Raw genomic sequence first — 52,517 nt, 5'->3', positions numbered from 1 at the left:
CCTTATAAATTGCGTTGAAAGAATCGAATCCTAAAGGTAGCAAAACTGTGCTATAGTGATCAGTTCTGCCTTATGTAATTTTAAGCTTTTAATATGTTTCAAACCCTCAAAATAAGAAGGAAATAGTTAGTAAATTGAATCGCAAACGTCGGCCTTTGTCTGCACGTAGAGAGATAGAAGTTTTGCCGGAGGGGTGTTTTAGGAGTCGGTATTGCCTTGTGGGATATAATTAATTTATGATGCGATCTTTATTGCATTTAGAGAGTGAGTAAGGACGCACTGGGAGTAGCGGTGCTGCAGAAAGTTTGGGGCCCATTCATCTAGAGTGCCCACAACACCATCCCAAAACAATCCTTTTATCTCTCTCTCTTTTTCTTTTTTTTTTTTTGCAACTGTACGATACATAGTCTTTGTGAGTACGATAGAACAATGAGGGTGGTGCTATTGTAACGAGTCGTGATTGAAAAAAAAAAAAGAATGATATGCCGACTAGGGTGAAATTTTCTCCGAAAATCGGCGCCTGCACATCGCGAGCTTCCGCTTTCATCAACCAGGTAGATGAAAACTGGATTTCCACGACGTTTGCACTTTTTCAGATAAACGCAAGAACGAAATGCGCGCAAACCTTATAAATCAAAAGTGCTCATTCGATTGGCCGATAATTCAAAATCGTACAAAAAAAAGATAATAACTGTCAAATTTTGATTAAACGAGCAAGAGTCATTCCTGAGTTGCGAGCGCAATGCACTGGTCTGCTTATGTTCTCAGGCTATTTTTTTCAAAATCAACGGATGTATTTAGAGACGGTAGACATTATTTTGGAGACGGTATACATTATTACAACTCGCTTCTGACATTTTTTTATTTGTTTTTGCATAATGAATATTAATTTTTTTTTTTTATGACGTGTCGGTTTACCTTTAGACTCGATTCATTTGTTTGTTATTAGCGGATTTACTTTTTTTTATTTTTTCGCCCGTCTCACCAGCGCTTTAGCTTTCAAGACCAGCTACCGCTACTCCACCCCTGATGAAGAAAACGGGAAGAGTAACATGCTCCGTGCTGTGCATAACACCCGGACAAAAACCAAGCATATATCTCACCTCGGTCGAACTCCTCACATCTCCCCAAAACCAGCACACACCAGAACGTCGTACGACGCTTCCCGAATCCACGCCCGTAAAACACGACGTGGCCCTACTACGTGCCGTGGTCCCAACGGACGTTTCAAACTTCGAAAAAGGTCATCTTTTTTTCCTTTTTACTCCTTTAACGGTTACTCTACGTCAGTGAACGGAATCTCTTCGTCCACCCACACCCCTCCCCACATTTTCGGTTCTCCCCTACATCTTCGGTTGCGAGTAAACAGCTTTTGGGAAGTTTTGCGTTCATTCAGTGTCCTCCCCCCCTCTGACCCCAGTACCGAAGGGGAGATCGTCCAAAAGAGCTTAAAAATAAAATCTCCGGGTTCCCATTGGCTCGCGGGTTTTGCCTCTCTGGTATGTCACGTGACACCGGCGTGTTTCCCGCCAAAAACTGTTGCTGCACCCCTTTTTATCTATTTTATATCCCTTTTTTTTTTTCTTTCGTTGTTGGGGTTTTTCTCGGAAAACTGGGGGAGTTGGTCCCTCGGGTATAAACGGCGGTCTTCTCTTTTTCGTAGAAAAGTTGCTGGCCACAATGACCATCCGTCCTCCTCGGCACTTTTGTGGTCAAAACTCAAAAAAAAAAAAAAAAGTTTGGACGGATGGAGGAAGTGTGTGTCGTGTTTGGAGGGAGGCCCTAACAGGCACCGATTTTACGACCGTTTGGGGAAAACAAACAGAGAGTTCGAAATCTCTATCTGTGCTCTACTGATACGACTCTGGCCCGATTGGGCTATCAGAGATGTCTTGGACCGCTGGTGAGCAAAGGCTAAAGACCGGAAGCAAAAAACAAAACGAAAACAAGTGGGGGGGATTGTTGGTTGACTTGTAGGGCTTGATGTCTGGTTTGCTGGTTGAGCCCTCTATATTTTGAGGCCGTTGATGAAGTGGTTTACAGTAAATACACAATATTTGACATCATCACATCGTGCGGGTGGTAATTCCTTCCTTTTCATTTTTCCGCAAATAAAAGACCAGTTTGATGGTGCGAAATTAATGCTTCAGAAAGTTCTACGTTCTCCGCAGAGCTCAGGGCAAGTCATGTATATCGTGGCTTTCACTGTACCAGATGTGTGGCGTCAGTGCGAGTCATGTGTGTCACGTGACGTCACGTGTATTATCACATGTATTCATAACAAAGCAGTTTTTTTTTTCTTTTTTTTTGTGACATTGATGATTGCGATCCCGCGATCAGTTAATTCGAATTCAGGAAGGAACACTCTTTCCTTTAGAAAACGGCCCGAGGCATCCCGAGGCGGTTGACAGTTCTAAAAATAAAATGCGTCCTCTTCTTCCACTTTTGGAAGGAAGGAAGGCAAAATGGAGGTCCCCCCTCTCCGACCCTCGCTCCATTCTTCTTCCCCGTCTTTTCAAGGTCATCCTTTCGTCAGCCGGCTTCTACGAAAAGCCGCGAATTTCGAACTTCCCACCGAAACGTCCTCCGTCTGCTTTTTCTTTCCGCTGCATTTCCTCCTCTCCCTCTCTCTCCCCCTTCCCCCCCGTCCACCCTTTTATTATTTTTTTTTCTCGTCTGCTTGCTTCTTTTTTCCGTCTGCTATTTCCTTTCGTCTGCTACTCCCGTCGGCTCCGCTACGCTCCACCTGTTCGAAAATAATAATAATAAAAAGATGCCTTCCCCGGAAAGTATTTTCCCTCCCTCCTGCTCCCCCCCCTTCTTTTTTTTTCTCTCTCTCTCTTTCTATCCCTCTTTCTCCATTATATATTTTTTTTTATGATTGCTTCCTCCATCTTTTGCTTCTTTTTTTAGTTTTTGTCGCCGCTAGGGAATGTACACTTCTTCAAGGACGTTTTTACAAATCTCCCCACACGGCCTCACCTTCTCGGGGTTAGCTGCGTGCGTGTGTGCCAGGAGGGAGAAAGCACTGTTCCCCGAGTCCAAAGAAGGAATCTATTGAAATACGTGCGGAGAAAGTAAACTAAAGCAAGAAACTTTTTCTCGAACAAAAAAAAAAAAAAGAAAAAGACAAGAACAAAAATCTTCGCTTTCTTTATTCGGTGGAGCACTTGGCATCGCCTCTGGCTTGCTCGGCTGGGCTCCGTACCTAAGCTGTCAGGGCAGTGAAACTCGCGTGCTCCTTGGACCAGCCGTACGGCCATGTTTCGCCCCGTGATCTGCTTCCGCACATACCCGCGCGCAGAAAGCAGGGTCACGTGACCAAAGGGAGGCCGTTGATTGGTCCAGCGGTTCCGTAGATTCCGCCGTACCGTCAGCCTAGAGGTGAACGTAGTGGCTCCCGTTCTTTGCTGACGTGTACTCGAAACGGGAATTGGCTCCTGATAGCGTGAATAATTAATGTCGTATTGCCTTCCAAAGAAACGATTTTATTTTCTTTTTTTAATATGTAGCCGATTTGGAATGTTGCAACTCGTCAAGAAGCGGGTCAGTTTCGCAGCAACCGGAAGTTCGATACGCGGTAAATTGGCACGGCTTTGGACAACACACGATCGTTCCCCGGACGAAATTATCTCATTACGCGGCAGAAACCTAACCTCAAACCGTTTTTCTTTTTTTTCTTTTTTACGGTTTCCCATTTGGCCGTTATATCTACGGTACTAGGAGGCTCGTGTTTATTGGTTGCCGCCTCCGAGTATCGGATCATTTAATTCGAGTTCAGATAACGTCGACTATACTTCGTCTCACCCTACGATGGACTAAAGGCAAATGTTAGGGACCGCGATATCCAATCACGAGCCCCTTAGTAATTGTGCGGTATTTCGCTTCGATGCACGTATCGGATCCCGCGTCTCGGATTACTGATAAGGGTATGGGTGGACACTGGCTCAAGTCGAAGAGCACTGAGTGACTCAACAATTTTACGTCGCAAAGAAAGCCACTACATTAGGCTCTTTGCAGCGTCGAAGCTATAGAAATGATGCGGCTCTTTTAGATTCGGAGCATTATTCGTCCACCCCTAATCAATGTTAAGCGTGACATAGTATAGCGTAAAATGGGATTGGACCTGGCGGCCCGTGGCTTTGGCCTTTAGTCCATCGTAGGGTGAGACAGAGTATAGATCTCCGCCACATAAAGTTTCTCGCATCAACACCTCCTCATAACGAGGCCGCGGAGGTTTATTCTCTACGTCACCAAGTGGGGGCCAGCAGCGCGGGACGCAGCTTGGACAAGGCCTGGGCATGACATCATCGTCAGTGCCCCCCCCCCCCCCCCCCCCGACCCGATCCCAAGCGGAAAACACGCCGAGGGCCAACGAGAGCACGAAGCGAAGCGGCAGAAGAGTGTGCGTGTGTCTTGGCGTCTTACGGGCTAGCGTCCCGCTCGTTGAGAGACGCTGCTTGCAGGCTTTGACTTCTAGGTGGTGTTGCCCTCGGTGATGTCGTCCCCGCATTCTTCGGTGTAATGCTCACTATGCGAAGCGCGAGTTCGTCCGCTTCTTGCAGACGAACGCCGAGCTCTTATTGGCTGATGGAAAAAAAAATAGTGGCTAGACCTCAAGGCATCTAGCATTTAGGTCTACCCGCTATCCTTCCAATCAAAGCCAACCAGAGATCGGCGGCGTCCTTACGTCACCGCAACTTCTGCGCGAGGAGCAGACGACTTGCTCTCCGCACAGACCAGTGTATGCTCTGTTCCATGGGAGCCACCATGTTTGTTTATGCTGACGCCATGACACACTAAGTGCGATATGTTTATCGGGAGAAAGCGTTTTGCGCAGGCTTCGTAACGCTAGCCGCAATCCAATGAATAAAGACGGCAGCTGGTAGAAGACGATTCATTAAATGGTCCGTACGTTACGCACACTGCGCGGCACGGTTAGCAGCGAACGACATCAACGCCTTTTCGCAGTGGCTAGAAAAAAAATCCGGTGATCGCTCGTTCGCGTTAGCAGTGTCGCACTGTATGTATGCAGTAGAGCGACAGTCGTGCGGTGTTCGCTGCACACATGATGACAGAATAAGCGTTTCCGAAGCACGTCTGCTCCATACATATATGTACGCTCTGAACATGTTTGCAGACAGCTTTTTGTACGACCAATGCGCAGCAAAAGTTCGTCTGCTTCTTTTGCACGGGTTGTGGTGACGTCAGAACGCCGAGCTCCAATTGGTTCTAATTGTGGGTAGACCTCGAGGCAGCTTGCTTTGGGGTCTACCCACTATCCTTCAATCAGAGCCAATCAGAGCGCTCGGCGTTCTTACGTCACCACAACTCATGCAAAAAAACAGACGAGCTTGCGTTCCGCATGTGACAGGACTGTCGTACGAGGAAGAAACACGCTTCGGACAGTGTCTACAGTCTGTTTTTTGTACGATGTATTATTTACCAGCGTTACAGCGGCGTTGGTGTCCCCTCCATCTTTTGGGGGCAGCGCGTTCGCTATCGCAATCGGACGGAGATGCGAGTCCGGAGAACGGCCCCCAGAGTTTACCCTTCGAACTATTCAAACAGGGAGTGTGATTCATGCGATAGTGGGCGTGATTAGAAGAAGCATCTTGGGGTGCGTCAACGGGCGGGAGGAAGGCGGGTTCTTCGACGCGTTGACTCAAACTCAAGCGTGACTCCCGGCTCGGAAGAGCGATGGTGGTGGTGACTGGATATCGCGCACATGCGTTGGCAATAAGTTCTCTATCTTGCGTTTTTTTTTTATTGCGTTCTTTTTTTTTATTTTTTGTATCGATCTTGGGGTGGTGAGATGAGCTCGTCGTCGCGAACTGGTGCACGTAGGGAGCCTCTAGGTGCATGTAGCCCATGCTGCTCGGTACTCTTGTACCGAGTCCCAACCGAGAAGTACCCCCCCCCCTCCAAAAAAAAAAAAAAAAATCAGTATAAACCAGGAGATCGGCGGCTGACTAACTTAAAAATATATCTTTAGACATAAAAAAAGATATGCTGACGTTGTGACATTGCGAAGGACATTTTACCATGGCTGCGACGCAGATTAATCGTTTTCTTGTGGTCTAAAGATGTACACCAACACAATGTTTACGAACAAGCTCTCGCTTGCCCGCGCCAGAGGACTGCGTGTGAGCACAAACCAGATTCCCGCGAGAGGAAGCGACATTCTCGGCCTCGATATTCGCCGAGCTGTAGATTGCAGCGATTGCCTCTCCCAGTTGTTTTGCAGGGAAGTAGATACTCCAAATGTTCTTAAAGTGTGGAATTAAAAAGAAAGAAGGTTCCCATTGTTACTGAGAGCTGCCCGGTGAGAAACGCTAGGCGCGGGGAGACCCCAGCTTCTTATGCGGAGCTCAAATTCGTCTGCTTCCTTTGCAGCGGTCGCAGTGACGTCAGAACGCCGAGCTCCGATAGGCTCTGATTGGAGGATAGTGGGTATGGACCTTTTCCGCAAGTGCGCCGCCATCTTGAATTGACGTCACTTCCAGTATGGGCGAAAACATTGTTTTGCCTTTGCCACGCCAATAGAAGGCATTTAGGATACAAGCGTAACCGTCACACTTTCTCTTTTTGCCTCCCCTTTATTTTTTTACTATTTGAAGGTTGGAACGTTGGATTATTTTTTCGTCGTCCATACCGGGTACGCCTACTAGGCGGCTGGAGACGAGAGTACACAGAAAAGGTCTATAGGCTTCAAGGCAGCTTGCATTGAGGTCTACCCACTATCCTATAATCAGAACCAAGTGGAGCGCGGCGTCTTTCCGACGTCACCACAATCCCTGCAAAAGAAGCAGACGAACTTGCTCCCCGCATAGACGCTTTGCAGCAGCTGTACATGGGCGCCGCCATAACCGACATTCAGTTTGTTGCTTTTGCTTTTACTCCGATTACTTCTCTTTATCATTACCATAGCGAGAGGTCTGAGGTTATTGCCACTCTAGATTTACGTTGTCCTTGTCCAGGCCCGTCGCCAGGGGAAGGGGGGGGGGGGGGGGTGTAGCACAGTGAAATCATATTCAACTCAAGGCCACTTCCGGTAATCGCGCATACACAGCGCCCCTGACGCCGGATGGCGACAACTGAGGTGAAAACCAAGAGAAAACAAAATCAAGGTAAAAATAATTGTAATAAAAGAAATTGAGTAAGTTAATGTTATTATTAAAAAAAAAAACGCATTAATCCCGGTTATAATGATAAACCGATGTGGAAAGGAAAAATCGAGCAGTGACCGTTAGCGTTAGAAGTTCATTGCCCTAACGGAAGCCATGTTTTTAAACTTCGCCGGTCGGGTCGTCGGTGTTGCTGTTCTGCGAATGACTCTTTCCAAGTATATTTCCTTTTCGGTTGGACCCTCGCTTGGTGGTTTAATGTCACGTGAGTTACCGAATCACGCTATGAATGCGTTGTAAACGGGCCTTCTCAGGCAAGAAGCCAAAAAAAGCCGGAGACACTTGGCCTTTCCGGATTCCGGGATTCCGGTTCAACTTCGTTGCCGGTGGGTGCAAACATTTCTTATAGTGCTCATGCTGTCCTTCGCGTCAGGCATGGCACGATCGTCTTTTCTCCAACGCAGTGCATGTGACCCGGTTATTTTTTTAGGCGTATGTACGTCGGACGTGACTTGTAAAACGGTTGAACGTAACGCATCGAAGGTTTCACACCACTTTACTGGAAAAATCTAAAATATCGTGACAAATGACGCTATTCAGGAGCGAGCCTGGAATTAGCTAATCTGTAAAATCATGAAAAAAAAAAAAAAAAGGTTGTCATCATGTATAAGCATATCAAAAAGATTTGAAAATCCGCACCATTTTAAGAAAAGTGAATTTACCTGTCGTTATATTCGCAAACAGGCTATGCAAGTTGACTGGGTACATTGAACACAATTCTGAATTGACTAGTCAGGCGGATGACCTCGAAAGGAATTAACGGGAAGGTACCTCTAAGAAAAGCGTTGCTCGAACGTGCCAGTTTTCTGGACTCGCCACCTGTCTTCTCTCCCTCCCCTCAGAATACCCTGTGGGTATGGCAGCATCCCGCACCTGTCTTTCAACATGCCTCAACTTTGGAATGGGGCGTGCCGTGATGAGTGAAGACAGCCGCTTGGAATATGTTTTTGTCGATGGTGAAAATATGACCAAAAGTTTGGGCTGGTGACTTGCTTTTGCTGCTAGCTGCTGTAGGTAATTGTTAAGGGAGGTATGGATGAGATGCTTGACTTCGGTGCGTGCTTGGTGGGCTTGACGAATTCTTCAAGAATTCACCAATGGATCTTCCTGTATTTTTTGTTTTCACCCTTCTTTTGTACTCTCTCTGTCAAAGTACGTCGACGCCCATGGATACAGTCATCCATAACACTCGCAGAAAGAACCACATCCATACCACCCGTGGAAGTAACCGCATCTATATCTCTCAGGGAATGAACCGCATCCGTTGTTTTAACTGCGCAGTGCGCACACACATCACAGCCATGCACCGCTACTACGGAAACCCAGAGTGAAGAACAACCGGCGACGGCAGAGCAGCATGTGAGCACGCCCGCATTCCACCGCGGCGCTGCGCAGCACCTAGATAATAAGCTGAGTGCTGAATCATATTGCGTCATCAGAGAAGGCCAATGCTGGGCACAGATTGGACACGACGACTGCGTCAACGTTTGGCTCAAACTTGACTCGAAGTCGAGCCTGGCTGACGCAGCTAGTGCACGTGCTACCCACGCCGCTATGCTTTAAGTTTCATAGTGTACAAAAGCTTGGCATCGTACGTGCTTGCACCAGTAGAGGAAGTGGAAGTATCCTCGCTGTGGTTTGTGAAAAAAGTCCACCAGGCGGCGATACCTAAACTTCTCGTCGCGAATACCTTAGCGTGCATGCCGCGCGTGTTTGAGGCTTGTCGGTGTCCGTTGTTTCTGTTTGTAGTGGCCACTCGGGCATTAGCAGACAACACTGCCAAAAAACAAATCACGAAGCTAGAATCGCGAATGAAATAAAATAAGCCACGCCGTGACTACACCGCCGTTTTTTCACCCCAAAAACCGTAGTAAAAAAAGAAAAAAAGTTATGTTTCTTGTGGATCATTGCCGATTTCCTCGTGTATGTCCTCAATGAAGATATATCGCATGTGCTTTTAATACAAGTCATTCGCTATTCAAGAGGTACGTCTCGAACGCGACAAGCATTATCTTTCTGCGAGGGCATGTATTTGGAATAGTTAATGATTTGTTGCATAGGAGAAAAACGCTAAAAATACGACGAACAAGTTAAAGGACGACAAACACCACAGAGCGCTACTGGGAACTCAAGTTTATTATAAAAAATACTTATAGACCGACACATTGATTACGTACAAGCCCGCATTTGACCGCACCAGGTTTTGGGCAGTGCGCGAGCGCGGAAACAAGATTCGCGCGAGGTGAAGCTTCTGCGCATGCGCCGTCGTGACAGCAGCGCCACCGTAGAGGCGTGACGTCACAGCTAAATATACAATTGACCTAGGCAATGTGCTTTGTCAATGAGCACATCTTATCAGACTAATGTTTACCGCTCAAACGAGTTCAAATATGGCACCTCGGAGCCGGACAAGGAGATCGAGGGGGCACTGACTCACGTGTTCGCCGTCTCCGTCCTCTTTTCCGTCGTCTTGTTAGCGTTTTTTCATTCCATTCATTTTCTCTGTCTGTCTCTCTCTTTCTCTTTGAAAAGGAAACCGTGTAGGAACTACTTTGTGCAATGTATCATCTATGCGAAACGCTCGGAGATTTATTTTAGGTTAGAACGTGTAAATGTGAATGGTTTTGCTAGAATTTTTTTACCTAATTTGTTGTTGTTTATATTAAGTAAGGACGGAATCCAACGTGTCGACCGTGAAAGGTATCCTAAGCCGAGCATCACGCCAAAGTCGTGATTAAAATCTGTTGAGTCGGCGAGGCCCTCCGCAGCTGTCGCGCCTACTTAATTCAATGCCACGGTAGCGGGGGAAAAAATAAAAAAAAAAGAAAGACATTGCATGAACGCGTAAATGTAGTAAAATAAATATATAACCAATTAATACGATTAACATTAATTAATGTTACTCGGAAACTTCGCCTCTACATTTTATTTCAATGCAGCGTGACTATCTTGGATTCATTTTGTCAGCGTTAGTCACGAGGCTCCGTAGGTTTGGTTACGCGCCCATACGCACCCAGCGATTTGGTGAGCAAGAAGATATGCACGCAGGTGCTCGGCACACACACAGAAACGTACGCGCAGACAGGTTATGCTGCGGGCGAGCCCAGCTAAATTCCTCAAGCAAGGGACAGAGCTCGGCCACATATATGGTTTCCCGCCAAAAAAGCAAGAGCCGCAGGGATGGGGGAGTGGCCAAGTGGCTCGCTTTGCGCGCGAAAAAAAAGAGAGTGAAAACAGGAAGGGAAGTGGAAATGCCGTTTACTGTGACCCTCCCCCCCCCCCCCCCTTTCCCTTAAATAGTTTTTTTTTTTTCAATTCTTTTTGTGTTTTCTTTTTGGGAAGACGGTCTTTGAACGGCGGACTGCCAACACCTGCTACATAACAAGGCCGTACGGCTGGATGTGTGACGTCATCTAGGAGAGGCCAAAGCGAAGCACAGGGTTTGGGCACGAGCGAGCGTTCGGTCGGGACTCGCCTTCCTGTCTCGCTCCCCCGCCTTGGGAGCATCGGGGGCTGCCTACAGTCAGCGTCAAGTATTAGGTACTCAGAGACGGTCTGTGATACTGTATGAGTGTTTGTGTGCACGCGTGTGGCGTGTGACACGTTACGTGTGTGTGTCTGCATGGTGTGTGTGTGTGTTCCTTTCGTGTGTCTTCCGTCTCCTTTCAGAGTCTCAGGTTTTTGGTTACGTTTGCGATTCACCTGTTCGCCTACGCGGTTTTGTATTTTTGTTTTGTTAAAATTAATGTCCTGGTCGACGGGGAATTTGAAATCACAGTTTACCGTTGTGTATATTACACTGCGCCGAGAAAAAAAGAAAAGCACGAGAACCTATTCGGAATTTTAAAAAAAACAGCATAAAGCCGGGCTAAATTGAAACACGTTGTGGTAATTCAATTGTGAACCAACTGGTGAGGGGTCAGGTCTTTTGAAACGACATGTCTGAGCCACGTTCGACGTTTTCATGACAGAAGGCGTGCGTAAAACTTGGTAAAACTTTTTTTTTTTTTAATGGCGTTATAGTTATTTTGTTGGGAACACTTCAAGGGACCACGACCTGATAGGGAGGTTTTAATTTTGTCTTGTTTACTTGCTTTATTAAGACCCAAATTCTAGGGTACCAAGGCGAAGGGAAGATTTGCTCTGCCTGACGAGGCCCTGTTCCCTGTTTACATTGCTCAGCAAATAACAACAAAAAAAACAACTTCTGAAAAAAAAAAAGCTTTTTACATTGTATTGTGGAATACAAAGACCTAACTGCCGTTATTCAATAAAAAAAAAAAATAAAAGCAGCACCTTTTTTCTCTTTCTCACTCTCTCGAAACACATTGCTGATTTTCTCGAATTACTTCCAATGCCGAACACTGCTGTAGTCAGTTCGGCACGCGCTATTGAGTACCTCTATACTATTATTCCCTGTGCGTGTGGTGTGACTACGATTCAACTCATACTTGACCACAGCCGGATCCGGCAGCCGGTGAAACGAAGATGGCACACTTTGGATCTGAAGCTAAGGAAGAGAAGCAGTCACCCATTTCAAGGCGGTATTGATGTGTCGATCATCATCGGGACAACTTCGTCGTCGAAGAAAACAATCTCGATCGTGCGACATTGACGTGGACGATAAGTTGTATTTCGCCACGATCGAGAAAGAAACGCAGAGCGTGCACGTTTATTACGTTTATTGGGGGGATCGGTGGCCGAGTGGTCTAGCGCACACCAGCTCGGAGCACGTGGAGCGAAAGCTCGCGATGCAGAACCCAGGGATCCTGGGTTCGAGCCCCACCCCTGCCCGTTTCGATCACTACTATCACTACTGTATCACTACTGTATCACATCACGCAGTATCACTACTGCGTGATGCACGTTAAAGACCCCAGGCTAGCGGTTGTACCGCACTGGCTAAATTTCTCATCTACAGCTGGGAGACTCGTCGCCCCTGTGAGGCAGACCAAGTTCTAGGCTGTATAAACACACACACAACCCAATTTTTTTACGTTTATACTTCTCGCCTCGTGACTGGTCCTTTGTCATTTCTCCCCGGCTGATGCGGCCATCTCATTGACTGCGGAGTGCAACGCAACACAGCGACTCCCTGTCGGTGTTTTTCACTCGTACCCCCGCGTGGCATTGCAAGCTGTGCGTGGCACTAGGGAGCCTTCATACACTTTCGCCTCGCACATCGAGGCACCCTATGCGTGGCACAATCGTGGTACGCTGCCCGGCGCGCGTCTCTGACTGGTGTTTAAAGAAGACAAACATAGGATTCCTCCTGTTCTTCTAACCCGATTGTCTTCCCCCTAACTTAGCGTCCTATAGGGAGTATTCACTGGCGGCCATAGCTGTGTGCGCGAATGCTGAGCGCGTGTTGACGGCGAGCTTCCACAGTTCTTTTGCAACGTGCATTCCGCACCCTCAAGAGTGCCGGTCTTAGCAGCCTATTAATGTGAGCTCGTTCTGAGCATGCGCTCTAAACAGCACCCACAAATATGGCGTCTAGTGAGTACTCCCTATTCCGCCCATACATCAAAAGTGGTCCCGAGGTGCCAACAAATGACGTCGCCGTGTCACGGTGTTGGGTGTCACGAACCTGGTGGTTGGTGGCCGTAAAGTTCCGGCAAAAGAAGGAGCGAACGCGAGTGTCGCTGTCGTCGCGGATTGGGAGCTCGTCAGTAGCACCCGTAGGTGGCACCACCGGCGGCCATTACTTGACACCAAGGAATACACGGGTGTCTACGGGAGAAACAAACGAAAGTAGGAATATTGAAGCTTGTACGCTGTGCTCGAAGGCGAGTATTTTATGATGTGCTGCTATCATTATATCGGGTGCTTGGAGATCGAATCGGTATTTGTCAAGTGTTCGAACGCCGATTAAGAAAATCAAACGTGCTGGAGCACCCACGGCTGAGCTGGCAAGCTTGCTCTCGTAATGGAGTAAACGAAGGAAGTTGCCGTCAATGAGACCGTCCTCTGGGAAGCCCAGAAGTTGATGAATGACAAAGAAGTTCCATCTCGACAGCGGCTTTTGGAGAGTGAGCGAATTCCGCGTAGCAAAGCCTTCGAGCCTGTCGTCTGCTAAATCCAACTCATCGAAGCCGACACAGACTTCGAGGTAACTTTAGGTGACTCTCGTCTCATTGAGCCGCACTACATTTTTCGCCCAGCGGAGTCACTCTCGTCCGCAAAACACTAATTTATAAGAACTGTGAGGGCTGTCAGTTTTCATGTTTGTGCGCGAGCTATTTGGCTGGCTTCCTGAACAGCGGCCAAAAAGTTCCGACAACAGCTTAGAAGTGGGGGAAATGACACTTTTTCTCGTTTTCCCCATAGACGGTCCTATCCTATGCATTAGCTGATGTCAAGCGATGGCTTCCGGTGGTGCCACTCGACCCTCGCAAGTTGCAAGACAAGCCTCGATCCGGGATCCAGCCTACTACAAAACAGATCAGTGGTCCCAACTCCTGACTGCCACAAGCTACCGTGGACTGCCGAGCCGGAGAGCGACCCGCAGCAGAACGGGTGTCCGACGCGTTTACCATCGCTGCTGTGCTGTGTCACCGCCAGGGTCACAGCAGAAGGCAAAAGAAGGCAGTACGTGCGATTTCAGGAACTCTATTTCTTCATCCTACTAAATCACTATTTAAATCCCTAAATTTCAAAATCAGCCAGCAAATGTATGCTTACAAACTTTTGTCAACGTATCACAAGGCTCTTCATCATCTTCAGCACAATAATGCTCATTTTATTAAACTAGCCAACCTAAAACATTTCATCATCCGACACAACTTAAGGCGAAATGAGCCCTGTATGATTCGCCCAACGCGTACAAATTGCCTAAATCAGACGCTTCATTTCAGACTGTCCACCATGCTAAATAGTTTGTATAGAAAGGGTTGACTTTAGAATCGCTATCACATAGAGGAATAAAAGAACTGTCGTGTTCTCTTTCACTTGTCTGTGTATTTTTCGTCTATATGTTCGCGTGAAATCTAGTATTGTAAAAAACAGGCTTTTGCATTGGTTTGTACTTGTCCCTCTACACTGTGTAGTTGTGGTCCACTGTCGCGAACTGCACGGGGGCTGGGACCTTCGTCAAGCTGCTCTTTAGTAGCTTTTTGTCCGAGTCCCTGTTAATTGTCATGGAAAATATGACAACAAATAAACTTGATCTGATTTTACCACGCTCCTGTCCAATAAGGGCGCCCCTGTCAGCAGTGATCACATGACGTTACGGTGGAATGAACTGGCATTCTTGTATCTGTAGGTGTGGCCTTGAACATGAAACTTTACCCACGCTGCTGCATGAAAGGACAATACCCACTTTCCTTGTAGGTGACGTCGTTGAAGATCGTGCAGGCAGTTGCATTTGGAATTTTCGAGAATAGTGAACCGCCTGAAGCATCCTGGAAGACATGTCTTATCTTCTCTTACGGTTGAAAAAACGATATGGTGGCATCGCTGTTGTGACGGTCCTTCTTGCCAATCCGCCGACGCTATGACGCATGGGTGGCAGTCCTCAAGCCTAGCCTAGCGTCATCCAAGCATCCCCGTGGAGTGCTACCTGAGATTGCCGGCACAGGTGCGAGCTCTCCGAGAAACAGCGCGCTCGAGACCAGTTGCAGGTCACAGTACGAAGTCTGGGTCGGCACAGCGAGGCCACGCCTGGCCTCCTTCCTGGGTATCGGATCACGAGATCACTGCGTCGACTGGTTACGTACCTTTGAGGCGTGCCATACGGGCGCGGACGGATTCGGATGTGTGTTCAACTTCACTGCGTCTGTCATCCTACTATTTCAAGTCAACCACCGCCAGGCTCGTTCTGCAACGGACTGTGATTCAGCTTTGCTGAATGGGTGTACTGCGTGCGCGCCGCTAAGGCAGGAGAGACGGTTAGCAGCGGGCATTGGGTGCCAGCAAACAATGAAATCCTACGTAGGTACCTGCGGCAAAAGATGGTGCGACTCAAGGCTGCGACTCCGCTCCTGGCACGCTACCTGGTTCGAGTCCCCGACCACGCAACACTTCTCAGAAGAGAAAAATATTTTGGAGAACCGGAAGGAAACCAATTGGTGAGCATAGGAACAATGCCCCTTTTTTTTTTTTTAGAGCGGGGGGGGGGGGGGGGGAGAGTACTTTTGAAGAAATGTGACGGAATACATATCATCCTGATTGTAGCACCATACAAAGAAACATTAAATGTATTTCGATACAGGAATACCGATATTCGTGAAAAAAAAAATGTATTGCGATACAGAAATACAGATACGAAATGTATTTCTCATATAGTGTCGCGATACATTTGTATGTCGATACTACCCAACCCTGTCGAAAGTCACATTTTTGAATCTTAACGCTCTGCGCTAGGTAACAAAATGGCGGCGCCCACAAGACAAACGGGAATGGAGTGTCGGTACTCTGACGCGTGACGAGCTGTCCAGGTGACGTTATCGTTGGTGGATACCTTAGTATGTATGATCTCTATGTGGATACCCGACCCAAGGCCTCTCCAATACCTCCTCTCCGCATCGCGTGACGTCAACTGATGGGTCCGACTCCTCCAGTCATCTCGACTCGGCTCGACGAAGCTGAGCCGTGCCGCCGGGCAAGTCCTAGCCTGTTCGCCCACGCCGCTCGTCATACACGTCGTCAAATTGGTCGAATACACAATCGTCTAAAGATAGAAGGCATTTAATGTGTACACAGAGCTTCCAACGTCCAGATCGGCACCGTGGCTCTCCTGAGCTAAAATAAATATATGATATCATATACCTAGGGTTCCGTGTTTTCGGATAAACCCGAAAAACACTCGCCGGTAAATTTTCTGTCAATTCGGATTTATCCGAACAACTCAGAATTTTGACATCACAGCGTCAAAATAAAGAGCAAAAAAGACGGATATTTACAACTAAAGTTTATAAGATTACAAGGTCAGTGGTCCCGGGGAGATCCCACTTCAGTTTACTTTGAAATGTAGAACTGCTGACAAAAGGGGTTTGTCGAGGATCCTTTGGGACAACCGGTGATGGTACTTAAAACTTGTTTATTTATTTATTGATTTATTTTAATTTTACCCAGTAAATAAACTCCGAATTTCAAAGAATTGGGAATCTAACAAAAATAAACTCCGGCAAACCCCGAATCCCCAGCGAAAAATAAACTCCGAAAAACTTCCTCCCAATTGCACGAGAAACAAACTCCAAAAGCACGGAATCCTACATACCATATCATTATCATATCATTGCGTGTTTCGTGGGGGTTCGTCGTCTCAGCAGGATTCAAAAACTAGACCTAAACTGCAGCTAAGATGTGGTCATTCATGAAAGACACGTAGAAATACCGTCACACACAACATTGCACAGAACTAAACAGTAGCGCTGTTGTCAAGAAAAATTAGCGTCTGCAAGTCCAACAAAACGAGGCCAAATCGAAACCGTTTCCTCTTTATCCTGATCTCAAGTTCCTTTCCGTGCGGGTATACAAGGGCCCACGTTTCTTGCATGTTTCTTCCACATCGCAGTACACATAACAACAGCACACACTCTCACGTACGGATCACCGCTGGTTCGGTAAAAAATCACTTCAAAGTGTTGACTCATTCCTCACCCCTTCCCGTATCGATCTGAAAGAGCATCGTACCGGCGTGCCGTCGTGTTTACTTCCTACTACGTAGTGTACGCAAAAGACCCCGGACGCTCGTTGAGGATGACTAACTTTCGGATGTATAAACATACGACACAACATTATTATTAATATTATTATTAGCATGCTGCACGAGCTACAGGCCCTTAGACTGCGATAGTCTCTTTTCAAAAGTGTGCGCCATCGCCCGTCCGCCATTACTTGATCACGCGCTCTGAGCACGCATTGGACACGAGTGCTGACGTCAGCGTTCGGCGAAGACTCGTATCCAATCACACGCTTGGTTCCCAAAAATGGCGGCCACCAATGTTGCTGGATGAACTTTTCGAAGGGGTCTATTAAACCATTCATTTATTCAATCACTCAATCGTTATTGTTGTTGTTTTCTATGCGCGCATGAAAAATTGATGCATCTTTATCTCGTAAAGCCTTCCTCCACTGCACTTGGTCTTACCACAACCTGCACGGAAGAACCGCAGAGGCTACAAGTGCAGGCGGGTATATAACACGTCTGTAGACGGTTTTTGTGTGACCAATGTAATGGTATACCGTCCTACGAGGAAGAAAGACGCGTCGGAGAAAATAGGGAGTGTTAGGGAACCGTTTTCGGCACATCCGATACGGCATGCGATGGGCCCTCCGGTACAAACTACGCCGATACGGCATGCGATGGGCCCTCCGGTACAAACTGCGCCGATACGGCATGCGATGGGCCCTCCGGTACAAACTGCGCATGCGCAGTTCGTACCGGAGCGCCCCTTCGCATACGCCGTATCGGATGTGCAAAAACGGTTCCCAAACTTCCCTAGTGCCAGCTGACTGTCCTTTAGACGATGTCACAATCGACGTGGCTGAGGCCGAAGTAACGAAACATGACGCGCTCATCTATTGGAGTCAAATGCGCAATATATACGGTCAGTTTTGGCGATCGGTGTAGTGCCGTGAAGGTCCACTTTTATTGCGACTTGTTTCGTCGGAGCTGGTGCGGGCTGTTTGCTGGGGGCTGCCGCCGGAAAAAAAGGCACACAGCGTTCTTTTCACTCTATTTTTGCGCGCGTGTGCGTCTGTTTTTTCTTCTTCTTCCCGCTGAGTCGCCTAGTGCCGGAACTTCCGGCCCGGAATCAGTCACGACCCGCCTTTTGATAGATGGCCCACGCACGAAGCGGGCCGGAAGTGTCCAGGGCCGCTTTCGATTCCGAAGGACCCGCCACCGATACACCACGTGCCTCGCACCGGGGGCGAGTCTGCCGGACGTTTGGTCTCATGCAGACCCGTCGACGCGATAGGAACAAGTGCTGCGAAGACCTTTACAAACGCCTTGTCCCATTACACCAACAAACAACAAACATTGTTCGCAGACACGACGCAAACACCTTGTTGTTAGTGACCTATCTCTTTACCACAGAGTGTGTTTGATCAGCCCATTTCCACGAAACAGCCGACGGGTTCCAGCGTTGCACGTAATTTGAACTTATATGAAATATATAAGCGTATAGAGCCCGTTTGCTGACCTTGAGGTCAGGGTGTTGCGCGACGTGACGAACATGTCGCGCCAGTTAGTGATGTCTAGCTGTACTGGTAGGTCTCAACGTGGCTCATAGCCTGATTGGTTGTTTTCTACAAAGCAGCATTTGCATCACTGCAGTTCAATAAATAGACCCAAGAGGATCCAGCTTCCTTGTTCAAGCGAGTGCTCGCTTGGGCGCGAGCTCATGTACTTTTGCGCGAAGGGACAAGAGAGGGATAGAACCCATCGAATGGACCTATATCTTATTAGCCAGTTTGACTATAAACACCACCGCTGCCGCAACCATGTCGAGCGAATTTTACTGCTTCTGCACGTGTGAGCACCTTGCTGGAGCTCTGCGCGCCCAGAAACACTAGCCTAGACTAGTTTTTTTGGGCTGCCGGCAGAGAAGTCAAGAAAACTAATTTTAAAACGAATAGCAAATTTCAATATTGTGACTGTGAAGCTGCGTTGGAACGCCGCCACGTCACGAGTTCCTAAAAAGCAGCACCGGTTTGCGGCAGTATGGCTCGCTCGTAGAGTTACTTAGTCCTGAATGTGACTTGGCGTAGAACGCTACAGTGTTTTATATAGTAAATGAATGAATAAACCTTATTGCACGGATAGGTTCCAGTCAGTGATGGAAGTGCTGCGCCAAATTGCGTTATGAACGAAAGTCTGCTACATCTCGTGCCAAAGCGTCATTTTTGCTCGAAATTGCGCCATAACTGCACCAGTATAGGCTTAAAGCAAAATTTAAAAATAATTTAATATTGGTCGGCCTTAATATTTAGAAAAATAGAAGGAAAAAAATGATGCGAATATATTTCACCTCGCCTCTACTCGCCATATCATTTGTTTCATCTCAGGTATGAGCACACCTCGAACACACATACTAAAAGCACGAGTCACGGGGCATTCACTGCACCCGATTGGTTTAGCCGATCAAAAAACACGTAGAGGGAGATGAATGCCACGATGTCGTGCTTTTATGCTGTTTGATTGGTTCCATTGGCTCGAAGAGTCGGCTGTAGTGTCGACTTCAGGTGAAACAAAGTATAGGGATTGTTCGTCAATCACACTGGCCGGTTGATACGCTGGCCAGTTGATTGTCGACATCGTCTAAATTACCAGACGATGTCTGCGAGGTTAGGACTAAAAGTCTGGAGAAAACTTTGCAAAATGGTAGGATGGTGGTATACTGTGATAAGACAGAACTAGGATCTTGTGGCGCTCCTGGTGAAATCACTCGAGTATCATGTCTGCCACATGCCTTCGTGCCGTGATCTCTAGAGTACCGTGGCACTTGCGCCGCTCCTCCCGTCAGCCTTCACTACATCTCACCAGAGTCACCACAGATGAGCGTGCATGCGTCGTGCTTCACCGCTTTGCACCGGAGTGCTAGGAGCAGCGGCTGACATGTTGAAGGGTTAGCTCAATATGCACGGGATTCATTCTGAGGATTATTACAGATCGACCTTCTTTATCTTCATTGCAAATTAATCTCTAAAAAAAATTAAAAAAAAAAAAAACAGCAGAAAAAAATATAAGAAAAAAAGCAACTAGAAAAACACGGGTCTCTATTTTTGAATAAATATGGTAGTTCTTGTGCAGCTGTCGAATGAGCGAGCAGCCAACTTTGATTTAACTCTAGTTCCAACGCCGCTGAAGAGCAGTGTCACATTTGAAGCACAAGTGTAGGCTTTCATAATATCTGTCAGAGGTTGCTTTTGTAGTTTCTGATATTAGAGTTCTGAGTTTGGCAGGTTCATAAAACGTGGGGGACGCATTTTTATTGGTGTAGTGGATATGCTGGTTTTTGCTGGCGTTTTGCAGAAATTATATTTACAGGCCAATCAAACTACCAAGTGTAGAACGGGGATGGGAGGGAGGCTTTATCGCAACTGAAGGGTTGGGCCATGATTTATTTTGCAACCATTCCTGGTGTCCGTTTTAAATGACCCTGCTCTGACCAAAGCCTTACTAAAAAAAAAAACAAAAAAAAAAAGGAGGCTGTTTGTTTTTTCTGCATCCTATTTATTTTTAGCACGAAATGTGATAAGCAATATGCCCTAGTATCAAAGGGGAGCTGGCAATCATTATCACAAACTCATTTAAATATACCAATATTTCGAATGCTACCGAACCTGCTACAAAAGGTTCAAATGCTGCTTCCATCCAGGCACGTTGCCAGGATTTTGGTTCGAGGGGGGCCCGTTCATGACAAAATGCTGTATGAGGGAGAGGGGGAGAGGAGGTCTTAGCAAAATAGAAGATTTCGGTAAGGGGGGGGGGGGGCATAGGCCCCCCTTCACCCCCCCCCTCCCCCCCCCCCCCCCCCCCTGGCTACGTGCCTGCTTCCATCACTGGTTCCAGTACCCCCAGTTGGAGCCCCTAATCCGGGGCCCCATACGTAGCGGTCAGCGACTCCGCACGGTCCACCAGCCATTGCTGGCCGGTGACCGTGTCATCAGTCAGCCCCTCCTCCCTGAAGGTGGGGGAGGGGCGGATGACCGATCTTCTACGTTCCACGCCGTCATGCGAGATCCCCCTTCTTTGCAGACCTTAGGTAGCTGCTAGAAACTTTGCAGGTGTCGCCATTGGTGGGTACTGACGGTTATGTATACGTACTTACTGTTTCCCTCGAGCTACTACTTCTGCGGTGTGAAGCGATCGCGCTGAACCGAGCGGTCGTGGCACATTAAATCCCGGCATGGCCGCGAATGACGGTACGGGCAAGCTATGTATAGGCCATAGGGCGTGCGGTGCTCGGATAATAATACTAGGCGAGGATGGATGGATGGATGGATGAATACGGCTGAGCCCTTTGGATCGGGCGGTAGCTTACGCCACCTAGCCATTTTGTTTTACCATTTAAGCTTAGAATATTTAAATGTGAAATCTATATTCACTCCGCAGTGCAAAGAAAGTGAGGCTATGAAACCCCCTTGCCATCAGTGGATAAGAAAATACCTAGTTTTCTCTCGATTTCTGCCACCATTCACTTAATCTTTGCTTGGTAATCTCTACAGTCTTGAAATCCACTCTCCCTTCGCTGTCTCTAAAACCCAATGACTTTATTAAGTCTATGTTGTCTTCGGTAGGCATAGGGTGAAGCCCTTTACAGTAGAGTATCAAGTGCTCAGCCGTCTCGTCCTCCTCTCCACAAGCAGTGCACACTGTATCAATTTCCTGGTACTTCACTCTGTATGTTCTGGTTCGCAGAACACCCGTTCTTGCCTCAAACAGCAATGAGCTTCCCCTAGAATTGTCATAAATGCTTTCTTTGGCAATAACTCTTTTGTTTAATCTATAGCTTTCCAGAGCCGTCTTTGTCTGCATTCCCTCTAGCCACCAATCCCTTTCTGTGGCCTTAACTTTCTTCTTAACTGAGACTTGCTCTTCCGTATCTTCGCTATAGCCCAAAAACGGAGATAGTCACGCGTGGACGCCACCAAGCGGCAAGGCTCTCAACTATGGTATACCCTTGACCGTGCAGGAACACTTGACGTCACGAGGGCGATACGCATTGCGCTTCTCGCTGGTCGACTTTGAAGCAAGGGATAGAGAGCTCGCTCTCACGTCCATTTCGTTTCCGTACCCTTTTAAACGCTACGGCGACTTCACGCGTGTGCCGAACGCTTGGTGAGATTGGTCTATATTTTGGCTTATACTGTATACCGAACGCAGCGTTCACCATTTAAACGTGCTCGAGAGAAAGGCCACGTGGCCCGTAGAAACCAGTGGTGAAACAAAAGCGCACACTCGGGCACAGAGAGGAGATCCCCCTACGAGCGAAGTTCCGGCACCTGAAAACCGAAATCTCCCATCTGCCGATACGCAGTCCTCGGAAAGGACATTCTCGGCGCGCTCGGCGCGGGTACGCCACGGCTGCATTGCTGCGTTTAAGCCTGCACGATTACGCACAGTGCTGGGAGGACCAGAATCCGGCTCTAACCGGTTTTGGTCATCGCCATGTAGAAAGAAGGAAAAAAAAGTAAAACAAAAATCACCCAGAAAATCACCTTCGCGTGCATCAAACTCCGTTCCCATCTTTAAACAATCGTCAGCGTATATTCGCATACGCGAAAACAGACGCACGGAGGACGGACGCCTGCTACATTCTGTTCCTGCCTAACCTGGCAAAGTGCGGACGCTTATGGCCCCTTCGGTCCAATCAGAGCGATGTAGCGGATCACGTGACAGCTCCCCGCGGGACGATAAGGTCGTCACGTTGCCTCGCTTCCGGCGCTCCGATTGGCTCTTCGCAGTAGCCGGTTTGCCAACGCATACGCGGCGAAGCGGAGTACACGGCGCTCCGCCGCCGAACGCGAGGAGTCCAGGAGGTCAGTGACTTTGATGTGGGCTCCACGATTCAGCTGACCACGTGACTGGAGGCGCGAAAAAATGTCCATAATAAAACGAAGGAACTGGTTTCACTAGCTAGCTGGCTGCTGCTGCCACGCTGCCCCTTGGCCGGCTTTTCTATTCTTTTTGGTTTCTTCTTCCGCGAGGAACGTTTGCTGATGTGGCCTGCTCGCTTCGCTGGCACATCGAGTCAGCCCCGTGCGGTGGCCACGTCTTTCCTGCAATTAACATGTGCCGGTTTTGTACGATGCGCACGCGAACATTCGCTGCCAGTGTAAAGCTCGCCGCAATGGGATCGAGGGTGATTAATGTATCGAGTGTAGACGCGAAAGCGGCGGCCGACGCTGTCGCCGACGCTTTTGACTCTGCCGAGATGTCTGCGCGAGAAAGTGCGAGGTATACACCGAGATTCGATTGCGGAGTTAGTTGTCACTATTTCACATCAGGTACCCTACCGCAGCCATCGCCTGCAATCCGATGTAGCCAATCGAACGGCACGCACCAAAATTGCATCGTCATGACGCTCGTCGCCTTTGTGCGTTTGACGTCCCCGGTTAATCCCATACAGAAACTTGCGCAGGATCACGGAGCATTCGCTGTCCTTGATTGGTGATCAGTAAGATGACGCTACGAGCTAATGGATCCAATCAAACAGCGTCGAAAGAGCAATGTCGGGGTGTTCGTCACGTGTGGGTGTACATGTTGAATCGTCGTTACCCCCGATCATGTACAGGGAAGGACCAGTGACTTGCGCTTTTAGTGATTGCGTTCGTGGCTGCGTGGATGCCTTCGATCGAGCTCGGACATACGATGAAAGGAAGTAGTATATGCTGAAGACGTTGTGTAGCAGTTTATCCTACGCAGATAATGATATCTTTCGCTTCAGTTTCAGTCTCGTTATGCCCCAGGTGCATTACCCGAGGGAGAATAAAAACAGAAATCAGACTGTGCCGAGGTAAAAGATTATACAATTAACAAGGTAGAACGCGTTTCTAGTGAGAATTGTACAGTGTTCTGGTTAAAAGACCGCACGGAAAGCGTTCGTATGCACTGGGTATAAACGCGACCTGATTATACAAGTATGGTACCGTAGCTTTGCTCTGCCAGAACGTGTACAAGAGCCTCCGAAGTAGTATGTACATTTGTTCTGTTTGTTCGAGCCTCGAGGAGACCTTGTGGGGAGTCTCTATTTTATGGCTGCCATTGACTTAAACTCAACGATGATTACCAATAATAATAGTCGGATTTATTTCTCTTAGCTTTTAGAACGTAATATCGATTTTCCAAACGTATGGTTTGAAGCTAGTACAAGTGGACGATCGAAAGCGACTGGTCCCACCGAATGCTCCAGGCCACAGGAGAGTGGGTTCAGTTGAAGCTTGAATTTCATCCGCATACTCTCGAGCAAAAAATTCAGTAAATCATCCATCAAAAATGACTGAAAGAAAAAGAAACGGTGAGGCACTTTCACGAATCACGTGTACGTTCTTGTATCGATGCAAAAGTTCCACTCAAAGCAGTCAAACTGTTGCATGCTGCATCCGTGTGCCTCAAGCATTCCGGGATTTTGTAATTCCCGACCTTATCTCTCAAGTTATCAGCTAGAAGTTCGATCCGTCTTCAGGTGCGAGGTATTCATAAAGGTTACGCCGAGAGGACAGATACGAGGAAAGAAAGAGGCTCGGGTTTCTTTTCTAGGCCAGAGATGGCGCTACAGGTCGGGCCACCGCTGGGCCACCGTCGGAAAACGAGAAAGGAACTGGTTCGAAACGTCACCACTGCCCACCCTCCTCGCACCGCAATTTCTTCCTGATATATTGTTTTCGCTCGGCTAGAAATGCTTCGTGGCAGTTCGGTAGCCAACCTCGCTTGTGGTTTCACCTCGAAAGGCCATTGCTGTGACTACTCGTCGTGTAAGCCGCAAAAGCCTACAAGAACATTTGATGAAGGCTAAAGTTGCATTGGCTTTAAGCGCATCTACATGTCAGATTTACATTAATATTTTAAGTTCTTATTTGATGGCAATACCGAACAAGGAAGCCCTCTCGTTTTCTGTGAGCCATTTTGATTTTTTTTTTACTCCAGTATCTCGTACATCTAAGTAGACATGAAGGCACGTTTCACGGTCAGTAAATTGTTCAGATGTTTTAAATTTGACTTTTATGTGTTTCACGTGACCTCCCCCAACACAGCCACTGCACCAAAATGTGGCTATTTATGTCTTAATCCTGGGGACATCTATGAGCGTCTGACAGAACTAACCACGTGCTCTTTGAACAAATATGATTACGCACTGAACAAGGGTTTATTAAATTTGATATCTAAACCTACCTGAGAAAAAGTTCGGGAAATAAAAGAAATAAAATCTCTTGTGTCAAATTATAGCGACCGTTCGCTGTCCAGATGCTTCTGTTCCAATTCTCATATCACACCAGAGATGGCGCTACGTGTTTGTTCAAACATGTAGCTATCGTGGAATCATTGTCGGGTTCGCTTCATGTAGGCATTTCTGTCGATAGTCCGTTTGCTTTGGAGATTGCATCAAAATTTCACGTTGCTTCTTTCTTCCCTGTTGCAAACTCTTGCCTTCTGCAAACTTCCTGCTACAGCTACATTTCCCACCACAAAACATCGATCATCCGAAAGGAAGCATTGGATGATCTTCTCGTGCTACACTTGTCTGCACGTAACACGTAGCATTCACGAAGCTGTCCCTTTATGCTCCAGAACGTTATGGTAGCTGATTCATTTAGCAGCGAGCGACGATCCTCCAGTGTCGTAAACTTCAATCAAAGCATTTAGCGCACAGTACTAGTGCCGCCACCTATCGAGGAAATAGAGAACATCTTCCTCCGACAGCGCCATCTGGGAAGGGCGGTAGCACTCTACTACATGACTTGATACCTGTTGATTCGATCAATCCTCGGCTCCACTGCGCACATCCTTGTACCGATTCTTCATGTTTATGATAAGCGAGTTATGTGCGCGTTTTGGGAGTGGTACTTATTACCTTTGTGAGGATTTCTGGAAAAGGAAGGTGCGAAGGAATTTGACATTCGTTTTAGCGGGAAGTTTAAAAAAGTAGCGCCTCCCGTCTCCTCTACAGCGGAGAAATTCGGCCAGGGCGGACGGGCGCCCAACGTTGGATAACTAACACCTAATACCCACAAGCTCCTGTCAGATACGAAGAACGTTGCCCCTACCGTCTGATCATCCATCCATAGGGCAATTACTCAAGTCGGCGAGATAATAAAGCTTTAAAACCACGAAGAGTGGTGCAAAAAGTATTACCAACAGTGTGCTGTTAGTTATTCTCACCAACACACACAAAATGAAAAAAAAAGGACAAGTGTCGAACCGTTTCCCGCAGACGAGACACAATGGCGAGGCCATTAGCTGTCTTCACTCTTTCGATGTCGATAAGGAGAGCAGAGAGCAGAAAGACTTGATCAATTTATTCGAAACACCCCATTGTGCACACGGCTACTCGCTGGGCACGTACAAAGTGGGGACAGTCAAGTATACACTGCCTCTGCCTTCTGGAGACGGGGGGATGTGTACCAGGTGGCAGGCAGGAATGAAAATGAAAGAAATAAGAGAAAGCTGGCAACTGAATAGCGCCAGGTACTGCGCGTCCTTTGCGCAGCGCTCTGGTGTCGAGGTAGAAGACTTCCATCTTTGGGGACTCTGGTCGTAATAAGTTAGCAGGGCGACTTTGGTAAGCTCCGTCACTTGGTCCTCTGGCTGTGCATGGCCCGGTAGCGCGTGAATACCTCGTCGATGTCGGCGTAGCAGCCCTGAAGGTGCCTGGTGAAAAAAAAGAAATTAAACTGAGAATTATTGTGGAATCATCAAACGCATCATAAAGGAAAGCATTATACACCATGCAAAGTGCTTCAGCTACGGAGTGTTCGCAGTCCTATTGAGCAAGTCAAGAAATGTTTGTTTTGTGCCAAATCGGCTAATTTACACAGATTAATTAGTTAAAACTTTTATTAATTAATCTGCGAGTTTTTTTAATTTTCCTTGATTTTTTTTTTAAAGAAGAAAACATACACACAGAAAAGCTGCTTTGATGGAAACGACAAGGTGGGATGGTTTTCAAAACGCTCTATAGAACTTTTGTTTTTGGAGAATCAGCGCACAAATTAATATCGAAAAAAATTACCTAATTATTATTTGTTTACTTAGCCACTTTGGCACATCCCAAAATTATCTCGGTTTGCTCAATAAAAGCGCGAACAATAATGCGTTGGTTCTTACGTCTTGCTCTAAGTTAGCTAAAAAAAGGAAAGACGTTTTACAAATCTCTTGATCGCAGCTCTTGAGGAGGAGTAGGGAAGGGTGCGGAAGGAAATTTATTTTACCAACTAAATTTAGCGGAGAAATGGCCTGCTAAATTTTGAGGAACCATATCCCTATTAATTTGGCGGGAAAATTTCCCCGCTGATTTTGGCGAAAACATTTCCTGCTACGTTTGGTGGATAAATTTAGCGAAAACATTTCCCCGCTAAATTTAGCGGAAAATTTTCCCTCTAAATTTAGCGGAAAAATTTCCCCGTTAAATTTAGCAAAAAAATTTCACCGCCAAAATTTACCGGGAAAAATTTCCACTAAATTTAGTAGGGAACTTTTCCGCTAAATTTAGCGGAGGAAATGTTTTCGCTAAATTCAGGCACCATGTGACGTCACGTATGACGTCATTATGGGAGACGTCCCATTATACATCGCGCGGTTACGCCGACTGTGACGGCGACGTCGCTCAAGCCGGAAACGGGCGCCTAAGAGCTGCGCTCTAAAAAAAACAACCTCGATTGCATGTCACAATTGATACTGGATCTCTGGGAGCACTCAATCTAGTGATAGCCACGCTCTTACTAGCAATGTGATAGCATTTCTCCCTGGAACGGGCATGTCGGTTCGACGTGCGTCTCACTGATAAGGGATAGGATAAAAATTCTTGTCCTGCTTTTTGCATAGTCGCTCACTGCATCACCGTGTTCAGGGGCTTATTACAGAGAATACGCCGTGTAACCGCGATTACGCTTGCACGTCAAAAGATCCCCAGGCGGTCGAAAATAATGCTCCAACCTCCGCTGAAGCGTGCCAGATGCCCCTCATTGGCTTAGCACGCACGCACCCCCCCCCCCCCCCCCCACACACACACACACAAAGTTGCATCACCTAGCTCGTAAAGAGGGCATACAGTACACGAACAAAATGCAAAATAAAAGTAAAACGAACCTAATGAGTAACATAGCTTTTTTTTTAATTAACTAACTATCTCTACTGTTGTTAGGAAGTAACCTTGTTTTCATTGTTACAAGGCTAGAAAAACAACGGCTTTCCAGAGGCCCTAATCTGGACACTTGGCGAGAAACTCGGCGAGAAATCTGACAGCCGTGATTGGCCAACGCCGCACTTGGCCTTGGTGCCGGCCAATCAGAGCCGCCGGATTTCTCGCCGACTTTTTCGCCAAGTGTCCGGATTAGGGCCCCAGGAATGTTAACACCGATGTCCTTTCGGTGCCCGTAAAGATATTCGGTGATTAAGTGTTCAAATTAACAATAAAGCAGCTGCCACCGGTGTGTGCGTGCACTTCCCATCTCCAGCATACATTTTGCTGCAAAAAATTTCTCCTCCGTAAGAACAGATAGGAATGACTTTATCACGTCTCGCGCGAGGCATCATTGAATCATACTGGTAGCCATTTTATACTTTCCAGGCAGCACACCAATGTTGGCCCAACGTTGGCACAACATTGGAGGTTGGAGCGCAACCCACTCTAACGCTGGGTCAATTGAAATGCCAATATCGAGAAATTGATAGTTCAGGTTTACTTCCATGCTATGTCAAGATTGACGTTCTACTTCGTATCCAATATGATACACCAAGATTTGTATGCCAATATTAGTAACCGAAGATGGACCGCGTTTTTCAGCATTGTTATCCAATCAGAAACAAATTTGATGGTGTGAAACGTACCCCGCAGGAGGTATCCGCTCAGCAGCAACACCACCGCAACGGCAGCTGACGTGAAGTATACACAATGCGTTGCGAAAGCTGCCATGGGGGCAGTTCTATAGTCTGTTTCAACTCAAGAAGGTAGGGTTAGGGAAAGGAAGGCTGGAGAGGACGAAGCAGGCGGAACGCTGGAGAAGAGAGGGAGAAACCTCCTTCCTTCTTTAGCGTTCCGTCTGCTTCCTCCTCCCAGCCTTCATTTCCCTCGCCCTACCTTCTTGAGTTGCAACGGAGTAAAGTCAGGCGCTGTTTCGCGTCTTCCCGCTGGCGAACACCGACCGGCTCCGTGCGTACCTCATCACTTTGGTGGAGTCGAAGCTGGTCCTGCCGTGCAGGACGCGGCGGTTGTTGAAGGCCACCAGGTCTCCCGGGACCATGTGGAAGGAGAGCTCCGAGCCCGGATCCCGCATCTTGTTGGCGAACTCCCTGCGGATCGTGACGCGCGCAACAGGTCACTCACGCAGACAGAACTCCCCAAAGAATGTACAGAATCGACACGCTTGGACATTTCTTCAAACGCAATTAAGGTCTTGATTGTGTTCTTGATGGGAAATCGACGTCACATGACCTGAGGTCACATGACGTGGTAACGTCACATGACATCATTTTCTCCGCTAAATATTATCGGCAAGTCATCGTGGTGCCACGTGACATCAGTGTGTTGCATGGCTACTCAGGGTCACGCGACATGAGTTCACGATTTTCCCGCTAAATTAAGCGGTGAAGTGTGGACGCCATAGCTTCAAGTCGCGGCGTCACGCGATGCCATGCTGAAATCACGTGTCATTTCTGACCTCATGCGGTGTGAGACCAACACGAGCAAGAACGGCCCATGGAGGCACACCACGTAAAGATGTCGCTTCAAAGGTCCACGGATATTCAATCTTCCGAAAAAGCGAGGTCAAGTCATTATTTCACCTATAGACCATAACAATGTTCGCCTTCTGCCTGCTGCCATCTTTATCTACTGGGCTGTGAAACGTGTTATGAGCATGCGCATTCGCTCTCTTCTGTGCAATATCCCATGCCGCGAGAGCGCTGCAAATGTATATAGTATGAAAATGTTAAGACGGACCAGTAAAAAAAACAGCGGATTAGATGAAAACGGAAATATCAAAACGGGAAAATCTGGTATCCGGATCCGTTGCTTAGAAAATGCGTTACGGCAACTTCATTTCACCGCTCCCATAAGTACAAGACCTACACTTTACTTTTATTATATTTGTTTTACGAAGAAAACAGCCACTCGAACTCGTGACGACCTCCGCTTTTGCAAACCGTCGTGACGGATGACCAACTCACTCACTTGAGCGCGTGGTAAAAAGGCGCCACCAGGTGAGCCGGGGCCTGGATGGGGGCCAGGGTGCGGTTGTTGTAGTGGATCTCTTCCACGCTGCCGTCCTTGCCGACGCAGATGATGGGGCTCATCTGGCTGTAGCGCATCTGCGAAGAAGAGCGAGAAGCGTGATCAGTTTCTTTTTCGTTTTTCTTTTCTCCTAATGCAGATTCCCGAAGACTGGTCGCACATTTGCATCGGTTGTGTGCAGCAACCAAAATGACTGAGATTCTCGTCTGCTCGCCGAAACTAATTATTGCATGGCCTGCCACGTTCTGTACGGCGAACAGTTGTCCCGGAGATTTTGTCGTCGCTGTCGTTTTGGTCACTCTGAACGCAACTGTCTGAACCAGGCTTTAGATAAGTTCTTCGCGGTTCACAGCAGCGTGGGTACAGTAGATAAACAATACCTCAAGCTACTAAGCAGCTTTCTCCTCTTGTCTATACATGTTTGCAAAGTTCGGACTCTGGGCGCCGCCGTCTTGCTGGTGGTATGGTGCCTGGAACGCGCCTCCGACTGGTGTGTTTAGCGTCCTATGGTGCCCATACATCAAAAGTGGTCCCCAAGGGGCAACAAATGACGTCACAGGAGCCGGAGTGTCATGCTGTAGACTGTCGCGATCCTAGCGGTTGGCTGTAGAAATGCTGGCGAGAAGCGCGAGCCAACGCGAGTGTCGCTGTCGTCGCGGCGTCCCAGGCGTCCCAACTTTCGGCTGCTGTAGCTTCCGTGGACTGTCACAGTGGAGAGCGACCTGCAGCAGAACAGGCGTCTGCCACATCCACCACAGCTGCTGAGACACCACCAGGGTCGCGACCGGCGACAGCATGACACTTCTATGACGTCATCAGGCGGAAATTGAGGGACCACTTTTTGGGCGCGGTAAACACACCAGTCGGAGACGCGTTCCAGGCACCATACTAATGGTGTGTGCAGATCGTCTGATAGTCAAGCCTTGCCAAAGCGTGCCCAGGATGGCCAGACTGGTACTCCAACAAGACTTCTTCCTCCTACGGTGGGCGTACTAGCTTTTAAACATAGTGTGATACCTTGCGCAAAAGAAGCTTTAAGAGCAGCTATTGGGAAAGTACTCACAAGATCATTGTTCAAAAACAAGCATGTCTGCCCATCGTACATTCACATAACAAAATGTTGTTGTTGTTGTTGTTGTTGTTTTTTTTTTTTTTTGTGAAGCATTTGCGCTTGCTTAGTTGGACAGCATCGTCCTGGTGTGATGTCAGGCGCATGAGCTGGTGTATAGTTGTCATTGCTTATGGCAATCCAGCTGAATGATGGAAATCACAATGGCCCCTCTGTTCGGTGACAGGTTAAGATTTTCGTGGATTCAAGCGTAAGATTTCTGGCTTTTATAACACTTCGTCGCAAGCGTAGCCAAAGCCCGGCCGAAGGCACCGAGCGCGAGCTGGAGGCAGAGCTTCCACTGAATCCTTAAGCGTGTTTCACATGCAGCGATTTTGGTCCTAGAGCGGCGCGATTTCTGCCGTCGCGGTGCTCGTGCCGCTCAACCGCTGCGGCTGGCCAGAGCGCCGCGACGGCACAAATCGCGCCGCTCTAAGGCCAAAACCGCTGCATGTGAAACACGCTTCAGTCTGTCACCGATTATATTCAACATCATGGCTATTATAAGCAAACATAATGATCCTATAGATGACATGTAAGTTACAACATAGAGTAACTGCGCGTTTCCAAAGATAATGGAGCCACCTCGAAAGGTACTCGCTCGTAGTTCAGTTCACAAGGGGCTGGTATAACACTTGCACGCGATGCTTTCAGTGCATGCGTGAGCGACCCTTTTCAAAAGGCGGTAAGACACGAGGGCGGGGTGGAGAACTTACATTGTGTGACGCGATGCTGAACTGGACAGGCGTGGACGCGAGGATGTGGAAGGCCGCGGGGTTATTTTCCCTCATCCAGTTGGCCACCATGAAGCCGTCCACAAAGAAGGACTTGCCCCCAAAGTCCTCCCCGTTTTGAATGTCCATGGCCTTGAGACAGTGTAACATCTGCAAGCCTGAAGATGAAAAAAAACACACAATCGTTGTGTGGTTAAACTTTTTTTTAGGTCGTTTATTATTATTATCTTTTGGTGTGTTAGCAGTATACGGGATGGTTCTAGACAAGCGCAGTGCAGAGGAGCTCTTGGGAAAACGGACACGTAGCGTGTGATTCTCGACTACCAAAGTGCGGAGATCTTCTCTGAAATATCGGACGTCCTGACTCGTGGTCCTCTTGGTCTCATATAAACACCAAGTTTGCTACAGTTACAGACAGGGCAAGAAGCACAGGGCGTCTCTTTCGAATGCCTTTAGCACGCTTGTTACCATCCGTCGTGCTTTGTCCGCACGTTCCTGCTCGAGGCTCCCGAGGCGCCGAAGCGCTATCGAAGGTGGGAAACTCGTGCTGGTTGGAGGCGTGACGACCGAAGAACCCGTCTGCTGTTCTCAACCTGTCAGTGACGACAGTTTCATATACATCACTCGACCAGGGGAAGTGGTGTGACCCTCCGACGGCTCTCGTGTTTATCCGTCAACAAGGTCCTTGGACTCTCTGGTGGTAACGCACAGAGGGGTTTAACCAAGTCCGCAGCTGTCACGTTTTTAACGTGAAACTTTCTTTAACTAGGTGCTCAGCATGTTGTAAAGCGTGGCCGTGAAGCTCGATGCCGATTGGTTAACGGGGGAGTTCACGTGACCAGAGGGGCAGACGAGAAGGAGTGAGGTAGGCGAGGAACAGCTCGACCACCTGTGCACACTGATGGAGAGGAGCTCGAGAGTGTGGAATGCTCCGGAAGATCGCCAGGTTTATCAGCCCCTGCATATGGGAAGCTCACAGTATCGCTAAACATTTGTGGTGCCAGAAAGTTTCAAGTTTCAGAGAGCTTAAATGTTTTAAACGCGGCTGGACTCGCCCTGCCGCGGACAGTTCCGTTTTAGTGTACGTCATCACTCGTAGAGAAGCTGCATCAGGCAGAACTCTCTTTAAGATGGCAACTTCCAATGTCCACACGTTATCTCACAAATCATGCGCAGAAATCGCGTAGTCAAAGGCTGGAAACGCCTCGAAATGCATTCCTTGCGACGAGCAACGAGCCGGCTCGCCTGAGAAGGGTGCTTTCCCTCCGAATGAATGGGACTGCAGTGAAGCGAGAGAGCCAGGAGCGTAACGCGCAGATTCGTCGCAGCTCAGGACGTGAGATGCGAATTTAAAACGATCTTATTTTAAGCAAATATATTTTTTTTTTACGTTGTCACGCAGAACCAGGTTAATAAGAACCCGTGTCCTGAACCTCGCAGGTACCGAGCGCAGTAAGGGAGGTATCGTGTTAGAACTAGGGGTTTCCCCGTTCCCCCGTGAGGCTCTCGTACCCCTAAAGCGAACTACACTTTAATTAAACTGCCCGCCGGGATTTGCACTAATCTCTGAGATAAACGTTCTCTACTCCTGGGAATCACTATCTGGGCATGATGGGACACTCTTGTAAGCGGTTTAAAATTCGCGACTCCCTCGCCGGGGTAACAAGAGGGATGGGGAACATGTTTTCTATTTTTCCCTCCCGATTTCGGTTAATTTGGCGGTCGTCCCCACCGCTTGGTAATATTTACAGGAATGAGAGACCGGTTTTTGAGCCTCTTTCGACGGCTTAGGACCTGCTCCGCAGCAGCGCATGTGGTCCTACGCCGTCTCAAGAGGCTTAAAAACCGGTCTTGTCTCGCTCGGTCGTACTCGGTTGCAAGAGTGTGAACGGGCCGTTAGGCTGGATGGCGGAATCTACCATCCGCTATAAAGTTAATGGGGAGTTTTTGAATAGGGCGCCCCAACGCTCTGGGGAGTCGCGCATTCACAGAAGGTCTACGATGCTTTGTGCGACGCCCCAAGCCGCTTAGGGCACCTCTTCTGAAACTCTCTAATATGAATCCGTCCATCTACAAAGAAGAGGGGGTTAAGCGCCGTTCACACACTCGCAACCGAGTAGGACGGAGAGAGACGACGTCTTAAGACCAGCTCCGCAGCATCGCATCCGGTCTTGTCTCTCTCGGTTTTACTCGGCTGCAAGCATGTGAACGGCGGTTAGGTGAGAATTGAAGGCTATAGCTAGAGTGCGAGTGCTCACGAAGAATACAGCCACCATATCCTCCATCCATGCATCCAAATCCAGTACTACCGATGGGTAGCTGAGGTTGCCAGCACCTCGTCTGATTTTGTAGGCGGACAAATCGGGCTTGTTATCGCGACGGGCGGTAAGAGCCTTCCTAGCCAGTCCAGAGCTCCGGCGTGTCCTTTAGACCAACTCGAAGGCCACGCTCCGTGCTGTAGCTTCCCCCCGGGCGCTCGTAGATGTGACCCCAATCATGACCTGTTCACAGATACACCATAGCGTTTTCTCGGTGCAGCCCTGGACATAGCACTAACCTCGATGATGCACGTTAACTTCGCACTATATTCGTGTTTCAGCGCGGATACGGTGCGGCACCAGTGTTAAGCTGAGATTTTCGTATATTGCTGTTAGAAGAAGTTGTGTATCCAATATTCCTTTTGCGTATTTTTAGAGCGCAGCTCTTAGGGGCCCGTTTCCGGCTTGAGCGGCGTCGGCGTCGCCGTCGGCGTCGGCGTAACCGCGCGGTGCATCATGGGAAATGTCCCATAATGCACCGCGCGAGCCCCCCACCGGGGTCACGTGACTTCGTGGGGGGGCACGTGACCCCCCCGAGGTCACGTGACCCCCCGAAGTCACGTGACTCCCCTGAGGTCACGTGACCCCCTCCTCGAGGTCACGTGACCCCCCGAGGTCACGTGACCCCCGCCGATGTCGCGTGACCCCCCGATGACGTCATCGACACTGATGACGTCACCGGCATCCACATCGTCATCATCACTGATGACGTCATCATCAGTGATGATGACGATGCGGATGCCGGTGACATCATCAGTGATGATGACGATGACGATGTGGATGCCGGTGACGCCATCAGTGATGATGACGATGACGATGTGGATGCCGGTGACGTCATCAGTGATGATGACGGCATCAATGATGATGACGTCATCAGTGACGATGACGATGTGGATGCCGGTGACGTCATCAGTGATGATGACGATGAGGATGTGGATGCCGGTGACGTCATCAGCGATGATGACGATGACGATGTGGATGCCGGTGACGTCATCAGTGATGATGACGATGTGGATGCCGGTGACGTCATCAGTGATGATGACGATGGCGATGCGGATGCCGGTGACGTTATCAGTGATGATGACGATGACAATGTGGATGCCGGTGACGTCATCAGTGATGATGACGATGACGATGTGGATGCCGGTGACGTTACCGACATCCGCATCGTCATCGTCATCATCACTGATGACGTCATCAGTGACGTCACTGATGTCGTCACCGGCATCCGCATCGTCATCGTCATCATCACTGATGACGTCAGCGACGTCACTGATGACGTCACCGACATTCGCATCGTCATTGTCATCATCACTGGTGAAGTCATCAGTGACGTCACTAATGACGTCATCGGTACCCGCATCGTCATCGTCACTGATGACATCATCAGTCACGTCAGTGATGACATCATCGGCATTGGGGGTCACGTGACCCCCTCCTGGTTAGTCTAACCCCCTCCCCCCCCAGCGCCCTTCCCTCCTCCTCCTCAAGAGCTGCGCTCTAATTCGGCGTTACAGGGAGTTGTAAGCGGCTTTCACTTTTTTTTTCATATAAAGATGCTTATTTTGTCAAAGTTGTGTGTACGGGATTTTCTGCTTGCTTTTCTTTTCATAATGCTTTTATAAGTTGAAACTATGCGATTTTTTAATTATTTGATAATTCAGCATACATATATTTTTTTCTTTTTTTTTTTTTTGTAGTTTGCTTCTGCATTCTACAATGAATGTCCGGTCGACAAATTTGAGACGGGCTTCAGACCAGGTCAAGCTGCCTCGGGCAGCTTTTTGTCTGGTGCTCCGTTGGCTTCGAGACCAGGAACAAAATGATTCCCCGAAGGCAGTTCTCACCCGGGGACTTCTCCCTGTAGTTCATGTCGGTGTGGTGCTCCAGGTACATTCCGGTGTAGGCCAGGTGCGACGGGTCGTTCTGCACGGGCTCGCAGATCACGTCGAAGGTGTCGCCCCAGATCGTGGACTTGACGTACGCCACCCGCTTCACGGCGTTCAGGATCTCGTCCTTCTCGCACGGGACGCCTACGAAAACAAGTGAGAGCGTTAGGATAGCAGAGAAAACCCGGCTGCCCAATGTGCGAAGCGTCTCGAATTTTTGTTTTGTTTGTTTTCGTCTAACATTGTAAAAATACAATCTGCATCGCCGAGCGCTCGGTCTCACCCCTAATGTAGGGTTATTGGCGGCGGGAGGTTTAGGTGGCTCCTTATGGTTACTGTCCGTGACGTCACTATCAGGATTATCGACTGCCAGGGCTAATTTTGATGGCGCGTGTTAAAAACGTGTAGTCATCGCGTCCTTAAATCAACACCATACATTGCCGACAGTCTGACATACCCCTTATCTCCAATAATAGAAAGTTTTAGTAATACGTATAGGGGCAAACACAAACCCCCTACGTTAGCGTTAACGTTGCGTCAACGGAACGTTACGGAGCGCGTCGAATACGCACTTTTAGTACAGCGGAAGAAGAACGCATACGTAAAGACTTGTAGCGCCATCTAGATGTGCTCCTGCAAACAGCTTCAAACAATCCAAGGCGGGTATTCGGTCAAGCCAATCCAAAGCCCCGATTCTCCTAGCTTTGTTACGGAAGTGCGTGTTTCCGTGTGCCTGTTGTGTACGTGTTTTGTCGTTTTTTTTTGTTTTTTTTTGTACCGACCGCACGGTAAACACTTTTTGGGGTTTGACGGCGTCGCCAACGTTCTTGGCTATCGACACCCATCTTTGTGGGTGCTCGAAAGGGTTCGTCGCGTTGAGTTCTTTGAGGAGGTTGATGTCATCTTCAATGGTAAAGCGAACCCGTACAATACGCGTAGTACTTCCGCTGGTTTGCCTCACCGCCGCCATTTTTCAAACTGTACTAGTCTGGCGCTCTCCCGTGCGCGACGAGAGCAACGAGATGGCACGCAGGGGACCGCTACGTACGCTCGCAAAACTCGATAGCGAGCGTACGTACGCAAGGCTCGCCGCAGTACGTACGTATGGCGCATGCGTAGTGTGGAGGACGCAACGTTAACGTTAACGTATGGGGTCTGCGTTTGCTCCTATACGTATTACTAAAACTCTCTAATAAAAGTTGGCTTCATCGTACGTAAGACGTAGTGAGCGTCAGGGACATAGCCTCCTCTATACTCAGAAAGCTTGACAGTTCGACGACAGAGCCATAGTGTGCCCGGTCGCAGATTTAGAGCGCGAAGATCTAGTAGCACAGAGCATTTCTAGGAGAACCTGGACGTCAGCGCACAGTTTTTGCAGCGGCGAGGACCCGAAACACACTTGTTCGCTCGGGAGAAGTGTGTTTCGGCGTCTGGCCACAGCGGGGCGCCAGTCACGTGGCTCTCCTTTCATCCGTTGTTTTCCGCTCCACCTTTTCCATTTCGGCGGCCGCTTCTCGTGGCGATCTGCCAGGTTTTGTCACTATACACCTTTTCCGCGTAGTCGTCGCCATCTTGCGTGTTGCAGCGACAGCCGCGCCGTCTGGCGTCTGGCGTACGGTTGTTGTGCGCCCATTTTGGTGCGGAGAGCAGCGTTGTTCCTAGCTCCCGCGTTGTCCCCATTGACCCCGTGCATCGTATCTTCATTGTTTTCCTTTTAGTGAGTTCTTAATTTGTTTGTTATTGAAAGTGTGAATTACTCTTGTGTTCTGGCGTGTTTATTCGCCCTCATGGCGCCCGTTGTTGCGCCAGCAGCACCGAGAGGTTCGTCGCCAGCGTCGCCGGTAATCGAAATCGGAGGCATGTTCACTTCTCCTGAGGACGTTTACCAGTGTTTACTCTTCGCGTGTTGTTGTTTGTGAAGAATGACTGCCTTCTGCGAATGACTAACGGAGGGTTTCTATGCGCGAGCGAGGGCGACCCTGGGCATAGAAGTATCATCCTGGGGTATTCACACGAGGGAGAAATCCCGGGGATTTCTCCCCGGCACGCACGAATCACGAGATAAAAACGCGAGGCTTTTGATCATCGCAAAGCCTGACGTTTTCGTCGTGGGATGCGCGTGCCGGGGAGAAATCCCCGGGATTTCTCCCTCGTGTGAATACCCCTTTAATCGTAGAAATACTCACAATGGGAGTTGGCGACGCGGGCCGAACGGTTTATTGTTATGGTGCACCGTCGAGGTACGATCGCTAGTACCGGGACATATCTACTTCGTATGACGCCCAGATGCTTCGGAACTATTCAGGAGATGGGGGTGAAAGGGGGGGGGGGGGGGGGGACGGGACGACGACGATTTTGCGCCCTCTTTTTGTATTGTTTCCATTAACGTACTTTAACGGGCGTCGCTACCGAGCAACACACAAAATTATAGTGCACATCCTCGTAGGAATGAACGGAATGAAAAGCAAAACATGAGTAGACAATAACAATCATTACACCCAGGGTCTTACATTTGCACCACAAGCTGCAAAATTCGTTCTGCATTTGTCTTATCGAGGCCTGTTACTGCACTTGTAGATGTCCGTTTCTATACTGCCTATTTGCTTTTTTTTTATGTGCTGATATTGCAGAGCTTCCCCGCTGATATCAGCGGGGAAGCGATGCAAAATGTATACGTTACAGCCGCATTCGCTTTGCGGCTTCTTGTGTTCGGTGCACAATTCGTCGCGCGCTATCTTCCGTTTTCGGAAATTGCTGCTGCAGCCAACGACTGCGCAGTGGCAGCCCGATGACCAAATATGCGCGGACATGATACATCGACGTATAACCCACGTTATTACAACTCACTTTGCTGTCAAGGGCTTCAAAACCCATTTAACGCGCACCACTTCAGCATCTTGCCAGCCGGCTAGGCCTGCTCCCGCATACCGGAAGTGTTAGAACCGGAAGAACTATTCCCGCTGTGCGCCGAGTCGCCGAGTCGAGGCTACGCACGTTACGCGCTGGGTCGAGGTTGGACGGAAAAGGTGTATATAGGAGGCTATGGTCTGGGCAATCGTGACGGGCCGTGACCGCGTAGTAGCAGCTACAAGGGCCAGCTCCGGGCACTCAGTGTCACTGCTACGCACGCGCTCTCCAGCGATGCAGGCATTGTTCAGGGAAGTACGCTGGTGCTTGCAGCCCTTTTTAGTTTCGGCTGCTCATCAGAAGGCGAACGGGTCGGCATTTTCTTTTTGCCTTCTTGTTAACTACCTGTACTTCCGCCAATTCGCCTACGTACTTACTGTCTTTTAAACTCATCTTTTGCAAAAAAAGAAACATCGATAATTAACACGTTTATCACTTTGCGACCAGTGGTAATTCTCCAAATGTTCAGCATTTCCAGATAGAAAATTTCTATAAGCTTAAAGATATATTTTTTAGCGGCTTAAAAATTACGATGATCAGCCAATCAAAAAGCGTGATCACCTCTACACGGTGTCGCCGCAAAAAAAAAAAAAAAAAAAAAAAAATATATATATATATATATATATATATATATATTACAGAAATAAATTACGCGGTGCCGACCGCTCGTTTTTGTAAAAGTGTGGGACTCACGGTCCGAACCACATGCCAATGTAACATAACCAACCATTACCTTATTCGAAAAGTTATAAGTGATCTGAAAATTTCGATAGAAAATGGGGCCCGTTCTCAGTAACTGACGCCATTCAGCTGCATGTAGTCGAGGATTCCGTCGGCCACCATTGTCCTATTAAAAATTAAAAAAGAAATCACTTCTAAATTTTTAATAAATGAGCTATTAGTTTTGAATCTTTGGCATCTCGTTCGTACCGCTAGCGCTACATTGGGAGAGGGGGGGACCTCCTATATTTTTTTTTTTCACAGACACAATGGCATGCTACAGCCTGAGGACGTTTTGAGGCTCTGCTTTTCCACACTTGCTTGCATACTTGAGAAATGACAGTAAATGGTTGGCGTGTCTCAAAAAGACCGAATGACTAATTTAAAGCGTGGTGCCGCAGAAAGATGGCGCGAAGAGTAACTCACCCCGAAGCACGACGACGCCGTACTTGTGCATGAGGTCCAGCCATCGGTAGAGTCCGTCGTCGGTGCTCATAAACTCCTTGTAGGACACCTCTGGCATGCCCTTCCAGATGGACACCCGGTCCCACAGCTCTTGAGGGGGCAACGCCGCCCGCGGATCATCCTTGTTGTCCGAGTCAAGCATGTAGCTTCGGCCATGCTTGTACAACCTGCGCGCGTTGCCAAAATCGCCAAAAAAAGTAACGCCAAAAGCAGTTCCACGAAACGGACGGGTTCAACGGTTTAACGAGATGTCGAATCTCTCTGGAAACGCCGTTGTGTGGGGCACGTGGGGAGAGAAAGAAGACAGCTGGGCACTTAATGCTTTACAGTAAAGGGCTTCACTCTGCTGTTGTTCGAGGCAATGCTATTTAGTGCCGGCTTCGTGCTTTAGAGGAAGCTACGAAAAATAGACGCTTGGAAAGTAAAGATTACCGAGCACAGGTTATCGGACTGGTGGCATAGGTCGAGGAAAGAATGAAGTTTCGTGGAGAAAGATGAAGGCCTGTGCTCAACAGTGATGTGAAATTCTTTTTCCATTCTCCATTGATTGCGAATTTAATTGGACATTAGTCAATTTGAATTAGAAGCTTTGGCTAGGTGGCGCAAGCCGCCGCCCAATTTAAAAGGTTCAGCCGCATCCACTTATCCATCCGATTTAAAAGGTTCCGATTACCAACTGTCCATCTATGTTTATTTTCATGAAAGGCTCTCTTGACGAACGTCCACCACTTTCGAAATAACTAGAGCCACCTTGCGGGAAACGGGGTTCGAGGATTTCCAGCATGAAACGATGCGCGCATTGGCAAGGAGAAGGTAGAAGCGTCTTAGAACGAGCTTAGGGGCAAAAGGTAAGTCACAATAGGCCCAAAAGGGACTTAGCCGGGAGCGCCATCTTGGTCTCTGGAGCTCACTGGAGGGAGACAGCAGTGTCTATAAGCTTCTTTGATTAGCGAAAGAGGTCCCGCGCTGGTTTGAGTACCTGTTCACGCACTTTCTTGCCGTAGGAACGAACCAATGAACGCGGTAAAATGAAACTTTACACAAAGGTGTATTGAAGTAGTTAAATTATTATATATTTTTTTAATGCAAATTTCTGAAAAAGAAAATTCAAGACAAAAAAAAAGAACTTGTTATTTTTAGTGAGCACGGCAGGAAATCAAGCGAAGCGTCGGGGTGACGTTGCCACAAACGCATGGCACCACATGGTACGAAACCTTGAAAGCTTCTTAGAGATAAAAAAATTTCGTAGATGGTTTACGCCGTCCCGAAACGCTTTCCGCAGCCCGTAACGATACCCGGAACTCTATCGTCAAGGGTATCAGCGCGCAGGCGCAGTAGCGGCTTCTTTGTTTGGGAGGGAGGGTTTAAAGGGCTACTCCGGAGATTTTTTTAGCAACTCCACCTAACTATATTTTCGAAATCGCCTTCTTTTACTCTTTCAGGTGTGTTATTTAGTATCGCGAAATTCAAAATAGTTATTGTCAAATCGGCAAATGAAAATAACGCCAAAACCAAGATGCGAATATACCCGTTCTTTTCATTGCAGTGACGTCACGGGATGGCAGGCTTGCGGTTTGAGCGGGCTGTCTAAAAATGAACTATGCCGAGCATTTGTTTGGTGCTGCTGCGCAGGAGCCGGAGCTACGTTCCAATTCATTCATTTGACATCATGAAACTGCTTGTAATTAGTTGGGAACAAAGTCTACAGCTCAAAAAGTGAGCCCCTGCCTTCCCATGACGTCACTTTTTCAATGTTGCCAGTACAGTGTTTTACTTTGAAAAACATGATAATGACCAAAAATGTAAATTTTTTAAACTTCGCGGAAAAAGTTATTTTTGCCAAATATTTTGGGTTACTATTTCAGCGATGTTTGTTGTTGTGTTTAGCAAGTTTTTCGCAAATGGGGGACAATGTAAAAAACGTCTACGAAAACTCCCAATTAACACCCTAAAACAGGTACAGCTGATCCGCGCGTATATGGTGCCATCTGGAAGTGGCAGCGATAAACAGACGATTTGTTTCTTTTTCCTCCCATTGCATATGAACCATGCAAGTTTTTCTTTTCCTGCATTTTGCTCCTAAAACCTACACTCGAAAAATTTGAGTGTATTAAATACACCGCTTAAAGAAGCCCTTGTGCAAAGTTTCATTGCATTGTGTTCATTAACTTATTTATGCGGCGTTTCATTTTTTTTAACGATCGATTAGCGGTGTGGAACTCCCTGTCTAAGTAGCACTTGTTTGTGTGGTCGTCCAAGTCGCTGCAAGCACGAAGCTACGTCGCGTACGCTTCGAATCGTCTTTGGACACCAGAAGAGCTGGCTATAGGCGAGTGACTTTGCTGTTCCACCTTCGTCGTTCAAATGTAGGTTCTGGCGTAACCTCCCAGCCTTAGGCGGGAACCCGGGGCATTATTTTAATTGTTTTTCCTCAAAGGCTTTCGTCAGAGCCAGGCCCGAAGCCAGGATTTTGATTCGGGAAGTGTGTGTGTGTGTGTGTGTGGGGGGGGGGGGGGGGGGGCCGCCCCTGACAAAGTGCTGTATGAGGGGGAGGGGGGAGAGGAGGCCCCAGCAAAATGGAAGATTTCGAGAAAGGGGGGGGGGGGGGGGGGCATACCCACCCCCCTGGATACGTGCCTGGTCGGAGCTGTGTCCTCGCAGACCCGACCGATAAAAAGTTTTCATCGTCTAATTTAGTGTTACATTAGAATTCACATTTTCTAGGTATTTTCTTACGAATTACACCCTGCATTTGGTGCCTTTTAGCCTCAGTTTCTCCTGTGCCATTAAACTCCAATTCTCTCTCCATCTATCGAGGCGGGTACCTCGTCGGTCCTCCTTCGTCCTCTAAAATGCCTTAACTGCCGTAACCTTAAAGGCCCAGGACCACACTCGAGATTCTGCAAGGCAGAAGATCTTCCTCACCATGGGGGAGGAGGAAACAGGCAACGGTGGACAGGGTAGAAGGGGGAGAGGAGGAAGCGAGGAAAAAGTGGAAAGCGCGAACTAGCCGTTGGTCTTTTCTCAATAACTGTTTCGATGTGGCGTTTTACAGGACCAAAACTTCGAGTTGAAAGTTCCACGAGGGTTTCGCAACACTGGAAGTCCGTCTATGACGGGGCCCATAGACTCACCAGAGCGGGTCGTAGCTGGAGTTGTGCGTCCCTTTGGAGTCACCCCAGGACACCTCTAGGGTTCCGTCGGCGCTCGCCTCCATGCTGACAGGACGCACGTTGAAATCGAGCGCCGCTGTGTCCACCAGCTTCTGCTTGCTCTGCGGATGAATGCACTGGGGACACGTGCAGTTGTCCCGAAGCTGCGAGAAGAGCGGCGCAAGGTTGACTTTCCGTGACCCTGTCACCTTGACGTCCGAAACGAGGCGACACACTTCGCGCTGTTAGTTCCAGCAATGTTTAACAAAAACAGGCATTGCAAGCATCTGCGTGCGAAGGCAGCGACTTAAAGGGAAGCTGTACTTTTCAATAAATCTGTCTTGGACAAAAGTAAACGTAAGCTGCGTTTATTAAAAAAAAAAAATACGTGCAGCGATTTTTTGGGGGGCACGCGGTGATCCTCTCTCTTGCCTGCTAGCTGTCCTGAGCGTCGTGACGTCACTGACCTCATCTCTGAACCAGCTTAGTGGCGAGCAAGGGTCATCGATCCCGTTGATGACGTCACTTTTGCTAGTGTTTCTCTCCGCTCTCGCGCTTTCCTACCGTTAGCGGGGCGCAACGGGCAGGTATACTTCGCGCCACGACGGCAGGGCATTTTGGGAACTCTCGGTACAGATCACGTGCTCCCTCGTTGCCAGTAGCAGCCATCCGTCGGAACGTCGTGGGCGGCGTAGCGTATCTTTGCTGCCTGTGCTACCCGGGTCGACTCTTGTCTGCGTTGTGCCGTTGGACGAGCTTGACAGACCTTCACGTCTTGCAGTGTCACTGATTAATCCACTTAATTTGCACCGCATCCGTGGCAGGGTTCGACTAGGTTCGACAAAGCGTTGGTGTAGCAGACGACGGAGCTAGGGTGCCTTCATGTCCCGCAAAGCGAGCATGAAGGCACTCTAGACGGAGCCAGTACGAAGGAGAGGCTTGAGAAAAGGGCAGCCTCGCAAGCTCGCGATACCCTCTCCCCCATTTCCGTGCGCTCGTCCGGCTCTGGTGCTCGAGTGTTGTTGCCTCCTACTATAATAATATTGAAATACAACTTAAGACATAATTTCTAAGGTGTCACATTACAACTTTTACTGTATGTTGGAATCCAAGGACCTCTTCAGCTTCCCTTTAAGCCTAACGTAGGGACATGATAGTCTTAATGTTTATTGTCTTCTGCGTTGCAGTCGCATTGCAGTCTTGTCTACGCTACAAATAAATCTCACGTCTGTGGACAAAAAAAAAAAAAAAAAAAAGAAGGAGCAGGTTCCGGAAGCTGTGTTAGAGGTTCTCACCCAAATGTAGTTGAGCTCGCAGGCTTGGTCGTCGCTGAAGATGACCTTGACTGTATGGCTGCTTGTGGGCATGGCCTGGCTGACGCTCAGCGACGCTTCCTGCTTCCGGGCTTGAGCCACAGCCGTGCCTGCGCCAAAGGGAACCGTCGCTTGAGACAGAAGCCCCTTCTCAAATACTTCTCTCAGAGAGATACTTTCTCAATTAAATAAAAGTTCAGGTATCTCGCAATTAACACGATTTACAATCATTTCTGTTGTGCACTCGCCACAGTCTGCGTCGCGAACGGCGATTACAGAAATACGTGCACAATCCGCTAGTATTGAGAGCCTGAGATCGAGGCGCACAAGTGATGAATGCGGAGAAATCAGAACGGACCGTTTTCAAAACGTGTCGCTTTGCCGATAGTCCTCTTGAGTGAAAATGGCACCAAGGACCTAATATACGCTAGGCAACCTGCATAGTTTGTTGCGGTCATTGCTGCAACAATGTCAACTTTTTCCTATTTACTAGTACTGCTCACCTCGTAGAGGGTGTAACAGGAGTGGTACAAACACACACATACAAAAACAAAAATATGTGAAAAAAATTTTGGCAGCGTTTTGCTGCACTGCAACGCGTACAATATTTTAAGTGAAGGCAAGGGAATATGTCATTCGCACCGGCGGAAAAACAATAGCCCAACAAAACCCCGACTACCTAACGCATAGATATCATAGAAAAACAAAATCAATCGCAACACTGATAAAAACAATATAAATGAGTGTACAGCAAAACTTGAGCGTGTTTTCTATCCGATCTAATATATATATTGTGTTCAATCTGAAATAAGAACAAAGACAGAGAGGCACTGGCGACAACGTCAACCGGCAGGAAATTCCATTCTCGAATAGTTCGCGGAAAGAATGACTGGTGAAATGCATTATTCGCTGCAACAGTCTCCCACCGACAAATGATGTAATCTTCTTGTTACCCGTGGCCGAAAAAAAGAAATAGTACATATACATTTTTTTTTTTAGGTTTTAGGTATAATAATTTTAGTCATTCGTTCCGACGTCTAGTGTCAAGGCACTCAAGGTTGGCGCCCTGCGAAAGTTGGCTGGGAGACACAAACCTATTGTGAGAGTTATAAATAAACCCAACCGCCTTTCTTTATATTTTCTCAAATTTATTTGTATTTTTTTTAGTGTGAAGATTCCAAACTACTACTGCCTATTCTAGAATGGGTCTTATTGATGGCTGGATAGAAGCGCCCAAGGGCAGGGACAAAGTTAAGATACGAAGGCAACTTTGTTGATGGCCTGGAGCGCTCCAGGGGCCGTCCTAGGAAGCCAACTTTCTCAAACACGCGCATGTGATGTATACTTAATGTGAGTGTTCCACCGCAGATCAGATGAGATGATGACTCCGAAGAAAATAGTAATGCCATTGAGCTTCGGAAAAAGCCGATTCCCTCAAAGGTTCCTTTTGGGACAGGAGCTAGGACCTCGTCCCACCAGAACGACATAGTTAGCAGAAACGCCATATACATAGCAGACACATCAAATAACAATATCTTCTACGCTTGAGAGTTGCCAACTGGCCACAAAAGCAGGTGTACAAGAAAAAAAAATGCTCGGAGCACACATACATAAAATAAAAATGTATTTTTGAGAGACAGAAATGCCTGTATCGCAAGTGGGACTGAAGCATTAGTCTCGTTCACACATTTGCGTCAGTTACGTACACAGCAACAGAAAGATGGCAACGACCAAGACACTGGGAAAACTACTCCACATGATTGCTCATGAAGGTGCAGCGCTCGCCACTTCAACTACACCAAACATTTGTCCCATTGACTTTGTCGTTTCGGTCGCTCTGAACGCAACCGACTGCACCAGGCTTTAAAGCTAAGTGCTATGTGAAGTGAACATTACACGATATGAAGCGCCTTTGAGACAGCGGCGATGCCTGCGAACGGAGGGATCCTCTTGGCCGGACTAGGACGGACCTGGGTCTTGCGGCGAGCCTGGTCAGTGTGACCAAGCGAAGCATGATCACCGGGTCCCTCGGCCACCGCCCACAAGCAGACTTCCTCTTCTACTACCACACAGTGGCAAAGTCATCACCATTGTTATTTTACACACGAGCGGATTTGCTGCCGGAGGCACTTGGCTTTGGTATGGTGGGCTACCACGGCTTTGGGATGGTAACGGAAGCTAGTGGAGGCCCAGTCGACGCTGCCCGAAAGGATCACAGAGTGCATGAAGAGGAGGCTGGTGGCTGGATGACTGCTGGCCCCAAAACAAGAAGTAGTTAGACCGAGTTAGACAGTGGAGAAGCAGTTCCTTTGGAAGGAGCAGAGCGGAGTCTGCAGAACACCCGTTACAAAGGAAATGACCAACACAATCCAATACAAAGTGGTTCGGGGTCGGAGCATCAGTCGGTGGGACCGCAGCAAAGCTCGGCAGCACATGAGTTGATAGCGCACGCGGTCTAGTAGCGTTCGGCGTCAAGGAACACTTCAAAACCCACTGAGAAGATTGATCAGGGTATACCCTAGGCACAAGGTAAGTTGAGAAGGGTCTTTGCTTGGGCGATTACGGCGGGACTCGTCTGGTAGCTGCCATGCGGCTCTCTTATAGAGGATACCAGCACCAGAAGAGTGCGTCGGTAGATAACGTGTTTGTTGACTGGCTGCGCGCCAGCACGCTGTGTTCGAAGTCCGAAGTATCGCGGGGTCTTTAGTTGGCAGGATCGCCTTTACGATTGCTCCGCTGTCGCAATTACGTAACTTAAATACACTACTCAAAGTTGCTCTACCTTAAACACGTAGGGGAGTAACTTGGTACTTACAAACACTTTCCAAGATTACACCCGCATTTCTTTTTTGAGAGGAAATGTTAACTTGTTATGGCTATGCGCTCTACTTCTATACGCGCATTTCGCCTCGAATAGAATGGGCGCAACTTTAATCTCGTGGCGTGAAACACTATAGTAGAGGTCAGCGGTGTGGAATCCAGGTTGCAAAAGCACGGTAGAAACTCACCGCTAACAGCCACGTTCTCAAACCAAAACGCGTATGTTGGTTGCTTTACAAAGCGAGCGAATTACGCGCCGTACGCAAAACGCTGAAAGTGGTAAAAGCCTTTAGCTACAGTGAACTAGAAACTAGAACTAGAGTGAGCTTTCTACTTCCCTCTACTTTAGCTCTTTACTGGAGTGAAAATCCCCCACTTTTCCTGTTAAAACTGGAGGAGCGCGAGCAATGATATATGTCAGCATCCACCGACAAGCGCCTAATCAAGAGCCAATCATATGTAGCGAGGAAAGCCGTTATAATTATTCACATCTCGAAGAACTCCTGCCGCCGCCTCTATATGAAAGACGGTTCTGTCAGTTTTTGACGCGTGTGTTTTGGCGGGAACAAAGTCAATCTTGCTTTACGAATGCTTTGCTAACAAAAGGAACTTGGACCCTACTTTAAAATACTCTTAGGACACTGGCATTTGGAAAGACTACGTTCAGTAAAGTTTGACGCTAACGAGCACTTAGATCGGGGCTTCGATGTTGTTGTGCCATACATTTTTATACCATTGTAACTATAGTCAGTTACAGGTTAAGAAATGACTTCGAGGGAAAGGAGGGCTCGGGAGGAGGAAGCAAACGGAATGCAGGAGAGGAGGAAACCCCCTCCTCTCTCCAGCGTTCCATTCGCTTCCTCCTCCCCAGACGTCCTTCTCTTGAAAACTTTTCTTAACCTGTAACTGATTATATATATTTTGTACACGGCTAGCACAAAATGCAGTTCTGGCATGTATTGGTTATGTGGGAACAAGAAGTATGCAAGGCAATCAATGAAAAATCCCAAGTCCGTAAATATTGAGGGCGTTAGTGGCACCCATACTTATCTTGGGGTCAAGCAGACCACTCTACTGAGCTACGTCAAAACAACATAAAAAAAAAGAAATAATATATATAAATTTTTTAGGCTCGAGAGCTCTTTTTTTTTTGCCTTTTTTAACAAAAGAAATAAAAATAAATAAAGCGATTTTTCGCATCGAATTTTATTTGATGCCGGATGTTCCTTGGCACTCCAAATCGTTTCCTAAAACACCACGCTTATTTATCTGAGACATTTAATTGTCTGTATAAGTTGAATAAGGACAGATTTTGTTCTATGAGTTTACGTGGTGCACGAAGGCACCCGATATCAAGAGCTCCGTGTCGAATCCCCCGCGGGAAACGCCCCGTCATTTTTGCCCCGTTTTCAGAAGCCCGTGACAGAAATCCCCCGTGTCAGGTGGCCGGCTCCACAACGTGACTGCAGAGCCTTCTGCTTCTAAGAGACAGTAAGTGTGCACATGAGCCTGCGTAACGTAATCATGCCATACCCGAAACCCAAGTAAGGAACAACTGGGTAAACCTTTCCGTTCCTCAGACCTGCGCTAAACAGATCCACGTTTCAGCTTTTATCAATAAGCATTGAACGAAAGCTTTCGTCGGCTCTAATTCAATCCCCAACCCTGCCTGTTTCGATCTGGATGAGCGTCGTACCGGCGTGCATCACTACGTTAAAGACCCCAGGCTAGCGGTTGTACTGCACTCGCTAAATTTCTCATCTACAGATGGTAGACTCGTCGCCCGTTGAGGCAGACCAAGTCCTTGGCTGCATAGACATACACACAACCCATTTTCATTTCGTCGACTCTGAAACACGCGCGAATTAACAGCCCTGCCGAAGTGGGTTCCGTAAAACTGGTAACCCGGAGCTCATGGCGCCATACCTATCGCAGCACCAGACACCAGTTCCATTCTTCTTACGTCGTTCTAAAAAAAATATTTTTATCTATCTAGGCAGATAAAGTCCATAATTTTGCGGAATGCATCGCCATGGTGATGCGGTTTAGGCGATTGGCCACTGGCATGTCATTCAAAGTTTGTCGGCGCTTCATGTTACTATTGTTCCACCTTTTACTTAAAAGACTCTTAAATATTAACTAGGCTAAGACATGCAATAATACTGGTGGACGCGTGAAGAGGTTGAGACGGGGACAGTGAGGACGGGGTTTTTGGCATGCGCGGAATGCGGGACGGGGCAATTGAACGTGGGGTTTTTGAAACGTGGCGCCGCGGGGCTTTTGCGACAGGGATTCTGCACGCGGGGCAATCGTGCTACACCCAGACGCTTTACACACGCTCCAGATTACGGCCGCCATTTCTGTCCTTCTCTTGTCTCACGAAGATACCGAGCCACTTTCACAGGCCTTGACGAGCTTCCACAAAGGCCAATACGGAGAAGGACACCGTAGAGTCTCGAATGGCCGGCACCTGGCCTTGACAGTGATTAGGTGAGCGGGTAAGAGGAACCATAAACTGAAGGTATAGGTTATGGCGGCTCCCATGCACAGTTTCTGCAAAGCATCTGTATAAACTAATGCGTGATAACGAGTACATGTATTGATTATCTGCTTTAGTTCAGGTCGGTTTTAGATTTCCTGGAATGTATATCATTATAATAATTTGGCTTTCAACTGAAATTGTGGATGGTTTTGGATATTGACAAATGCTGTTATAAAACCAAAGGAAATTATTTTTTATAGAAAAAATAAACACTCGTCACGTCGTATAAAAATTAAGTGTGTGATGACTTTTCCGGCATGACAAGAATTCCTCATACATGATGCCTTGTGACATATTGACCTAGCGAACGAGTTCTAGACCCCGCCATTATATATGTTCTTGATGTGAGGATTGGAGTCGAACTATGGTTGACATAGGAACCACTAGAGCAAGGAAAAAAAAAAGCGGCAGACAAACACGAAACTCCAAGCACAGCCGAAATTTTAATTAGACGAGGCGTTCCTCAATATGCCCACGACCTAGCAGAAGCGCATACCTGAAGTTAAGAACACAACAAAAGAATCTAGGAACAAACTATACTTCGTTTCACCTTATGTTGTACCGCAGCGAAGGCTAGAAGCGCGAGCTCCGAGCGTTGGCAGCTGCTCTTAAGTCACGAGGGCTTGTGCCGCCGAGATGTGCCCCAGAGCAATGAGCTCGCGCTTGTAGCCTTTCCTACGGTACATCATAAGGTGAAACAGAGTATAGAAACTACCAAAAAAAGGAACAAGGAGCACCAGGTATGGTTAGGGGGGATCGGTGGCCGAGTGCGGGCTGCAGCGCACGCCCAGCTCGACGCGCGTGGAGCGAAAGCTCGCGCTGCGGAACCCAGGGATCCTGGGTTCGAGCCCCACCCCAGCCCGTTTCGATCTGGATGAGCATCGTACCGGCGTGCGGTCGTGTATCACTACTGCGTGAGCACGTTAAAGACCCCAGGTTAGCAGTCGTACTGCACTGGCAAAATTGCTCATCTACAGTGTAAACCAGTGTCGCCCCTACTGGCAGACCAACCTTACGCTGTATAAATCACTAAAACGTCCAATTTGACTTTGACCAGGTATGGTCGTTCACACAGGTGAAACTCTGACCGTCGCGCACTCGATAAAAGAGCACGGTTTCGGACTCACGTTTCTGCTGAAAGTGTCGAGTCAGCTGGAGGTTGGTCGTCCCCGCTTGTCGTACCCTCGGGGCCGACGAGCCGACGGCCCAGCGTGCCAGCGACATCAGGGACCTCGCTGACGCCATCTTGGATCGCTGGAAAAAGCAGACAACGCTCCGACGTAAGTTCCACTGAAACACGGGCTTCATTGCTTGTCTGGGGTGCAGCGCCTGGTTCTGCAAGTCAAACAAACACTGACCTAGAACGAATTTCTGAGCATCCGCCACTGAATATTATAATCTAAAGTAACTGTAGTCAGTGACAGGTTAAGAGTTCAGTAAAGGCTCCAACTCTGCCTAGCACGCGTTTGTTGCATTCCGCGGTGCTTTGACCGTATCAAGTGTATGTGCCAAAGTGTTGCCTAAGGCAGGCAGCTCGTGCTGGCTTGAAAGCCGACAAGAATGCAGAATAACAAAACGCATAACGGGAACCGCAAACATAATAAGCCGACGGCAAGTTAAGCCTGTAGAAGACAAACAGGGCGAGTTTTTGTCTGCAAGTTCTATCCTGGAGCCGCTGAAGTCGAATTTACGCAGACTGGATTATGCTTTCGAACTAATGTATCGCCGATAGCCTCCGCACGCGTCCGAAAATTCGCTTATGCCTAGAGTCAAATTAGGGTACTCGTACACGCGGAACAAACCTTTCTCCTGGCAGGCAGCACTGTTTCTTTCTTCAAGCGTCGATCACGCACCTGCTAAGGCGAATGTGGACCGTGGTCCCACGAACGCGTCCTATAAAGTCCCTTATCATCAACCCGATCTATACTCCATTCATAAAGCTGTAGCTTAGTGCGGTGGAAGCTACGCACTCGCCGGACCAATCACCCGCCTCCGTTTCGTCAGCGGACTGCTCTCTTTGCGTGCGTATGGGCGGGAGCGTGGTCACGTGGTCAAAGATGGGTTTATCACTGGTCCAACGAGCTCGTAACTTCCAACGTACTGTCAGGCGCGACCTCTCCACGATAAAAGACAATGGGGATGGAAAATTGTTGGCGGCCTCGAGTTGGCTGGAGGGGAGAATAGAGGTTCGATGCGTGTATCCAGGACATAGTACATTTCAAACACTGAACGTTCGACCTTGAAACTGTCACTTTACACAGAATCGAGAAAGACAAGTGCGTACCACAAGATAATTTCGAGTTTCGTTTTTTTTTTTTTTTTCGTATATTTTTGAATAGGGCTTTTTGGGCCGCTGCCAGTCACCTTCATTTGCTACCCCACTATCACCTGCGGTTTTGCGGTCTTGCGTATTGGGCGATCCCAGAGTATGGTAGCAATCGGCGATACTTTCTGCCAGTGA

At 48.1% G+C, this 52,517-nt stretch overlaps 1 protein-coding gene across 1 annotated transcript; it reads right to left on the bottom strand.

The window, feature by feature from the left end:
• Positions 1 to 26,134: 26,134 nt before the first annotated feature.
• On the bottom strand, positions 26,135 to 52,088 carry LOC8033585 (gamma-butyrobetaine dioxygenase). The gene is made up of 10 exons (XM_040218444.3): positions 51,859 to 52,088; positions 51,184 to 51,310; positions 44,677 to 44,804; positions 43,364 to 43,545; positions 40,191 to 40,396; positions 36,096 to 36,281; positions 31,913 to 32,088; positions 30,029 to 30,165; positions 29,017 to 29,148; positions 26,135 to 26,508 (listed from the first exon to the last, which is right to left on the bottom strand). Exons 2-10 carry the CDS (start codon positions 51,299 to 51,301, stop codon positions 26,430 to 26,432), a joined length of 1,344 nt encoding a protein of 447 aa, XP_040074378.1. The 5' UTR covers positions 51,302 to 51,310; positions 51,859 to 52,088; the 3' UTR covers positions 26,135 to 26,429.
• Positions 52,089 to 52,517: the final 429 nt, after the last annotated feature.

Source organism: Ixodes scapularis, unplaced genomic scaffold (assembly GCF_016920785.2).
Source record: "Ixodes scapularis isolate PalLabHiFi unplaced genomic scaffold, ASM1692078v2 PGA_scaffold7__128_contigs__length_106722199, whole genome shotgun sequence".
Taxonomy (NCBI): domain Eukaryota; kingdom Metazoa; phylum Arthropoda; class Arachnida; order Ixodida; family Ixodidae; genus Ixodes; species Ixodes scapularis.
This window is presented reverse-complemented; position numbering and strand designations above follow the sequence as displayed.

What these genes read in the sequence shown, in the direction of transcription:
- LOC8033585 (XM_040218444.3), bottom strand. Translation starts at nt 51,301, where the DNA reads ATGGCGTCAGCGAGGTCCCTGATGTCGCTGGCACGCTGGGCCGTCGGC. An exon ending in TCGACACTTTCAGCAGAAAC is followed by an intron (nt 44,805 to 51,183) that starts GTGAGTCCGAAA and finishes CCTTTGGCGCAG; the next exon opens with GCACGGCTGTGGCTCAAGCC. An exon ending in GCGAGCTCAACTACATTTGG is followed by an intron (nt 43,546 to 44,676) that starts GTGAGAACCTCT and finishes CTCTTCTCGCAG; the next exon opens with CTTCGGGACAACTGCACGTG.